Source organism: Poromitra crassiceps (assembly GCF_964638095.1).
Source record: "Poromitra crassiceps genome assembly, chromosome: 10".
NCBI classification, from domain to species: Eukaryota; Metazoa; Chordata; class Actinopteri; order Beryciformes; family Melamphaidae; genus Poromitra; species Poromitra crassiceps.
In genome coordinates this window covers 25,326,903-25,397,780 of record NC_139631.1, presented here as the reverse complement: position 1 = coordinate 25,397,780, position 70,878 = coordinate 25,326,903, and the positions used below count along the sequence as shown (strand labels likewise).

Sequence of the window (70,878 nt, the reverse complement as noted above, 5' to 3'; positions counted from 1 at the left end):
ACACACACACACACACACACACACAGTGATTTGATTACACTTGAGAGAATTGGTGCAGAGCCTGGGGAAAGCCCCTCCAAATCTCATCAACCATGCACATTTTCTCTGTATAAGCAAAACATTTCAAATAGTGGCAGTGTGAAATGCTTGCCAATAATGTCACTCAGAAGAATGACTAGATATGAACTGCGCGGTGCAGGGAAATGAGTCTCATCAAACATGTCACTGCTTGGAGTCATATTTGACTGAGCACCTTATCACTCCAGACACTGATCACTTTAAAGGTCCCATATTGTGTAGTTTTCTGCTGTTTTAAACAGAACAAACGATACAAGTGATACAAGGCATCATTAGTGCAATCCAAACGGTCCATTTACACTCACATGGGCTGTCTGTCATTATCTGAAATTATTGATTCCTGGAGGCTAATAATTACAGTAATTATCTGCCAGTGAATGTTTGCATAAATAATAAGCCTAGCCGTTAAGTGAATACTCTGCTAAATCAGATAGAGTAAATGAAAGCATCGTTCCACAGCTCATTATTGGCCTTGAGTATAAGCCAAGGGCACGTCATCACCTTGATGCTGGTTACCAGAGCCCGACACACGTGAGTGGGCCTGTCCTGTAAACTCATTAGCCATGCAATTATTATTATTATGCAAAGGTAGCGTAGCGTGGCGTGACCACGACCAGATTATCTGGCACTTACTTTTCTCCCTCAGTTAGTACAAGTTAAGTTAAGTACACAAGGCAATCCGCCAACAGCATTTTGTTCCTTCACACCATTAACACTGGGGACAGAGAGTGAATTGGATAAAGGATGATCATTTATCATCCCTTATATCAGGTAAGAAAAGGGTCACCTTTTTAATTAAAGCTGTACATCACCCAATCCTTTCTCCACTATACATTTCCCTTCAGGTTTTCTGCTAGGATTCAGGAACAAAGTCGGGACCGTTCACTTAATTCTCTCTATTAGTGGTTTATTTCATGACAATTTAGCGAAAGATGCTTTTATACATTTTATATATATATATATATATATATATATATATATATATATATATATATATATATATATATAACTGTACTGTACTGTACATACATTAACCCTTTTGTTCTGAGCAGGCGTTGGAGAGCCAGATCGCCCAGAGGGACACGGTCACGTGTGGAACCTCGCTGGCTGTGCAGAGCCTCGAGCAGAGAAACATGGCTGGGATTGGAGATGTGAGAGGCAGAGTAGCCAGGTATGTGCTGCACATCAGGCCCGGGTCCGGTCCAATAGTGTCTGCAAACACTTAGGTGACAAATGGGCAGCACAACGTGACAAATACAACAATAACATGAGTCCCAGAAATGTTATATCATCTCACAGGCAACTATCTGAAAGTGAATTTACCTGTGACTGACAAATTGTCCTGATGTGAAAAACAGAACCCATCTGGTATCCCTATAGCAAACCCTATGTGATTTATTTACCATTTACCCAAGTCTGCCGCATGCAGCAACTTAACTGCACCTTCCTTGCTCGTATCCTAGGACATGTCTCACTGCATAACCATCATCCTCTGCGTCTGGCAGCTATTCAAAGTCTCACACACTTCCAGAAGCTAATTATTTCGTTCTCACTATAGAGTGAACTTTCTAGAGTAGACCCTGATTAGCACTGGCTCGTCGTTATCCTCTGTCTGAGGCTGAGCAGATAGCACTATTAGGCTGGATAGCTGAGGAGAGAGCCTGCTGCACGGCTTTTAACTTCAAACAAGAGATCTCATATTACGCCAATTTTATCCTCTCTGGCTCACTGGCTCACTGGCTTCCAATAAAATTCCAGATCCATTTTAAAGTACTGGTGCTAACTTTTAGATCCTCCTTGCATGGTCAAACACCCTAGTATATTGCTGATCTTATTCTCCCTTATACGACCAATCGGGCTCTGAGGTCATCCGAAGAAAATCGACTACGTCTCTCAAACCTGTTTTAATACCTGAGACGACTGCACCCAATTTATGGAATGCCCTGATCTTATCATTGCGATCCTTAAGCCCACCAACAATGTTGGCAGTTGTTGGAGAATGTTTGAGTGGTGAGCTATGGGCTAAAGGATTGAACACGTCGAATCTGACCAAACATCTCCAAACAATTCCAAGCAAGGACAGACCACACCACACCACACACCACAAACATCTGTGTTTGTCCGTGTTTGTTGTAGAATGTTTGATTGGTGTGCCATGGGCTTTTAGACCCTTTGAAAAGCAGCTGAAAACGTTCTTCAGACATGTTTTGGTTAGCCTACGACCTTTTGTTCCATTTTGATTTGATTTGCTCTCATTGGTTTATTTCCTCGTCTCTCTTTGTAACTGTTGTCCATACCGTCTGCATAGCAGCACTGTGCTGTTTGTGTCACTGCTATTGTTTACAATACTGCAAAGCACTTTGTGAATCTGTATCTGTGAAAGGTGATCAACTTTACTGACTGTCACCTCTTTCACCACACAAGCAGGAGTCGATCATTTGCATTGACTAAAGATAGGCGTGTTCGTGTTGCCAGGTTACAGAATTTGATTCCTTTTGAACATCCTAGGGCCGAGGCAATCACTGGTCCTGACAATTCCATTTCTCCATATATGCCACACGTATCAAACGCAAGATGCAGAAGGTGATGGCCGACCCCTCTCACCCCGCTAGCTCTTTTTCTAAGAGACTCCAGTCTCTTAAGTGCAGGACATCTCGCCTCAGGAACAGCACATATCCTGAGGCTGTCCGGTACTTGAACTCCGACGCACTTTTTACCCGCACTTTGAATGCAGACGGCAGTTGCACAAAGCAACAAAGCAACATACGCTGTAGCAGAATGCACTTTGTAACGGTTCTCACCATATTGTTTGAATGTATAATCTGGATAACTGTTTTTGCTGTTCTTATTTCTTTTCCTTTTTTATCACCTGTGTGTTTTCTATGTTATGTTTGTTTTTAGAGCTGCACTGAGATAAATTCCTATCAACTCTGTCAACATGGCAATAAAGTATTGAATCTTGAATCTTGATCAGATAGCCAGATCAAGCAGACAGTGGTAATCAAAGTAGATGTGTGAGTACAAAGGGATGGTATAAATAGCTAGGCGCTGTGATAAATCTTTGTGATACTTTGTCGACATCAGACACTAGCTTCACACTAGGCTGACCCTGTCTAGAGGGCTGCCCTGCCCCCTTCCCGCTGTGGACGAAGGGGAGGTCAGGGAATTGGTCAATTACTCAATGGAAAGGAGATTCATGGTCCTCTAAGTGCTGTCGAAAACCCTCTCCAACTTAAACTAATGACCTCTGATGGGCTATTCATGAATAAGCAACAAGCAAGTATAGCTAGTGTTTGGGATTTTCATCAATGGTAGTTATAAATGCTACTTCCATGAAGGAAACAGTAATCCGGCGCACACACATCCCCGGGTATGGATTAGTAGTTTACAGTAAAACACACGGGGTGATTTTTTCTCTTTCCTCTGAGAGTGGACGGCTGGCTGTTTGGCAGGTGATTCTGAGTTGATTGCTGCTGAGTGAGCCTGGCCCTGTGCAGTGAGGGAGCTCACACCAGCCTCACAATATCAACCACAACCAGTTCTCTGGAAAGACGGCTTGAGTTGAGATGTTAAAATGAATTGACATGAGGACGTCAAGGTCTCTCCATACATAGTTTTCACTGCGGCTCTGCATCTAATTCTCTGTTTGGATCATTTTTGTCCTCAGGATGAATATTTGTGAGAAGAATAAAACTTTGGATTAATACATCTGTCACATACTGTATGTTTGGCTTTCATTTAACTACTACTGCCCTGACACAAACACACACACACACACACACACACACACACACACACACACACACAACAGGGTGGTAAATCATTGCGATTGTAGCACTATAGCTGGGAGGATAGTAGATGTGTACGTACAAAGGGATGGTGAAAATATAGCCAGGTGCTGAGATCAATCTTTGTGATACTTTGTCGATATCAGACACTTGCTTCACACCAGGCTGACCCCTTCACACTCTGGACGTTTGTTTGGGAGGTCAGTGGAGGGAGAAGGCCAATTAGTCGTGAAGAGGAGAGGTGATTCATGCTCCTCTAAGGGCTGCTGAAAACACTCTCCAAATGAAAGTAATGAAGTCTGATGGGCTAGGCATGAAGAAGCAAGTATGCCAGTGGTAGGGTTTCTCATGAACTGTAATCCCTTTTAATAACTGGTGGATGGGTCTACTGGGAAACAATCCTAAAACTCACACTGGGTAACTAAATAATTTGCTGTAGTGTTTGGTTATTGAGCTTTTATTGTATTTACCACACCTACTATAGGTTGAGGCGATAGTCTCGTCATAGACGCTGGGTTAGCTGGCTCATCCTGGCTGGGGGCGTGGTCAGGGTGGGGTAAATCCCCCGTTCTATCCATTCAGCAAGTTAGAATTTAGCTGCTAGCCCAGCCCAGGCAGACACGATCAGGGATTCAACCACCGCAGTAAACGCACATCTGGATAGACGTCTTGTGTTCTGCTCTAGAATCCCCAAAACTGTAGTTAGAGCGGCAGCACCTTCCTTTGGTGAGTCAGCCCATTGAGATATATGGGCGGTTTTACCCCACTCGCGCGCCAGCCGTATAACATTTTGTGGGCGTTCCCACACACGCCAACTGTCTCTATGGTGACATCCATCCAAACACACACACACACACACACACACACACACACACACACACACACACACACACACACACACACACACACACACACACACACACACGCACACACACACACACACACACACACACACACACACACACACACACACACAGAGTCATATATTGAGCATTAGACAATCAATGTAAGTGACTTGACTACTTGACTAATATGGTTAATTTCCTTCACCCACAAATGGGTTTCTCTGTATCCCAGTGAAAGTAGTACAATGACATCATAAATTAAGTGTAGGAGAAGAGCTATCTCAGAGTTATACTGGTAAGGGCAGCATGGGAAGCTTAGGCTGATCAATCAGACTATACACACAGGACAGCTATTAGGAGGAAGATGTTATATGGGTAGCTGTCAAAAGAAAATTAGACCACAAACTAAGTCTGATTAGTGTTCCGATTGCGCCGTAGATGCTTGTGCAGATTTTTCTAGTGCCGACTTCAGTTGATTGGTAGCTGTGTTTTTGCTTGTGTTTTCATCAATAATTATTGGGCCGATATAAACAAATAGTATTCACTAGGAACGGGGCGATCTGCTTATCTCAAAACACGATTCGATACGCGATATGGGCTTCACGATTCGAAGCAACCCATGATACAATGTAATAAATAAAAGTTCTGTTTATTTGAGCGACAAATCTTTTTAGCAATTTCATTGGCTTGCTTGATTGTAAACAGCAATCTTTCTTTCTTTCGTGGGGACAGATACCTCTTATAGATGCCTCGACCCCTAGTGGCCACATCGTAAAGATGTCTTTGCAAAGTGCAAATACAGTCATATAATCTAGATGGAGAGCTTGTGAAACCTATTTGTGATTTGTACAGTAGAATAAAGTGGAGCTAATATCACAATACATTTTTCAGCCCCACAATAGTTATTGTCACATTTTTGTATTGCGAAATATATAGAATTTCAATATATTGTCACATCCCTCGCTATTCACTGTCAACATGTAATTTGTTTGTACACCATCCAAAGAAAAAGATTCAACTGCTTGGGATACAGTGTGGTCCGCTTATGGCTCGCCTTAATATGTAGATAAGGACACCTGTCTCAGCCTATGTCAGTCCACCTGCCTCATCTGAACCACCTGTGTGTTTGAGCGTGACTCTGTCTTCTTTGTCTCTCCATCACTTACCCATATCCCTGTCTTCACACCTTTCCTTTACACACATTCCCATCTCATCTTCATCCCTGTCTGCTACACAACACCTCCTGTATCATCATCCCAGGTGTGACGCCAGCATCGCCCAGCTGAGCGCTGATGTGAGCTCTGGGGAGAGGCGGCTGATCCGACTGCAGCGGGAGGTGACGGAGCTCAGGTCAGCTCTGGATGTACGCCTGAAAGAGCTGGAAGACAAGGTGAGAGACGGCGCAACATTACCAATGGACTTCTTGGTAATGGTGTTGTTCACACAGCACTCGCCTCCCTCTCTTGACCCCGTCCGCCTGTTGAGCCTGGAACTCATCAAGGGAGTGGATGATGTGCTCTTCTTGGTTAATCCACTAGGTAGCAGAAGTGGATTCAATTCATTTGAATGCTGCTTCCTTGAAGGGAACAGTAATCTGGCTTTATTTCAAACACACAGGGGGCTGAACTTTGCTGTTGACTCTGAGAGCGGACGGCTGGCTTTTTGCCCTGTTCAGTAAAGTGAGTGAGCTCACACCACTCTCCCAATCTCAACCACAAACGGTCTCTGAAAGGAGGCATAATTCACATAGGGACATCAAGGTCTCTCTTGCAGTTTTCACTGCCCCTCTGCATCTAATTCTTTGTTTTGATTTGCGAGAATAGTAAAACCTTGACATCATTAAGACATCTGTCACATACTTTATTATGTCTAAATGGCTTTCATCACTTGATTAAATCGAATGCTTCCTACTACTGCCTCACATTCACATGCACACACTGATCCAGCCTGCTCTCAGCTCTGTTGGTGGCACAGGGTGGTAAATCACTGTGATGGTAGTAGCACGTTAGCTTGGGAGCAGTGGTCAAGCATTGCCATAAAGATAATTGAAAATGCAGAAAAAGTGGGTCACTGCTGTTAGCACCAGTCCTGACTGGCCCACTGAGTGGTGCAGTGGGTCAGTGCTGTTAGCCCCAGTCCTGACTGGCCCACTGAGTGGTGCAGTGGGTCAGTGCTGTTAGCCCCAGTCCTGACTGGCCCACTGAGTGGTGCAGTGGGTCACTGCTGTTAGCCCCAGTCCTGACTGGCCCACTGAGTGGTGCAGTGGGTCACTGCTGTTAGCCCCAGTCCTGACTGGCCCACTGAGTGGTGCAGTGGGTCACTGCTGTTAGCACCAGTCCTGACTGGCCCACTGAGTGGTGCAGTGGGTCACTGTGTTAGCACCAGTCCTGACTGGCCCACTGAGTGGTGGTGCAGTGGGTCACTGCTGTTAGCCCCAGTCCTGACTGGCCCACTGAGTGGTGGTGCAGTGGGTCACTGTGTTAGCCCCAGTCCTGACTGGCCCACTGAGTGGTGCAGTGGCTCAATCCCATCAACTCAGCAGACACAGCTAGCTCATGGAGCCGACACTGCATGGGCACTACAGTGTGCAGGAGTCACATAATACTGTGTGTGTGTGTGTGTGTGTGTGTGTGTGTGTCTGTGTATGTGCGTGCGTGCGTGCACACATTCCTGTTTCCAGCTTTTTCAGGTCATGGGTGGACTGGAGGCCTCCATGGCAGAGCGTAGCCAGGGCCAAAAGAGCTCCTTGTCTGACCTGCACCACCAAGTTAAACAACTAGATGCGAGGTGAGCCCACATTAACAAAATGTACTGCATAACATTTTTAACATGTAGCAGGCCATCACTGCATACAGGCACACCATTATACATTGCAAAATTCCATACTTTCATTTCTTGGCTGGATTGAATTGAAGAAATGTGATCTCAGTGACTAATGTCAAATGTGTATCAGGCCTGGAAGAGAATGTTCCAATTTTCCAAGAGATTTGTCTTGAATTTACAGACTTCTCAAGAGGTGAAACTGAACAAATCTATTATTCAAACATTTCCTTACTTTCCAGAGACCCACACACAGTCTATCCCAGTAGTCCCTTTTCCACAGCTACTAAACTGAGTTTACCCAGCAGGGCCAACTCAAAATGTTGATGTGCATGTGCACAAAATAACTCTTTACGTTTATTTGATTGTAGAACTCATCTGATAAATAATCTGTTGGCAGCAATATGCAAAAGCAATGTGCACGCACGCGTGTGCACACACACACACACACACACACACACACACACACACACACACACACACACACACACACACACACACACACCACACACACACACACACACACACACAGACCTGGCATATGCCTCATTGACTGGAAAAACAGAAAAAGAAACCTTGAATAGAAGGAATAGGAACAAAGAAGGTCGAGTGAAGTGAAGTGCCACAGGCTTTAGAAAATTGAAAATTACCCACAGGAGAGAATTCCCAATGAGTCATTAGGTACTGTGTCTGTGTGCTAGTACTATACAGCCAAACAATATTTCACTCAGCATGTTCAAGGCAGCTGCCATCTGAGAAATCCTCAAGGATCATTCCCAAGACGTGAGTGTGTGTGTGTGTAGCACACACACACACACACGCTCTCCTGCCCTCTGAAAACCACATACATAGGCTACAACGTGGCTTTGTTCCCCCCCCCCCCCCACACACACACACAAATCAATACTGCCTCGATTATGAAGTGAGCCCAAGCGATCTTCAGTTAAAATCATCATTGTATTGTTTATAGCAAATTTAATAAAAGGTAAACTCTATAGGAAGAGAGTTGGCAGACAGACAGCATGTGTGAATGCCGCAGGCGTGCCAGCCGCAGCCATCACGCCACGCACACGCACTAGGTAGGTAGACGCGAGATGTGTGTCCCGGCCGTAAGTGAGCAGGGATGCAGTGTAAGTATGCAGGGATGCAGTGTAAGTGTGCAGGGATGCAGTGTAAGTGAGCAGGGATGCAGTGTAAGTGTGCAGGGATGCAGTGTAAGTGAGCAGGGATGCAGTGTAAGTATGCAGGGATGCAGTGTAAGTATGCAGGGATGCAGTGTAAGTATGCAGGGATGCAGTGTAAGTGAGCAGGGATGCAGTGTAAGTATGCAGGGATGCAGTGTAAGTGTGCAGGGATGCAGTGTAAGTGTGCAGGGATGCAGTGTAAGTGTGCAGGGATGCAGTGTAAGTGTGCAGGGATGCAGTGTAAGTATGCAGGGATGCAGTGTAAGTATGCAGGGATGCAGTGTAAGTGAGCAGGGATGCAGTGTAAGTATGCAGGGATGCAGTGTAAGTGTGCAGGGATGCAGTGTAAGTGTGCAGGGATGCAGTGTAAGTGTGCAGGGATGCAGTGTAAGTATGCAGGGATGCAGTGTAAGTGAGCAGGGATGCAGTGTAAGTATGCAGGGATGCAGTGTAAGTATGCAGGGATGCAGTGTAAGTATGCAGGGATGCAGTGTAAGTGAGCAGGGATGCAGTGTAAGTATGCAGGGATGCAGTGTAAGTGTGCAGGGATGCAGTGTAAGTGTGCAGGGATGCAGTGTAAGTGTGCAGGGATGCAGTGTAAGTATGCAGGGAAGTGTGCAGGGATGCAGTGTAAGTGTGCAGGGATGCAGTGTAAGTGAGCAGGGATGCAGTGTAAGTATGCAGGGATGCAGTGTAAGTGTGCAGGGATGCAGTGTAAGTGTGCAGGGATGCAGTGTAAGTGAGCAGGGATGCAGTGTAAGTGTGCAACCCAGTGAGTCCTCCACAAGTTTTTAGCTCTTTTTGCAACTGCTGCGCCTGTTGCTTAATGCACTTTTTATAAAGTTTTGTTGTGATGCTTTTAAATGTCCATTTTATTCTCTTCTTTTATTCTTTTATTTTCCTGTCAACCATTTTATGTGAAGCACTTTGAATTGCCTCTGTGTATGAAATGTGCTATACAAATAAACTTGACTTGACTTGACTTGTGTGTGACAGGCTATTGCTGTTAAGGTCACACTTAAGTTTAAATTATCCCAGAGAGAGAGCAACTCTGAATAATTATGACTCCCAAACAGTTCATGTAGAGGACACAAGCTCATTGGAAAGGTGAAATACTGGCAGAAAGTAAAAGCTCCTACTGCACTACTCGTTCACATACAGTAGCTTCATTAAGGTTTGAAGTGTTGCCACCAGCCACAGCAGCACATAAAGCATGATAAGTACAATCCTTTTTTATAACCTTTAATTCAGCCTATGCCTGTTTCTACTAGGTGATGCATGCTATATGCTCAACTCTTACCCATTCAACAAATACTTTATGGTTATATGGTTATGAACTGTATACTACTCTATTCAGATAACAGACCACAATGTATTTAACAATGTGAAAATGCCCTCAACTCCACGGGAAGTTTAAAACGGGTCTTCACATTGGTCTGGGGAAGTAACTGGTAGTTTCTCAATAACAGTCTAACTTTGTATGCAGCTACTGGCTAATGCCATGCTGCCCTGGCATTCCCAAGTCTCTCTACACAAAATAAAACAGGCTGGACATGTCTAACTATTGTCAAGGTGGTTTACACAACAACATGATAACAAGATGTTTCCAGGGAAAATCATGAAATATTCACACCCTGGAGAAAAAGTCTGAAACAACGTGTGTTTCTCTGTGCAGGACCTCTGGTGGACTGAAGGAGGCCAGGGAGCAGACAGACCTGCTGAGGAAGTGGACAGAGCAGCAGCTCCAGAGCGCTGTCCAGACACACACACAGGGCAGCCAGCAGCTCCTGCACCACACCATGGTACTGTACAGCCGCTGTTTGTTTGACCCATAGTGCTTTAATGATGCCCTATAGACAAAACAAGGTCTGGTCTGATGAAGAGCATGTAGCTCGAAACGCGTTACCACAAATACATCTGGAGAAAAGGAGCTCTGCGGTGTGCGAGTAGTTTTTATTCTTTTTGTCTCACTGTTCTAGTTCAGCTCAGCACCTGCCCCAACTTTGGGTTTTGGATGTGCGTGTCTCCCTCCTTTTTCACTATAGACAAAACAAAACACAAGTCCCAAGAGTTTACAGAATATGGTCAACTAAAGAATGTCTTTGCGTATCTCAACAACTGTGTTGTCTTCTGGTTTTCACACCTTGACAATCAGTGAATCAACTTGTGCGAGAGAAAACCTATTGTGGGTAGCACTGGCAATTAGAGCCCGCAGAGCAAAACGTAGCCAGACAGGCAAACAATTGGTGGATGGATAGAACAGGACAACCTTCACAGGTCTCGTCACATGCTCCAGCATGGAGTACAGACCCAGAGAAGGAACCCTCAGATGACATCTGATGAAAGGACAGGGCGACAACCAGGACGCCGCTGAAAACTAAAACTTGTCATTTAATTGTAAATCAAGTATTCAATCAAATTGTAAATCAAGTATACAGATGCTGAGAAAGCAAGGGAGGGCTGAGGGAGGAGGGATTTTGGCTTTCTGTGTGATTAAAGATGCTATATGTAGCATTTTTAAACACCAGTAGGCCTATACATACTGTACATGTATCATTCACAAATTAATTGTGACATCACACCATGATATAATTACGGCATCAAATGCGACAATACAATTGGTAAAAGTGATCAAATGCATAATGCAATGGCTGATGGTCTCATTTGTTTTCTTTAGTTTACAGCAGTGAAGTCATATCGGCCAGCCCTATAAGTGTACATCTATCTGTGTGTGTGTGTGTGTGTGTGTGTGTGTGTGCGCGCGCGTGTGTGTGTTCAGTTAGAGGCAGAGTCCAGAGTCTCTGAGCGCCTGAGTGCTCTGGAAGGCCGTGTGGAGCGCTGGGAGGCGGGCCCCAGCCAGGCAGAGCAGCTGAAACGCTCTGAGACCAAAGTCAACAGGAGGATGAACTCAGTGGAGAGCAGCCTTCACCAGGAGCTGCAGCTGCTCAAACACGACTACCACAAAGGTGGGTGAGCGCTGTCACTAGCTGGCGGTCATCACTGAGTAAACATGTGTGTACTAATATGTCTGTTGACATATACGTTGAAGAAAACTGCGCAAGTAAATAAACGCAGGAGAGAGAGAGACAGACTGTCCCGTTACAGTATAAAGGTGTTAATTCAAAACCTTTCCAACTCAAGATATGTAAGACAAAGAGGAAATTTGTATAGGTTGAACTTGTAATTTCAGCAAATACATACATTTGTGTAAATCTTCAAATAAGTCTTTAATGTCGATAGCCACAGTGAACACCTCTGACCTCTCAGCAGTGCCAGTGCCGTCTGCTGTGGCCAGTCAGGTCAGGTGCGCTTGTTTCATTGGCCGAATTTATAATCCATCAATCATTCATTTACACACCTAACACACATTGTTCCTCTCACTCCAGGCTTCTGGAACAGTTTTGATTATCAAGGAGCAAATGAACCTGATCAGAACGATCTGTGCCACAGAAACTGATCAAGCGAGTCAGGAGGATTCTATTGGGGATTGATAGCATATTGGAGACTGAGAGCCACCACAAGACATTCTGGCAAAAGCTGAAGAGGGAGAATGTAGCTTGGGAAATCTTGCCTACCAAGACAGTTAATAAGGCAATTGCTTTCTTCACCATCAGTTTAATGAATGTGCCTTTGACAGGCAGTTGAAGTACAGCTGAAGCAGTTTAGTTTTCTTATTTTGTCCAGTGAATGTGTAGTTTTTGAAAAGCATTGTATGTATGTCTGCATTTGCCAGTTGGCCAACACGATAAGAGCAGGGATAATAATGTGTTAATTCCACTACAGGAGAGAATTATGTTCTCAGAAATTAGGTAGTGTAGGTGGGGGATGATGTATGCATATATCAGCATCTTCATCGACAATTGGCAAAAAGAGTTGGATTAATTAATACACAGGACAAGATGTTACTATCCCTTGTGCCAAAATCCGAGGAAAAACACATTTAGAAGCCCAATCCAGAATAAAACAAGCTAACAGGCTAACAAACTAATAAACAAGACACAAATCACCAGTTACCTACCCTAGCCAACAGCAGTATGAAGCATGTCATTGGGGTTTTCAAGTGGGCACCTTCCTTCACCGACGTTTCGTTAAGTTAGGCCCACGACACCTCAAGAAGGCTTAACGGTGTAATCCAGCGTCCTGGAAACACCCCCCTCCATGCTACCACCGCACAACTGCATATTACCTCACTATCTAAGCCTAGCTATCCAGGTCGATTCGGTATGACATTCCTGACTACACCACCACTGTCAATGATTCAGCCCTGTTGATGCGGACCGTTAATCATGACCACCAACAAACAATCCCTAACTACACCACCACTGTCAATGATTCAGCCCTGTTGATGCGGACCGTTAATCATGACCAACAAACAATCCCTAACTACACCACCACCGTCAATGATTCAGCCCTGTTGATGCGGACCGTTAATCATGACCAACAACAAACAATCCCTAACTACACCACCACTGTCAATGATTCAGCCCTGTTGATGCGGACCGTTAATCATGACCAACAACAAACAATCAATCTGACCTTAGCGAGCTCCCCAGCTAGCATGTTTCCTCCTTATCCACAGCCATTCACTTGCTCGTTCTGCTGCCTGAGACATGTTGCTAACCGCAAGTTTCAGGCTCCGTCCCCGAATGCCCAACTCAGTTAGTAAGGCAATAACGGACTTTGCCACAAAACCACGGCAGCCCACCTCTACAGGCCGCACTCGAGCCCTCCAACCTCGCTGCTCTGCCTCTGCTGCCATTTCAGCATACCTAGCTTTCTTGCGCTCATAAGCCTCCTCAACTCGATCTTCCCACGGGACTGTGAGTTCGATAAAATAAACTCTCTTCTCTACCTCAGACCACAGTAACAAGTCCGGACGTAGCCGGGTGCTAACTATATATGCTGGGATGACTAGCTGTTCATTCAAGTCAACCCTCATTTCCCAGGCTCCACCTACACTTAGCTGCCCTAACTTGTGCCTGACCTTAATTGGTCTAATCTTTTCTCCCTCACGTACAAATTTGATCTGTCTATTCTCTTTGCTAGCAACTAGAGAATTTACTTCTAGCCGCTTTTCCTCAACTGCAGCTGCCAAACATTTCAACACCTGGTTGTGACGCCAGGTGTATCGCCCCTGGGAGAGACTGACCTTACACCCTGACAGTATATGCCTCAATGTACATACACTAGAACACAACGGGCAGGCACCATCCTCGCCCAACCACTGATTTAAGTTCTGGGGAGATGGCAGCACATCATAAGTAGCCCCTAGAATGAATCTAATTCTGCTGGCCTCCATGCTCCACAACTCTCTCCACTTCAACTTTCTCTTCTCTACACTCTCCCAGTTCACCCACTGTCCTTGCTTTGCCTGCGACACTGCCTTAGTACATCTTACTGCCTCCTCTTGCCTATGTACTTCTTCAACTACCATCTTCCTCTTTTCTATTACTGATGCCTTGTTCCACACAGGTTTCCCTATGCACAACCCTAAGCCTCCACGCCCATGCTGCACCTGACCTATGGTTGGATTATATCGGATATTGTCCACACACAAAATCCAATATGCATCCCCAATACATTATATTTAGATTTTGACGTTATTATGAATGAATTCTGTTACTTACAGCAAACTTAGATTCTGGATAAGCGTTAGTCCAAATTCAATAAAATCTCAGTGTACGTCACGGGACAGACAGATAATAAAATATACATCTCAGTGTGAATAAGTCATGGGATAGGCCCCAGAAAATATAGCCGCTTGGCTCTGCACCAAGCTTCCAGTGACACACATCCACATCTCATCGCTGTGCCAATTTGTTGCTCGTATCCCCAGAGACTTGGCACTCGATCTCAAGCCTTCTTCCCCCTTCTGTCTGTCTGTCTGTCTGTCTGTCTGTCTGTCTGCCTGCCTGTCTGTCTGTCTGTCTCTGCCTGTCTGTCTGTCTGTCTGTCTGTCTGTCTGTCTGTCTGTCTGTCTCTGTCTGTCTGCCTGTCTGTCTGTCTGTCTGTCTGTCTGCCTGTCTGTCTGCCTGTCTGCCTGTCTGCCTGTCTGCCTGTCTGTCTGTCTGTCTGTCTCTGTCTGTCTGTCTGTCTGCCTGTCTGTCTGTCTGTCTGCCTGCCTGTCTGTCTGTCTGCCTGCCTGCCTGTCTGTCTGCCTGTCTGTCTGTCTGCCTGTCTGTCTGTCTGTCTCTGTCTGTCTGTCTGCCTGCCTGTCTGTCTGTCTGCCTGTCTGCCTGTCTGTCTGTCTGTCTGTCTGTCTGCCTGTCTGTCTGTCTGTCTGCCTGCCTGCCTGTCTGTCTGTCTGCCTGTCTGTCTGTCTGTCTGCCTGCCTGCCTGTCTGTCTGTCTGCCTGTCTGTCTGTCTGCCTGTCTGTCTGTCTGCCTGCCTGTCTGTCTGTCTGCCTGTCTGTCTGTCTGTCTGCCTGCCTGCCTGTCTGTCTGTCTGTCTGTCTGTCTGTCTCAGCAGGCAGCTCTTATAAAAGACTGACAAAGAGAGAAGAAAAAGGGAATGGCTCACTCAGTAAATATAAGCAAGGGTAAAATTGTCTATCACCTCTCAGCCTCCAATATTGTCACTACAGAGTGATCCATCCATACCTCACTCTATTTTCAGTGGGATGAATAGATGGAAGGAGATTGTATGAGACTGAGAGAGGCGAAAAGCAATGAATAATTGATGAGGGTCGTAAATATTAGACGCAAGACAGGCAGAGAGAGAAAGAGAGTCAGAGAGAGAGAGAGACGAAGAGAGAGAGAGAGAGTCAGAGATTAAATGTCCAATCATTGTACAAAGAACTTTACCGTTCCAAATCACAGCTCACAGCCACTGGCTATCAGAAAATAATTTATAAGCAAAAGGGATAAACATTTCCATTAAGACCATTAGGAAGAATATACCAATTAAGGCTTGCGTGCATCTGATGCGAGCAGGTTGTGCGTGACACCAAAGCCTAATGACAGCAGGTAGATTAAGTATCATGATGATGTTTAATTAGGACCATAGGAAATTCTAGGCTTTGCAAACAGGGATTGCAGGGATAAGAGGAGAAAGAGAGAGAGAGGGTTGCACAGAGAGAGAGAGAGAGAGAGAGAGAGAGAGACTCACAAGAAGAAACTATGTAAGCAAATGTAACAGGTTTACAGCAACACTTCTGCAACTGTGCATCAGCACGACAAGACTCATCACAACAACACTCAACAATCACATAGAGAAAGCATGAGCACATAGAGAAAATGGCTCATTTCCACCACATTTTACAGCCCTGCACAGCTCGTCACCACTCGGCTCTATTTGTTTCGACCCGATGGATGTTTTGTTTCCACCGCTGCTGATCTGCCCCCGCCCACCCCCGCCCACAACTGGTCGTCATAGCGACCACATATCTGTCCTCCGCCTATCCACCTTATTTTTGGCGGCCATTTTGCCTTACGTTAAGTATGGGTTCTATTTCCGGTGTAACCAATTTAGATAACCCCCCAGCCCCTGACAAAAAAAACGTCTATGAGGATTTTACCCTTTTACAGCAGAGCCATTCTGCTCTACAGCCGTGTCGTTCGGGTGCTGGGATACGTAATGCATTGTGGGTAGTCGGCTACTAACTGGCTAATGTTAGCGGCTAGCTAGCTATGTTACATGGCAGTAAAACGCCACCAAATTGATTTAACTTTTAACCATTTCGAGCAACACACATTTCGAGTTTCCATACGGACCTCCAGCGTTGGTTAGTTGTTTATAACGTGACTATATTTATAACTTTTATAACAGACTCCAGCTTCCGGTTTATAATTCGGGTCTGCAGCCAGAGTATAACAAAGGAAATGGCAAGCGGCAACAATGAGTCACGTTAAACCGGACCTTGTACCCACGCTTCTTTTTTACAGTGGGGCATTCAAAAATAAATTATGTTAAGTAGGCTTTAACATAACGTTAAAATTAAATCCATACACAGAACTTTTTAACTGTTTATGAAATACTGGTGCCTCTAAATGACCTACAGTGTACATGGGCAAATGTGACAATCGGCCAGGAGAATGGATATCACTTTGTTGTTAGTCAAACTCACATGCATGCGCTGCGCGAGGGACGGGGGTTGCGCAACAGAGTGAAGCCTCTACCCCGGCGGCCTCTCACCAGGCAAGACCGCGGCTTCACCAAAGCCCCGCCTGCGGCCTAGCGGAGCCGACGCTGCACTCAACTACAAGGGCTTCCTGAGCAGCTGACTTTTTCTCTCTCAAAACAATTGAAACCCACCGCCATGTTAAAGCTGAGTAAGGAGTCGATTTTATTTCACCAGAGGCGAAGGCAGCAACACAAAAGACTGATGGAAAAACATAACAGAAGAGAAGGTAAGCCCCACTAAACTGGTATGCAGCATTGCATTGACAGTCATTACATAGAGTAAACACGATTCTGCCTGACCAATCAGTCGTCTACATTGTGAACCCGGGTTCACAGCGCTAGAACCTCAACAGAGCAGGGACCAAAAGCAGCACGACTCAACCCCGACTCAACCCGGGCTGTCCACGTTTTTGATCGGTGGAATGAGACAAAAAAGTGAGACGAGCTGGGCGGGGCCGCGTTGATACCAGCGGTGGAAATGGGCCATAACAGTACAGAGTGAGGCCAAGCACCGGCAGCAGAGCACTCAGAAATGACAGCAAAAACAGCGTTATATCACGTCAACTCAAGACGTCACAAAACTGACCTAGGAAGATCTTAATTCAGCACAAACAGAAAGTGTAGTAAATTAATGATTTCCCATACCTTTAGACCAGTGATACTCAACTTGCGGATCGGGGGCCAGATGCGGGCCGTGATAGGGTGCAGAGTGGCCCCCCGACCATTTTCTAATTCACAATGAATACTAATGTTAAATCAAGTTTGACTGAGTTCCAGCTAAATTGTCAATATGGCCGTCTGCTTGGTGCCCAAAAACCTACAATCCACTACAGAAAAATGTATATTAATGTTTGTTTATTAACTGGCCCCTGGCCTCCTGTCATTTTGCAAAAGTGGCCCCCGGACAAAGCAAGTTGAGTATCCATGCTTTAGACAGTAAATAGAAGCTTCCTGTTTTTCTGAGTTGCATAATTCTCGATAATTCTGGAGATGCTGACTTCCTGGGTGTTCTCTGTCTGTAGTAAGGATATGACCAAATGTGAGACTCTTGTCCGATGTCTTGGTCCTGAACCATCATTGGACCAACACAATGTTACAGAAATTAACAGTTGTGTATGTGGCATGAGTGAGTGGAGAGGACATTACATGGTCATTACACAGATATCATACAATCATGAGAAACATAAACATAAAACCGAAATAATCTTTTTCTTTAACATACTGGTAAGGGACTGTCCGATATTTAGTTGGGGTGGGGTGGGGTAAAATATGATATAACTATATAAGGACTTTTGAAGCATTTTCTGAAAATAGCGTTAAAAAAAACACATTTATGCTTTGAAAATCATAAAAGTGGTCCTCATTTGTGAAGATTAAATTGCTGAACACAAACTTCACTGTTTCATAAACTTTTGTTAACCATCCTTATTTCATGCATTTAACCAAATTTCCCATACAAGAGCCGGTAGTGCTAACATCCAGGTCTTCCGGACTCATTCCTGCAGTACTCTATATGCCCTCGCCCTCCTGTCTCAAAATAAAATACCTTGCCCTCCCCAGTACTGACAATACAATCAAAATACCCTCCCCCTTTTTCACCCCACCCCACCTAAATATCATACAATACCATCCCTAAGTATTTCAATAAATCATAGAAACACTATTCCTTTACTGTTGTTTTCCTTGGGTCAAGCTGCATCTACCCATGGAGGCCCCGCCCATTTCCACCCTTGAGGTTTGCCCCAATTTTGAATTTAGTCCAAAATGACTGCTCCTCCTACAAATTTAGCTTAATCTTCACCAAACCATGACACGGGCATGTCTGGACTGTCCTGCACAAAACCTCTGTCAGGGTTTTTTTTTTTTTTTAAGTCTGTGCCGTTTTCATATAATCAAGTTGCAAAGTTTGGTGGGTGGAGCATACTTCACAAAAAAGTCCCACTATAAACCATCTTATCTGTGTTGTTTTACATTTGATTGAAAAATGCTTCTGCCAGATTAAAGACAACAGATCATTAGGTGATGATGACTGATGGGTTTTTTCTCTAAACGTTGCACGGTAGTTGTTTTCCTTGTTAGGTCAGGTGTAGCAGTGCCTGGCAGAGATCTGCACTCTGCCGAGTGCACTTTTCTACTAGTTCTCTCATTTGTCACCTCATTTGCACTTATATATCATGTTGTTCTATACACTCACCCTCTCTTTTGGACAGGGTTCAAGTCTGTCCACGATGCCATTGAGTCCCTGAGGCAGATTGGTGACATCAAATGCCGCCTGGACAAAGAGAAGCTTCAGAAAGACATCAGACACATTCGCAGCAAGGCGGTGGAGCTCAGGGACCTGTGACATTAGAGGAACTCCGTTACTTTTCACCCATTTCCTCCTCCTGTGAGCAACAGTTTTAGCCAGGTTCTGTTCAAATCTAAATAAAATGCCTTTAGCCAGGCTAAGACTCACACTCAAATGTAATTCTGTAGCTGTGTATCACATGCCTGAAAGCATTCAGATTATGAACAACTTGGCGTATTCAATGTTCAGCACTTTTGAGAAGCAGAGAAAAATAATAAAATTATCTTTTTGTAGAACAGAACTGAATAGAATTCCACTTTTATGAAATTTTACACAGTTCACAATACTGTAATGCTGAGTACCGGTATGTAAAAATCCTGTTTGTTGACTTAAAAACAATGGCTTCTTGAACAAATTGTGTGTCCATTACCCACTTTTAAAATTGATACATCGCGTGTGATATTGCTTAAATAGAAGGGGGTCTTTAAACTACTACGCAACAGGTTGTACTGTGATTGGATATAGTCTGTTGCCTTCTGAAGCGATTCAGCACAGAGCAACGGAACTATGTGCATTATAAACTAGCTGAGAAATCAACAGATAGTGGTACTTATATATAAGATAGCATAGCCGTTCATAGTTTGACTCAACAAACACTGTCATAGTTTCTGTATTGAAAAAGAACTGCCGAAACCCGGGATCGAACCAGGGACCTTTAGATCTTCAGTCTAACGCTCTCCCAACTGAGCTATTTCGGCTTGAGATTACATCCAAACTGACAAATAGGTTTTAGTGCTACTTTCAAGCTGACCATCTGCTCTGTCTGTGGCTGTGCAGCTGACAGACAGTAACAGATAAAAAGTATCAAACCCAAGCATACCAACGATTCCCAGCATCAAGGCTAAGCTGATGACAACACTATACAAAGCCCAAGGCAGCTTCATTAGGCCTATCCAGCATTTTAGTCTCCGAGGGGTGAACCTAAAATGCACGGCATCCGCATTGCATGCATGCCCCACACAGTCATACAAAACATATAATTCTGACTTTAATCTCAGAAGTCTTCTGACATTAAACTCAGAATTATGACTTTTTTCTCAGAATTCTGAGAATGCTTTTTTCTCAGAAGTCTCACTGACTTTAATGAGAATTCTAATTTTAATCTAAAAATTTTGACATTCTCAGAATTCTGACTTTAAAGTGATAATCTCAAAGATTTTCATGTCAATGAATGTCTGTTAAGTCCATTGATAGTACATAAGTCACTATCTATCACCGACTAAGTTAATACAATGGTGATTGAGCCTATGGCCCATTGACGGATGTGCAGCATTTATGAACTGGGTGTAATTACCACTCATCGCCACAGGCGGCGTCGCCAAAGAGGACGGAATGGACCAGGCCCAGGTGCATCCAATCAGCCAAATATTAACGACCCCACCAGGCTCCTGCAAGACAAGCCGGGGCCAGAGAGTGGGAGGATTGTCAAAAAAGCTAAAATCTGATCAGATTGGGGACTACAGTATTGCCTTTTTCACTTCCCACCCATGTTGTGTCTAAAAGGCAAGAAGTAACACAGGTGCAAGCAAAACATTAATGAGGGTTTCCAACTTCAAATCGATTTAGGTGATCCAGTGGCGGGGCCCTCGTTAATGTTTTGCTTGCACCTGTGTCTGTGTTAATTCCTGCCTTTTAGACACAAAATGGGTGAATTGGTCTGTGGTCTAATTTGACATGAACACGTTTGATCAGAAACACTGCTTATGATAATATAGTCAATGACAATGTAAACTGGCAGCTAGGAACATTAGCTTATAACAGTCTGCTACAAAATAATGACTTATTTTGGATTTAGCGTTACGTGGTAGCCTACAGCAACATTGTGCTAGCCAAACAGTAGCCTGTTTAGCTAACCTAACTAAGATGAGTCAAAGTTGACAATGACAACTGTAATAATGTCCCTAATATACCGTCTGGAACACACAGCCTGGTAAAAACTTGATAACGTGACCTCACATGTCTTACCTGAATGCCTACTGCTGGCGTGGTGAGGGGTACTTCCGTGGTGAAGAAGAGGGCGGTGACCTCTCGGCGGTCGGATTCGCTGGGATTGGCTGAATGAAAGATTGGATTCGCCTTCTGATTGGATGGCTTTGTGAAAGATTCACTTGGTCATTTGATAGGCTTCTAGGCTCGCCATGTGGTTGGTTCTTGAAAGATTGGGCTCGGCATGTGGTTGGCTTTAGAAAGATTGACTTCGCCCTGTGATTCGTCGACTTGCCTTGGTCCGGACGAGCCGTATAATAGAAGAGTTCTGACATCTCCATTCACTCCAATGGACCAGTTTTTTTTCCAGGAAGTAGAAAGTGGAACTCTTCAGTAAAAAAAGCAGCACTGTCGAGTTGCATCAAAATAGACAGTGTTGACACTAGTCCGGACCATGGTCAGAGCGTCTGTACGCTGACTGATGCATTGTGACGAGAAGGAACGCTGATCGGACCACGTGACAGTCAGACCACACTGACCAGCTGACTGACCACGCACTGATGGTCCGGACCATGGTCAGAGCGTCTGTACGCTGACTGCGATGCATTAAGAGGATAAGGAACACTGACGGACCACGTGACAGACCACACTAGTGGTCCGTGGTACAGTGACGGACCACACCAACTGGTCCGGACCATTCGCTTTAGCACCCCCTAGTGGTACTGACCAATGGTCTGTACAGACCACTAAAAATTGATACAACCTCTGCTGGAAGTTTAGCCACTATAGCCACAGATCACGTGGAGGAAACTGTGAAATGTCGTCCCTCAATTCCGACAGTGACACAGTTATTAATTACTAGGCATCTCGTGTGCTCGATTGATAGGCTCGCCCGCTATGCGGGCTCGCTAGCTCGGTCGCTGTGCGGCCTCGCCCGTCCTCCAGCTCGCATTCGCAGCTCAACAGCTGCTGTGTGGCCTTGCCTGCCCTATTGGCATGCGCACAAACTAACCTCGCGTCACCAGGCTCTTCTCGGCGACGCACAAACAATGTCTCCCTCTCTCTCCCTCAGGCTCTCCCCCTCTCTCCTCTCCTCACACTGATGACATCATCTGATGACATCACTGATGTCATCAGTGTGTGTGTGTGTGTGTGTGTGTGTGTGTGTGTGTGTGTGTGTGTCTGTCTGTCTCTTGTTTGTGTGTGTGTGTGTGTGTGTGTGTGTGTATGTATGTATCTATCACTAGTGATGTCACAATGCCTTTGACATCACTAATGATGTCACAATTTATGACATCACTGATGATATCACTCTGTCTCTTCTTGTGTGTGTGTGTGTGTGTGTGTGTGTGTGTGTGTGTGTGTGTGTGTGTGTGTGTGTGTGTGTGTGTGTGTGTGTGTGTGTGCCTGTCTGTCTCTTGTGTATGTGTGTGTGTGTGTGTGTGTGTGTGTGTGTGTGTGTGTGTGTGTGTCTGTCTGTCTGTCTGTCTGTCTGTCTGTCTCTTGTGTGAGTGAGACTGCATGATGTCACAATTTATGATGTCATAAGTGACATCACTGAACTAATAGCCTTGTGTGTGTGTGTGTGTGTGTGTGTGTGTGTGTGTGTGTGTGTGTGTGAATTTATGACATCACTGATGATGATGTCATCAGTGGAATGAATGACACATCAGTGAACTATAGCCTTTGTGTGTGTGAGTGAATTTATGACATCACTGATAATGTCATCAGTGGAATTTATGACATCACTGATGATGTCATCAGTGACATCATCACTGAACTATAGCCTTGTGTGTGAGTGAATTTATGACATCACTGATGATGTCATCAGTGGGACAGACAGAAACAGACAGACAGAGCCCTAGCTCCCTTTTATTATGACAACATAACCATATATCTATGAACATAACTATATGACAGCCAACATATAGTGACTGACAGTTAGGACAGTTGGTCGTGAAAATGCGGAAAGCATCTGAACTAGTAGCCGCGACACGCAACTCTAAATGGATTCTCCTTTCCTTTTCTCTAAAGGAGAATCAATTTAGAGTTGCGTGTTGCGGCTACTGAACTAGCAACTACTTATAGGCCCTTTGCGAAGTATAGAGCCATCTACTGACCAAAGAGGTAACCGTCCTGAGGTGAACACTGGTGAAACTGTCACGCGCTTCTGTAGACAAATGGCTTCTTTGTGGCTGTTTGACCAGTGCTGTTCCTGTAAAAAAAAAAAAGATTCCTGATCACGACATTCTAAAAGTGTCGTTGGCCAGTACGGGGATCGAACCCGCGACCTTGGCGTTATTAGCACCACGCTCTAACCAACTGAGCTAACCGGCCTCATGCGCATGTGCGGTTGACAATGTCCAAATAACATTACTTCACTACAATTACTTTACAGACGCATGAAGTTATACCCATGGAAGAGAGGAAAGGACAACAGGTTACATTTATTTTGTACCACATACAAAGAGGCGTGTGCTGTCGTGCTGACCTCGTCCCTGACAGACTGGGTTTCCTGAACGTCCTACTTTCCATACCGCTGAACAGAAAGTGAAAGCTGTGAGGTGACAAGACAGTGAACAACTATCATCACGGAAGGTAAGATTTGTTCCTATAAGATTAGGTTTCTTCTTAACACATTGAATGCCAGCCATGTTTTCATTCCTGTAGGTAAGTTGTGCCAGGGGTGTTTTTGACGATTCTGGCTCATTTTAGAGACAGCCGAGGATTCTTTTCTGTTAAGAATTCATGAACACCAATCATCTAAAAATAACTAATAGAATGTGTGCTTTCTCTGTCTAAAAGAGTTAGTTTGCAGAGTTAGTAGTTATGTAGATATTAGCCGTTGAGTACAGCATGGTTTCAGCGTCTGGAAATTTATTCAGAGATAAATGGCTTTTTGTGAAACAGTCACTTTAACCATTCATTTTTGGCATCAGTAAGACCGTCAGACATTCTAAACAATAGTTTTGAACAGTAATTTCCTCCATAACAACAGGAAACACCCCTCTCATTCAAACTCCCTCCTCCCTCCTCCCTCCTCCCTCCTCCCTCCGCTGTACAGCGGGCGTGTCAGAAGCGCTTTTGCTGCTGCCTGCCTGTGTGCCTGCCTGCCTGCTTGCCTGCGTGCAGACGCTCCTTGTGCGAGTCAAGATGGGCCGGGGAATGCGTGGGCGATGGGCAGATGTTGATTCTGGCCTTTCTGAGGTGTTTCAAAGTGTGTTTCACCTATGATCTATTTTGCAAATCGCTCTCCGCTCTCTGTGTGCTGCTGCCGGTGCGCGGCCGCTCTCAGGCAAGACAAGTCTGTTACTGTAAAATCGCCACGGCATTTCCTTGAACGGCTTGGTCCCGCGGCAGTTTTTTCTTTGATTTCGGTCGTCTGGGGGAGCACTGTCAACACTTAGTGGGTCGGTAAAATAGATTATACACATTATCTTGCTCCAATAGTGATCTCGAAGATGTAAAAGCGGTTGATTGATGTCCCACTGTCAAAAAAAAAAAATCTTTATGTAAGACGAGTTAGTCCGTCCTTGGCACTTAAGCGCTGGATTATGTAAGACGAATTAGTCCGTCTCTGGCACTTAATGTGTGGTCAATTGTATTAATTCATAATGTAGGGAATAGACATGGCTACGCCCATATAAAATCAATCACTCATTCAATTCAAAAGTAACTAACTAAACTAAGGTTTGAGTCTATATTTGGATACAATGTAAATTATCCTCTAACCTTTGGAGCGTGTGGGACACTTATTCCTTCAAACAATCTTGTGATTAAGGTGGACATTTGGTGTAAAACCAAATAAACTAAAACGTTAATAACCTTATTGTGTTAGGCTATGTTTTGTCCAACACTGGTGGTCACTATCACTGTGTGACAGATATGGCAGAAAGAGTTAGGAAACAGCAGTCACTACTTGCTGGCTAGGGTTTAGATTTAATGTCAACAAAAATGGCACCCATTATTTCTAAAGTTCTTTTCTGATGTTTTTTTTTTTCTGTTTTCCTTCCTCACACAGCTGCTGCTCTTTTGCATTACCAGACCGGGCAGGCATTAGATTTCTCTAGCAGCATGTCTGTGTCATTCTCTGGCTGGGAGGTGACCTATGACACCTCTCCCCATATTGTGGAGCTGGGAGAGTCGCAGGAGCCCAAAGACAAGGGCGTCTATACCATGTACCACGGCACCAGCGTGGCCAACGCGCGGCTCATCATCGCCAACGGCTTTAAACAGTCATCACGCGGCATGCTGGGAGCAGGAGTGTACGTCAGTCGCATTCGGAAAAAGGCTGAGCGTTACCCCATTGGTCATTCCGCCAATGATGGAGTAGTTCTGGAGGTGCGTGTGCGTGTTGGCAAGGTCAAGCGCATTGACAAGGACAACCATCCCATGCAGTACACCTGGAACACAGGGGGCTACGACACTGCCTGGGTGCCCGCCAGGAGCGGCATGCAATCCGTGCCCAGCGGCCTGGAGGAAGATTGTGTGTTTGACCCCAAGAGAGTGGAGGTCAAGGCCATCGCTCTGGCGCCAAGCACCACCGTGCAGACAGAGCTGCAGCAGCTCTTAGCCAAGAGCCCAAACAGAGCAACGCAGGGCCGTGGTGATGGAGGTGTGTGTTTGCTGTGCAAGAGAAAGACCCTGCAGGGACACACACACACTGTGCAGCAGTGCTGGGGTTGTGGGCAAAACATCTGCATCCTCATGATCAAGCATGTCTGTCTTGCCAGCGCCTGAGAGGCTGCAAGGTGCAAGAAGAAGAGCTTGAAGGATGATGGATGGGATTATATAACATAACAGTGAAAAAAGATACGCACATCCCAACCAGTTTGAAAGGCAGGTGCTGGACCCAATAATGTGTAATCAAGAGGAAAGTCTTTACAGTATATTTTGAATAAATGCTTTATTCCAGTTTGGCTCATGGTGTTGAAAGATTATGTAATAACACTCTTTCCTGCTTTTGATAATTTACTGAATTGCAAATAGAGTAAACAGACCTAAAGCCAATAACTGTCATTAGAATGATAGCAGCACACCCATATTACACCATTAGTCTGTGGCCCGGCTCTATTCAGATGCCTCCACCTCTGCAAACATTCAACTTGATCACATGATTTAGTGAAGACTCGTGAATTAATGCTGAAGACAAAACGTTCATTTAGTGATGACTTAAGGGTCTTAAGCAGGCTGTGTGGATAAACCCATAGACAAATTATTTATTGTGCAGATGCAGTTATAGGCTTGCTAGTGTGGTGTCCGCTGGGTCTGTGCTCGGGATTCAGGGTGACAAGGAGGTAAGCAGTGAATGTAACTCCAGCAATCTTTGATCTCCATTCTTTTTGGCATATTCCAAAAGGGCCTACAAAGACAAGATGACAAAGAATACATTCACTATCAAAGTGTGATGAAAGTAAACATATATATATATATATATATATATATATATATATATATATATATATATATATATATATATATATATATATATATATATATATCCTCACTGCCTGAAATAATCCATTAACTGTTAATGATCAACACATCCATAATGAATGAACAATTGAGTCAAATGGCTGTGGTGATGTCAGTATGAATACTAACATTGGGGTCCAGGACATGAACTAATACTGTTGTGGAAATAGGTCTAACTGTTGTAGAACCACTACAATACAACATTGATATGGTTCCAGTAGCTGAACGCATACTCACATCCATCAGCTCCTGGTCGTTTTTGGAATGTAGGTGTCTGAGGAGGTACCAGCTGGCCACCTGCACCACTGTCACTGGGAACTCCTGGGAGGAGACATACACCAGCCTCTCCAACAAACGCCTGGTTTCCCTGGAGAAGACACACACAGAAACAGCCAAAGGAGTAAAATTATTGTAGTGTCCAGAGACGATGGGACAACTGCCAAGGGGACAAGACAATCCATCTTGCGTTTGTCCCAGTGGGCAGGATTGCTACCCAAACCCTTTGCCATGTCCCTGTCTGTCTGAATGTCTCGTATATACAGTACAGTACAGGTGATGTGTGTGGCCCCGCATAAAAGTATGCAAGATGTGCATGAAATGGCAAGGAAACAAATGTAAACTGTCGATGCAAACAGCTATAAAAAAACATATGGGATGGCCATCTGGGTTGTTGTCTATATTGTTATTGGCTGGCACAACCCTCCCATTTGCAATCACATAGTTCCCCCAGGGGGCTGGGTTGAAACCCAGTCTTGAGTCTGTCATCGTTCTGTTTTTCATTATTGTTTTCAAATCAAATCAATAAAATGCTAAACTTGTCTCTGGCATGACTGGTCTTTCATATTATGATTATTATGCCAGCCGCAGAGCTATTCAAGCTGTATTTCTCAAGCCAATTAACCAGTTTATGAATGCCAAATTAGTTCTCCAGAGCCCTTCAATGACGATAGCAGGCCTATGAGATAGGGAGAGAGGGGCCCATTATGTCTGGATAGGATAACAGTTGCTATGTTAATTGCTCTGCGGTGTAGTACCAGCTTGTAAAGGCAGCTGGAGTAATAGATCTGAACAGTTATATCGGGTATCAATTCGATCAATTAGATGCAGCATGACACTTTACTATCAGGATCAATTCATTTGTATACCCACCCAGGACAAGACACACAACTCCCATACGCATCTGCAGACTATCTGCAGCAGGGGAAAGGGCACACTATTACAAGCACTGACCTAGCTCCCATCTTGGTAGCAAAGTGTAGCAGGGCCTGGAAGAGAAGGGCCATAGGGGATGAGCCCAGCTTCAGCACTTCAGTGGTGGCTTCCAGCACCAGGTTCTTCCAGTCATTACCTGGGACACCAGCCTGGGAGGTCAGAACCACAAGGGGTTAAAGAACAAACAGTCTGGAGAAAATTGTGGCACCAAAATGAATCCTGTTCATCTTTACTGTTACTAAAAGAGATGTGACAAACAGATGGTGCGGGTTATGATCAAAATAAACCTCCAAGCTCTAACGTTATAAAATTAAATGTAGCAGCGATTCTCCAACTGTAAACATAGTCACAGTGGGTTTGCTAACAATCCACTCAAACCTAGGACTACTACAGTACATTCAATATTAGCAGCAGGTCTCAGAGGAGCAGTTCCTGCAATACAAAAATGTGATGATATCCACAGACCTAGCAGAAATGTCCTTCACCGTGTACGTTGGTATGCCACTATGGGCATGGGCGGTGCTGGGAGCAGTGGACTAATAACCACATCCTCATGGTTCTAGTCGTGTTTGCATTTCCACATGGCCTTGGCTGCCGATCCTATAATTTCACATATGGATATTGACCCATCTCTCATCCCCTCTACCTTGTTTCTGCCCATGTCACGTCATGTGGAAAGAAGAAGCCTCGAGCCCTGCAGGTTGTGACCATCAGACTACTGTGTGTGCGCGGGTGCATACGTGCCTAATAATAGAAGTCTGTTCCTATAGAGAGCCTGTCATCAGTGTAAAACCATACTAATCCTCACTTCTAAAACAGCATTGTCACTGTCGTGGCAAAAGAAAAACTTGTAGTCTAGGCGAAACCAGGCGATTCCCTTTTAACTCATTGAGTGCCAGCCACTTTTGGAGAACGGATGCTCCCAGTGCCAGAGTTTTCAGAGCGTTTTCAGTGATTTCTCGAGGCCCACAGAATATTGTGTGATATTACTATGTAAACACCGAACACGCACAAGAACGAGCTGGCTCTATTGTATCATCAGCAAAAAAAAGTTTATTGATACCATTTTCCGTTCTTTAGTTATGAGCCGGAGAAGATAGGTTGTTTTCAGCGTTTTCAGGCTTTTCAAATTATTAGCTGAGATAATCCGCCTTTTGTGAAATGCAGCATTTCAAGCACATTCACTGAGTCTGAAGATAATATTTTCTGATGTAGTGACGTAGTTGTTGTGTGATGCCCTGCGTGCACCACCCCCCTCCCCCCCTCCCCCCGTAAACTCCTCCCCACACTGCACACAGCCTCACGCAACCATTATATTTTCGAAGTGCTGCGTTTGTGTGCTGCTGTCGGCTCTCAGCGCCACAGCAGGGAAGAGCCAACCCGGATTGCTGAATGGTTTGGCGTCAGGGGCTGCTTTCCTGGCTGCTAATCGGGTGGAGAAACTATACAGACAGACAGACAGACAGACAGGGACAGAGGGGCTCAGTTGTGAGCGCGGATTGACTCCTGTTCGGAGCCAATGTCAGCTCCCGCGACAGAGCAAATGGCTCTGGGAGCATGCATCGGTTTGTCTTTGATCCACGGCTTTTAGGCTGTTTCTCGGACCTGTCTCTAATCTGGACTGCACCGAGCAAGCACTGTCGCCACCTAATGAGTCCGTAAAATAGGTTATACACCTCCAATAGCTACTATAGTTGTACAGGAGCTGCGGAAGGCTTTGATCGACGTCCCACCGTCAAAAAACGCATTGGACGTCGAAGGACGTCCGTGGCACTCTACGTCACTATTTAATTGGACGTCGAAGGACGTCCATGGCATTCAATGAGTTAATGATCTCAAATGTACTTGTTTGTGGCAACAATATAGCAGAAATAAACACCACTGACTGCTGTATAGGTCTTTTGATCCTAATCAGCAATATTTTGGATCCACTGTGTATTCATGTTTTATCCTAATAGAGAACTCACCATGCAGGATCCTAGGGCCAGTAGGGCTAGTCGGAGCAGGCTGGCTACCTGGCTGCTGTGCAGGCCAAGCTGTGAGGCAAGCTGCAGGCTCTGTCTGTAAGCCACGACGGCCTGCACCAGCAGGCCCTGGCTACGATACACCTCAGCCAGCCACTGGCACAAAGAGAGGAAGACAAGTGTGAGCACAACTCCATCAAGATTCAAGATTCAAGATTCAAGATTTTTATTGTCACTCCGTAGTACAACTATCACGTGTGAAATTCTTGTGCTGTGAACTCCGTTTACAACATAGTACAAATATAACAGGGCATATGAGTGCAAAAACAACAAGAGACACAACAAGCAATAAGGCAGTAGAGTGATAAGACAAGTCAGAGACAGTGGCATATTCACTGCACATAGGTGCACATGTCATGTGCATACTTTGGATGTACTTAAACATTTTGAATTTGACGTATTTGACGTACAGGTGCAAATAGCATATACCTAATTAAACATACAATTAAACATTACACATACATAATGGTACAGTACAGCTACTACACTATTTGTGTATGTTAAGGAGTCAAAAACTCTACTGAGGTGCAAGGCCAAAGGAAATTTGATTTCCATAAAAAAAAATATATATACAGTATATATATATTCAAGAAAAAAGAATCCCCCCCCACAAATATTGACAAGTATTTTCTGTATTTTCCCCCACCCACCCCAATATTGCCAACACAAAATAATTTCTGAAAAACGTATCTACACAGGGAATACTACTGCCAAGATGAATAAGTAGAAAAAAATACAGTATGGAAATTTGATAAAAGCGAAAAAAGGCCAGCAATCTCAATGTCCTTTTCGTATATTATTTAATAGATCTGGGTCAGAGCACAAACAACGTACAAACATCAGCACAACGCTGATGTAGGCGACTTGCTGAAACGCAAACATTGTTTGTACTCTGACCCAGATATATTAAATATATACGAAAAGGACATTGAGAGTGTTGACCTTTTTTCAGTTTTATGGTTGGAAGAGAATATAGCTGATCCCCCCCCCCCCCCCCCCCCGCACTTCCACACACTCCCCCCCCGCTGGTTTCAGCCGTTTGATGTTAAGTGCAGCGAAGGAAAGGCTCGAGCAAGGCACAGCAATGGTTTTCATTAGCCCAGCATCTCAGCAGGAGAAAGAGAACATTGCTGTGTTTGTCAGGGGAGAGAGCCACCATATGATTTAATTACAAGATGACCTCAACCTTTTAGAGCAGCAACTGCTGATCCTCATAATCAAGCCTCTCTATATGGAGATGCCATGGAGTTTGCTTGGTTTGGTTGTTCTCACTGTGTGTGTGGTAACAATTAGGTATAACACCCTTTAACATTTTAAACCACCAATGATGATTAAAATTAAAGAGTAGCTAGCTGCTCATAAGTAATTTACTACAATTCAAGATACTCGTGCTCTATTTCAAATAATGGTGTATCCACTTACATGCCATGCTCCAATGTTGGTGGGGTTAAGCACGACAGCGCTGCTGAGCTGCTCCAGCACAGAGTCTGGGAGGGCAGTACCACCATTGGCCAAGAGGAGGCGCTGACACTGCACCCGTCTCAGTGACAGCGTCACTGCTGCATGTTCTGGAGAAACACTCAGCACCTGGGACAAATGCAGGAAGAGCATGAGGGACACAGTAATGGAAGGGCGAGGGCTAACCTGACGCTGCCAGATGGATGGTTTAGCTCCACATTACGTTTCACTAAACCAGTCGATCTGGGAATGCAGTAACCCGACCCGCTGATGGAGGCGGGCACTTTTTCCAAGCTACTTGACAGGTGATTGGATGACCCATCTGTCTATCACCGCTGGTGCGTGTTAACTTCAACCAATCAGATCGCCATGCCTCTGACGTCACGTTTGCGACCGGAGGAAGGTGCCTGTGCCGTGGTAGTCTATCATTGATTGAGTCCTCACCGTCCTCATCGTCATAAAGTCGCCTTTGAAGCATGACGTTCGATTATAACGAATTCGTTGTGTGGCTTAGCCTTCCCAAATGTTGAGGGTCGTTTTTTAGAATTTAATACATAGAATTGGGAACGTTACAGTCAATTTCATTCAGACTGCCTGCCACTCCCGCCGGGGCAGCCATGTTGACGAGTGAAAAGAACTACAAAGACCATGTACCCACTACTTGCCCAGACGAGCCTAAGCCCGTCGCTGATTCGTCGAGCCGGCCGTGGTTCAGCCAATCATCCTAACTGCCTGTGCATGACAAGATGGATTACGTCGAGAGAACTCTTTTGATCTCGCAAGGTTTTCCATCTTGCAAGCAAGGTTAGGCGAGGGCATGGAGAAGTAAAATCTACATTTATTTTGTCTTACACTAAAAAAAAAATATATATCTTTTTTTTTTCACTACATAATGTAGTTTGTACAGTGCAGCAACCATGTTAATTTCTGTCTGGTAACAATCTAACAGTACAGTTAGCAATTCAGACAATTATGTTGAGGATAAGTGGCAAATAACCGGGGGGAAAGATTAAAGTCCCCAGAACTGAGGATAGGATAGACCATGTTTGGAATAGAAGGCAGTGACCTGTGCTGACTGTGTCACTTTGGTTTGCTGTACAAGGCGGATGTGTTTTTAGCTGTGACCAGCAGGTAGTACAACTCACTCTTTTGGTCAGTCACAAAAAAATAAAAAAAATAAATACAGCTAGACTGTATGGGCCTGATTGTTGCATCTATTTGAGCAAACTCAGTTGCTCGGCAAGTATTGTTTGCCACACCAGACATCACAGGTTCTAATCCTGATTGAGTTAATTCAGGGCCAAGCTGGTCACACCTTGTCACAAATGACATGCTTGTTAGATGCAGCGCATGTCGACGGCGGCACATACACTCCACTCCAGTCAGTGCCTTGTTGCAGTCGGCCATATTTTCGTGATGTGTGTGTTCATATTCCACCTGTGAGCAGAGGGCCTCGGCCTGCTCCAGTTGTCCCCCCAGTGTGAGACCGGTCACTGCCTGTTGTAGCACCCAGCCTTCCAGAGCCTGGGCTAGAGGGCGCTCTATCTCCTCCACACTATGCACTGGGAGAGCAGAGTGAGTCAGATACAAACAAAACACAGACTACACAGTAGTACACACACACACGCACGCACACACACACACACACACACACACACACACACACACACACACACACACAAACAACTGACCTTTCTCAGAAACCACTGACATCAGGATCTGCTCCAGTCCTAGTCTGCGAGGAGCAGAGCCAGAAAGGAAACAGGAAGTGTTTTCTGTGTGACAGGCAGCCATTAATCCCGCCCATGCCGCCGGGTCATCTGAAAGCAGAGAGGAGAGTGGGGAATCAGATATGGATAAACACACATCGCACATAAACATGTTCTCAGTGATATTATAGCTTGGCTACAGAGGAGCTTGTAAACATTTGTTTTTTCTGTGTCTTAGTCTTCTGTTTGTCCTATTTCCTGGTTGATTGTTGATGAGTAGGATCTAGTTAGGCTTCCTTGTGATAAAGAGCTATATAAATATACATACTTGAAACCAAGGGAGCTGGAAGGTGGGTGCTGCAGCACCCCCTGGTGGCAAGAGATGGAATTTTCTAATCTTATTTCATACGCTCTCTCTTCAAAAGTGTTTGATTTTCATCATAATCTGGTTTTCCATAATAATAAGTTCAGTGTTTATTCCTGTGTCGCTGTCTGTTGTAGTGTAAAACAACTAAAGGGAGAGCAGGTGCTTACATGAAAGTGAGTGAGAAAAGGAGAAGATACTGAATAATGACATCACAACAGTATAATCCTAATGTTAATTTAAAATTAAATATTCTTCTAAATATGCATGAAAGTCCAAAAAACGTCAAATTTTCTTCGCCGCTGCCCTTGCGGGCAGCATCGAGACTCCCTTCCTTACAGCACCCCCTACCTAAAAGTAATGTACTTCCAGCCCCACTGCTTGAAACTTAAACCAACGGCGACTAAATCTGCATACAGTATATCTCTCATTGTGGTTCTTTTTTTGTGAGTGAGTGAGTGAGTGAGTGAGTGAGTGAGTGTGTGTGTGTGTGTGTGTGTGCACGCATCTCTACCAGGGCAGAGCAGCACAGCCCTCTGCATGGTCTTCAGTGCGTTCCTGTGACTGTCCTCTCCCGAGTGTCTCCCACTAGCCAGCTGGTTGACTCCACTGTACAACAACGCCCTCTGCAGGCACACACAGGTCAGATCAGTTCAGGAAATGCACAAACACTGTGGCAGAGAAACGTAGTCAACAATGAACACTACTGGGACACAAACAACATTTTGCATGTTCTGGCTGTTGACATATCAACAATGTAATAAGATTAAACATGAATGCAGTTAAGGCAAAAGTGTAGAGTCGACCATCAGACTCTCCGCCGACAATACAGAAGACAATGTTGACCTCATTTGTTATGTGGTGGTGTCATTAAATTAAAGTATATTGTCTCCGACTCAGAGGGGAGCACAGTGAGGAGGAAGGACATGTCAAATAGAAGGAAAGTGAACAGAACAGAACAGAGAAACACACAAACCATTTCAACATAATTCTAAGCTCACACACACTTACCTTTCCGTGGGTCATACTGGAGAGACAGGCAACATGGCCTGCCATCGCTCCACCCTGGAATACAAGCAGATAGAAACATGAAAAAGGCCCATACTGGAATGAAAGAGTCATGGTGAGTGAAGGATACTGACATGTACAACAGTATAACAGCAAGAGTTGATCCTGCTCATGAGGAAGGTCCAATAACTGTGTGCCAATATATTACGTATGTCAGATTACCTGTTTGTTTGTTTGTGTGTGGTGTGGTGTGGTGTGGTGTGGTGTGGTGTGTGTGTGTGTGTGTGTGTGTGTGTGTGTGTGTGTGTGTGTGTGTGTGTGTGTGTGTGTGTGTGTGTGTGTGTGTGTGTGTGTGTGTGTGTGTGTGTGTGTGTGTGTGTGTGTGTGTGTGTGTGTGTGTGTGTGTGTGTGTACATTGGCCTTCCTGGGGTAGTACTGTGGTACCAGTCTGGACAACAAGGCCCATAGAGATGGGTTGCCTGGATTGCTGTAAAGAGGACAAAGTAAACAAATAAACATACAGGTCAGAAACCTTTACAGAATGTATATCTTATATAAACATGTTCTATTAATTAATATAATTGTGACTGTTACATCACTGTAACTTTGAAAGAGGTCAGCTGTAGAAATCACCAAGAGCAAAAGAAGAATGTAATGGGTGGAAGAACGGACACATTGCAAGATTTTTTGCTTTTCATAGATTATAATAGGGAGCACAAAATATTGTGTTTGAGTTATTAATAACTGTATCAAAACAATTAATTTTGATCCAACATTTTCTGATGTAAATGGGTCTCCTGTAAAGTTAAATGAGGAGTGTATGGTGTTTGGTCACACATCATTTGTCCATCCCTACTTTCTTCTATCAGCAGGATACAATTTAATCTATTACCTACCTGTGTATGGCTCTGGCAGCCTCTCTCTGCACGGCGCTGTAGTTGCCCTGTAGGGCCAGCAGGGTGCAGGTGAGCAGACAGCGCTGTTCCACAGCGCTCCCAGTGGCCGAGCCTTGCTTCAGCAGCTCTGTCAGGGCAGCAGCAGCGAGCGTGGCATCCCCGTGGACCAAACCCAATGCACATAAACACAGCAGAGACTCTGGGATAGGCTCCTTTAACATGGAGCTGTAGAGACAGAAGATATGTAACCATGAGCAGATACACAGACAAATATGTACACACATGCATTCACCCTGCTGAAGTGCTGTTGAGCAACACACTGAATCATTTCCAGCTCCAGAAGTGATGTTCTGTAGCTGAGGGAGGGAGGCCAGAGCACAGGGATCCATTAAATATCACATTATTGTTACACATGCTAATTGGTCAATTCACTGACAATGAATGCAATGATTACACGGCTACGTAGGTTAGGTATTTTTAGCAAAGAGAGTCAATGGTAACAGATGGACTGATTGGACTCACCATCTGAAGAGCAGAGTCTTGGCTGGGTCGAGGTTACGCAGCCTGTGCTGAAGCAGGGCCAGAGCTGTCAAGATGTAAGCCTTGTCCTTCTCACTGGTGGCCACAGCCAGGGCACGCTCATAGGCTGAGGACACACACACACACACACACAGTGTATTTAATTCAAAAGATACATACCATGGTCATACTGAAACACGTGTGCATATACTTTATCAATAATGTACAACTCTGCCATACACGGGCGCGCATGCACACACGCGCGCACACACACACACACACACACACACACACACACACACACACACACACACACAGTATATCTCTGATTTCAGTGTGGCTCCTGACCGTTGATGCTCTCAGGGATGAGTCCTGCCCTGGAGTAGGCCAGAGCCACTCCAGCCAGATCATAGAGCTCCTCTAGTGGAGTGGAAGAGTAAACACGCACCGCTTCGTCCCACTGGCCTGAGGTGCTGTGGAGAAAACAGTGGGATATACAAAAGGCTTGAGCATAACACATGGATAATCAGTGCCCGTTTACATCATTCATTTGAAGTTTACATGGTGGAGTAAATTAATTGGGCATTTTCAATGGTGGTTAAAGAAAATGGTAATAAGACAACTGGTTGTTACCATAATGCACGACCATAGCTGCCCAGAGCAAAAGCCAGTTGTTCTGTAGAGGACATGGACTGAAGTAGTTCAACAGCTCTGTGGAAAGAGTTCAGAAAACACAAACAGGAGTGAGTTATAAACACAACAATTACAACAATGTAACCATTCAGTATGACAATGCGTTTGTTCAATCAACAGAGGTACCACTTTTATTATCCTATTATATGATCTCTATACTGGCTCAATCTAACAGACAGGCTGAAAGAAAAAGACCGAGAGAGATGGAGTCTGTTAGTGTCACACCTTTGGTAAGCCTGTACAGCCTGCGTCTTCAGGTGCAGATGCTCGTTCAGGTAGCCCAGCATAATGAAGGCATCGGGGTCAGACTGGATCCTCTCTGAAAAGAGGACAACCAAAATGTCACACACCATCGTCAACCAACTACCTACATGGATTGCGTGCGCACAGACACGCACACGTGCAGTACCTGTGTACTTGCTGAGCGCCACCTGAGCAGCGGAGACGGCGTTCATCTGGACTATGTTGTAGCGGTAAAGCTCAGAGTCTCTGTTGCTCTTATCCAGCAGGGTGGCACACACCCAGTAGGCATAGCCTTTCACTCCCTCCGTCTGCAGATGCAAAAGAGGAGTAGAGAGGAGAAATAGATGGGGAGGAGCGAAAGAGAGGAGAGTGACAAAGTAGGTGGAAAATCACTTTTCTGTTTCCTCACAGTATCATCCCTAATGACTAAATCAGTAGCAACATAAGGCTAACATTAGAAGATTAAGGCGAGTGATAGAGACATGAAGGAAATATTTATTTTTTATTAGCAGGCTAATGTGTGGGAATAACAACAGTAACCATAATGGTTTGGGGAGATCACCCACATGTGTGCTGAGCTCAGTGGTGTGCCTGAAGAGGTCCATGGTATCGTAGCTTCCCACTGTCTCTGCTATCAGCGCCTGGCAGGAAGACAACGGGATGGAGAGAATATGATTTAGACAGTGAGAGAGAAAGAGGGGACTAGAAAAGAGGTCCATGATAGCATGATATTCCAGAAAGTAGGATTTCCTGGGGTACGGTTACTGGTGTGTGTGAACTGATTTTGAAACCTGTCTATCGTAATGTATTTGCTAGATGGAGCCTTGTCTAAGATAGGGTCCAGCACCTGTCCGATCCAGCAGGTCACATAAAGCGGCTCCAAGGACTGGGCAATCGTGAAGGCCTCATGTGAAAGCTGGGAAATCAAGATAAGAAGTATTACTATTATACCATGAAAAGGGAAGCCAACTTTGATAAATTTAATACAAAAATGATGAAAGAACACCAACTACCAATCACCTCTATACTCTGCTTCTTCAAGTACAAGGCACCAAGGTTGGTCCAGCCAACAACATTCTATTGTGGATTAGTAAAAAAATAAATTAAATTATGAACATTTTATCTGGAAATGCAATTCCCCACCTGTATACAAACAAATGTGCAATACTTACATTTGCCTCAACTTGTATGGACTTGATGAAGCAATGTTGAGCCAGGGCAAAGTTCTCAAGACCTGTGTCAGAGGAAAGAATGTCAGGAAGTAATAAATGTCATTAGTTCTTCTGACCTAGGTCAACAATAAAAAGAGAGGTCACACAAATTATTTACCAGAGTGAGTTAGTCTTCTATATTATTACCTTTGCTCATGGCAATCACTCCCAGGGCATTCCAGTAGCTATGGTTCCCACTGTCCATCATGATAGCCTTTTTCACACACTGAGAAGAGAGAAGAAGACTGGTTAAAAATACTGTTTTGCAAGCAAACTATGTAAAGTAAAACAATCAAAGACTTGGGAGTCTTGGAAATTCAATTATTGCGGACGCCTTCATTTATTAAATGGTTGCACAGGACAGAGAGTATTACCTGCTGGGCCTTCTCCAGAAGCAAGGCTGAGGTGTTCTGGTCTCTCACATCTGTAGGGCAGGGTAGGCTGGCCTGGCGGTGATAGTTGACTCCCAGGTCAAACCAAAGGCTGGGGGCCTCAGGCATCAGCTTCAAAGCATGACCATAGCACCTACAGACCACACACATACTCATTCAGTGTATATTCTATCCAAGGCCAACCATAAGACCACTATGTCACTAAAATTACTCAACTGTCATCTGTACCTTTCTATTTCCGGACTTTTTTTTTAAAGAGAAAGTAAAAAAAATAAAGATGTAGGATTAGCAGAGTAGCAATGGTTGAGGCAGGTCTGAAAACCTTGCAGTCAAGGCATGTGTGATACAGTGATTCCAAGCCTGTTGGTGGTCATACCTCTCGCCGACTTTGAGTGTCTGGGCCTGGTTGAGAATGTGGCTCTCGGTGGCCGGGTCTAACCCAGCCAACGGGCCTGGCATTAGAACACGGACTCTGTTTGGAGACACGGTGCTGACTGTGGTGCAGGCATCTCCCAGCAGCTTCCACAAACAGGACAGGTCTGGACGCAGCTCCACTGCTCTGAGGACAGAAGGAGAGGTGAATGGATAGATGAATTAAAACGAGAAGCCATCAGTCTGATGCTGGGATAAAATGGGCCACAGATGAAGCCTTGTTTCACATGATATTAAAACACATTTCTAGTCATTACCTGAAGAGGTTTTTTATAGCCTGCTGGATGAGGTCTATAGCCCCTCCATCTCTATAATCTTCCATTAAGCCTTTTGCCAGTGAGAGCAGACACTCCCCAAGACCTAAACAACAGAGCACGGAAAATTAAACAACCAGTAGCAGATCAAGAAAGCAACGACCCACTTGAGAAATGCAATAAAACTTATAATTCCAAATTAAGTACAAGACGAGAGAATATCAAAAAGACAGTTAATTATGAAACGTGCCGACCTTTGAGAGCAGGGACGTAGTCCTCCCGTGTGGTGATCTGCAGGTACTCTGCCGCAGCCTCTTTGAACTTGCCCAGAACCTGTTTGATTGCTGCTGTCTGGTAGACGCTGTAGATGGAGGAGGGCTGAAGCTCGTGGGCCTTGCCGAATGCCTTCAGAGCTGCCGTGAAGCTCCGTCGGTTCAGGTAGGCCTCGCCCAAACACTCCCAGCACACCCAGTCCTCAGGGTCAGCTCTCAATGCTGCCTGCATACTAAAATGAGGAAGGAAGGAAGAAAGAAAGAAAGAAAGAAAGAAAGAAAGAAAGAAAGAAAGAAAGAAAGAAAGAAAGAAAGAAAGGAAGAAAGAAAGAAATTGCACGAGGGATTAACAAAAAAAGAGCAAAAACGTGGCATGGAATGACAAAGCCCAATGTAATATAATCAGAAACAATCGTGAGATTCTTACTCAGCAATAGCCTGTGGATGCTGTCCAACCTTCAGGTGGTAAAGGCCTCGTCTCATCCAGGCCCACTTGGCCGAGCCTGGAGTGGCTTTCTCGATCACCGACTGAAGTACTGCCAGGGCAGTGTCCTGTGGCACGCAGAGGAGAAGAAGGGCCAGGTCAAAGGGGAAGGGAGAAGATGAAGAAGGGCAAACAGAAACATCTGTAACAAGAATGCCAAAAAACACACATGGCAGCTCTGAACCAAGCCGCTCACCATGTCCTCCTGCTCCATACTGAGATCCACAGAGGCAGCTCCAGACTCAACATCGCTGCTGTCCAACTCAAAGGCCTTCTTATAGCAGCCACGCGCCCGGCCACGCTCCTTTGCCACCTCCCGGTAATAATGTCCAAGGTAGCGGAACACGCAGCCGAGGTTTGGATCTAGTTTTGCAGCCTGAAACATACAAATGGAGAGTTTGGCTCACAAATAAGATATCCACCGTTCAGACATATTTAGCAAAATGACTGCTAGCAACAAAAAGATAACATATTGTGGCACTTTTTACAGATTAGCAGGTAAGTTAAATCCGTTTAACGATAATACAGAGTGGACCATCTATATTTTAGATACTAAATGTTGAACTTCAGCTAATTATTTTATTTCTAAAATGTATACTGTATAGTGCTCTGCAACACAACTCTTCTATCACGATAGTACTAGTAAGAGATGATCCATACTTATTACAAATCTAAAACTTTTTTCCCTAACATCTGTGCTAACCTTGAGCAGGTGTGTATGGGCTTTGCTGCGGTCTCGACGGGTCTCTTCTCCCATGTCCCAGTAGAGCTGGCCCAGGAGGAAGTAGTACTCCCCACAGTCTGGGCTCTGGCCTGCCGCCTCCAGGAAACTACACCATATGGAAAAGCAAGAGAGAGAAGGTTTGGAGGGGCAGCCATTTCTACCATGCAAAGCTACGACAAGGTAGGCCAACACACTTCGATGGAAGGACACAGGCACGCTTTGCATGACCCTAGAGAGAGAAACTGTTATTTTACCTCTGCTCTGCCAGGTGGTGCTGGCCCTGGGCTAACTGTGCCCATCCTCTCAGTGCCAACCCCTGGGCCAGGTTAGGGTTAGAGGCCAGCAGCTCAGAAGACACCTATGGAACATGCAGTTATTTTCTCTCCATCAATCTTTTTTGTGTCTAAGAAATATAACTATTTCCTCTTTTGAAGTATATGAAGATAAAGGTTAGATATTTATATGAAACTGTAAGCATTGTCTGTTGTTCGTCGGTCAATGTGCCAAAAGTATATATTCAGCTGTAATTATCTATCCCTACTGTCTGCATTGCAACATTGCATTTCTTGATCAGGGAGCTCATATAATATTATAAATTGTATTATTATTAATATGATTAGTACCATTGTCATAACTCTGACGTTTACATTAGGCAGCATTCAGTAGGTAAGAGATACCTCACCTGAAGTCCTTGGTCAACCTGTCCTTTATTCAGATACGCTCTTCCTTTAAAGGCTACCAGAACTGGGTCTTTTTCACCATCTGGGATCTAAAGAAAACATGGGGGGAAAAAATTCAGAAAGAGGAAGACAGACTGGCTAGGGGGAAAAAAGCATAAAGTGCATTTCCTTTGGTATTAAAGATTTAATTTTGAAGTGGCACAACAATTTTCTTGTGGCAAAAAAGCAGATGCCAAAGCAGTATTATAATTTTTGGGATCATTAGTACCTCTTTACTTTCCTTGCCCTGTGACAAGGCTGTAAATACAGTTTTGTAGTGATGCATTAATTTGTTCAGAGGTTACCGGTGGTATAGACCAGAACTGCGTCGCGTCTTCAAGCGCCCAGCTCCAAGGCCGCGCCCCTTTTTAGGGGAAACCCACCATAGTAAATGACGGTACAAGAAGCCGAAACCACTTCAAACAAACTATTTAAAACGGTTTAATTTGATAGAGATATGCCGAAGAGTTGCTGTGTTGTTATAGTTTCACTAACAATAAAAAAAAAAAAAAAAAAAAAAGGTCTGCGATAGGGTAGGCGCATAGGCGTGACGCCGTCAATGTGGACGATGCATGTAACCTGGTGGAAACTGGATACAGTGTTCATATAAGGCAAGTACCTCGTGTCGATGTATCTTGCGCATTCTATGGCCGGCCGAGTTGAAATATATTGTCATGTCATGGTGTCTTTGGGTCATTTATAAAGGAAATTAATTCTGTTATTTTTCTATAGATGTTTTGGGTACTGCTATTTTACATTGAAGTCAACGCGAGTGGCTTGTGTTATCCCCCAAAAAGGGGCGCGGCCTTCAAGTTTTGCAAATTACCCGGATGTGCTGTTCTGGTCTATGCACCATTTAGTGATATGCCACACCCACCACCAAACCCCCTTTTGGCCAAACAACATGAGAAATGTAGCCCATGGCCCAACCTTCATACCAAGTTTTGTGCAAACTAGTTAATATCCTTATATCCTGCTAACAGACAGACGGTGGGATTAACAGAGATGGGGCAAATCATTACCTCATTGGTGGAGGTAACCAAACATAACAGCAACGAGTAGGTGGATAAGTGTGTGTGTGTGTGTGTGTGTGTGTGTGTGTGTGTGTGTGTGTGTGTGTGTGTGTGCTACCTGTGACAGTGTCTCCAAGGCCTGGTCTGCAGCCTTCTCCTCCCCACTCCTGACCAGGGCCTCCAGCCTCAGTCTCAGCAGCCTCAGCCGCAGCTCCTCGTCTCCAGACACACACACTGTCAGACCTGTTACACAAAACCAGACACATACAGTGTCAGACCTGTTACAAAAAAACATTCACACACACAGTGTCAGACCTGATACACAAAACCAAACACAATGTCAGACCTGATACAAAACCAGACACACAGTGTCAGACCTGATACACAAAACCAGACACACAGTGTCAGACCTGATACACAAAACCAAACACAATGTCAGACCTGATACAAAACCAGACACACAGTGTCAGACCTGATACACAAAACCAGACACACAGTGTCAGACCTGATACACAAAACCAGACACACAGTGTCAGACCAGATACACAAAACCAGACACAGTGTCAGACCTGATACAAAACCAGACACACAGTGTCAGACCTGATACACAAAACCAGACACACAATGTCAGACCTGATACAAAACCAGACAGTGTCAAACCTGATACACAAAACCAGACACACACAGTGTCAGACCTGATACACAATTGGACACACACACACACACACACACACACACACACACACACACACACACACACACACACACACACACACACACAAACCGCGCAGGGATGATGTAGTGGTTAGCGTTGTTGTCTCTAACATCATACTGTACTAGTCAAACATTTGGATACACATTCTCATTTAGTGAATGAGGTGTGTTAAAAATTTCGACTGGTACTGTATATCACACTAGTGGGTTTTTAATCAATTACACTACCCAAATAAATGAAATTCTGTTGGACCCCGGAAAAAGAGCTAACAAATTATTTCTCATCAATTGACTACATTATGTTGTCAGATCAACTGGATGACTTTGAGAATAGACAGTAGACTACCGGTACCTTGGGAGCAGGACGTAGCAGTGTCGGGGTATCTATGCATTTTGAGCTGGGCCTGTGCCAGGCTGCACCATCCTGTACTGGAGCCCATTTTCTTCAACCCTAATGAAACAGAACATTCAGTCAAATCAGAGATTTGTGCACAAACTCCACAGAGCACAAATGACAGCGATGCTCATGGTGAGATTAGCCTAAAAGCTTAAAGGAGGACTTACCCCCTAGATATGTATTAGAACAGTGATTTGAAAATACCTATGGAAAAAACCAAGAAATGACATATGCTCTTGTCTATACTGGACTCTTTGGCTGTGTTGAAGTCCAGATTTTTTTTCGGAAATCGACGCCATTACAGTTTGCCTATTGCCTCAAAAATAATTTATTTGAGAGGGGCCATATCTGTATAAATATCAACAATTAGCCAACGCTGGTGGCCTGTATGGAAAGAGCTTTGCTCAAAATGGTTGAAAGTTATATCAATTTGGTAATTCAGTGGCGAACTAGAAATTTAATTATTTTTCTGCATGTAACTCTATGGCAGTGTGTTGAACTACGTTACGAGAGCAAAGTGGCATGGGCTCGTTACAGCAGCACACCGCACAATACGACAAACCCCCCGTTCTGGGGTAACACAATGCGAGATTTCTCTACGTCATTCCCTCGTCCAAGTTGCCATATAGTCCCTTTTTCATTTTAGTTTGGGGGCTTTTCGTGATTGTTGTTAAAAGTTGTGCAAAAGTTTTTTCCTCTCAGCGCAGTGCAGGCTGCCTGCGCCTCCTCCCTCCTGCCAGACCCCGGCTGGCGAAACAGCCTGTTGCATGCATGGGGCGCTTGTAACCTCACGGAGCAACAAACAAACAGACAGAAATAGCTGGTGTGCGATTTAGAGAATACAGTCTGAGATTGGGTACAGGATTGAGGGAATCCCGCATCTGTTTGCGAAGGTGCGACTGGACAGGACGCTTTTCACAGACGGGCACAGTAGTCGGAGCGAGGCGAGTGTCTCTCAGGGCTACTCAGGGCAGAGCTGCAGATCTCTCCTTCTCCTCCGCGCATTCAGTCTGTCCAAAATCATTACCGATATAATCTCAGTAGGAGGGATGCAGGGAAATGATAGTAGCCGATGTGTTTAGAGAAGCTTTGTCACGTTGTCACGTCGTAGTATAGCGTTATATTTTACATGTGCGCTAAACTGCGACCATATTTGTTTGCGGAAATATCAGACTGCTCTCTCTACTCTCAGAGCACAGAGAGCTCTGCTCTGCTGCGCGCGCCCGCGGAGCTTGGAGCTAGTGCATGAGGTTTACAGTAGGACTCTCTCCCGCCTGGCTGGGCTGGAGACAGCTGCTTCCAACTCGGACTGATAATATATACATCATCATTCGAGCTTATTCAGGTAAGATATTAATAAAGTAGTGACACATTCAGCGGGAAACTAACTATAATTAAGACATGTGCCAACTTTGACGACGTTTGGTTCAGTATTTTAAGAGCAAACTTCAATAGGAATAGGCTTGGAGTTCTGAGGAGCCGAAAGGGTACAGGGGGGGTAGGGGAGTAATTATCTTGAAATCCCATAGTCTTTGGGAACACTGTGACGTCAAAGTGTTCCTAATCTCCCATTCATTTGAGAAAAAAAAAAAAAAAAGCAGTCTTTGACCCTAAGAGGGCGCTTATGCCAGGTATGCTGCTGAAAAATGATACAAATGGTAAAATGGCAACAGTTTGGTGTCAAATGTGGAAATTGTGACCAGAATTCTTCACACATCACCCCCAAAGTCATATATATTGGTTAAAAGCTGAAAAAAAGTGTTTTGGAGGTAAGTCCTCCTTTAAGCAGCATGTGTTGAGTAAGAGGGTGTTCAGGTACCCTAAGAACAGGATGCATTCTTTGCTGAAGTGCAAACTAACCTTGTGTCAGGTCCTTAATGGCAACTTCATATTTGCCCTCCTGTAGAGCTTTGGTGCCCAGACCCAAATGACCTAACCCATTGTTGGGGGCCAATTCCAGAAGACGAGAGAAACAGCTGCCTGCATCCTCACTCTGGACACCTTCAAATGAAAGCAAAGCGTGTATTTAACATGTATCTGCTGACTGACTTTTTGATACATGTATTAACATGTATCTACTGACTGACTTTTTGAATGCAAATGAAAATTTGTACTCATTTACAATGTCACTTTGGGCAGTTACTTGAATCTGTATGAGTAAGTTGATCACTATAACTTTGTCTTTAAGGAGTGAGATGCGAGTGTATTACCCGTTTTGAGATAGTGAGAACAAAGGACTTCAAGAGGATAACTGTGGCTGGGGTAGAGGGACAGCATGGACTCACATGCCTGTTTCATTTTGGCTTCTTCATGTGGAAGCTACAGAGAGGACACATTCATGACCAGCAGCTGAATTAGGACAATGAGCTGGCTTAATTTCAATCCTATCAGTGGATCTGCACACACTGACAATGTCCTTGTATTTCTGCGATGGTGAAACACAAACATCTGATAGAGAGCTTACTTACTTTAGAAAGACATGTGACATAATCGGCTGAGATCTTCCTGTGTTCCTCTCCTGGCACAGGGTGGGTGAGAACCATGGCCTTCTCAAATGCTGTGATTAACTAGCATAGCCAAAGACAACAAGCAAATAGTAAACATGTTGTCCCCACCATTGATGTAGATCCACCCTTGGTGAGTTGGGTCAGTCAACACAGGGCAGTGTTAGCCTGGGTAAACCCAGCCTTCAACGTGACATCACAGGCTATGCCTGTAGCGTAAGTTTCTTCTTCGTGACTGATAGCACATAGAGGTCACGTGGAGGCTGGGTTTACCCAGGCTAGGGCTGTGTAGTATTTTAGTCTAGTTTAAGTCCAGCTTTCTATGTCTCTCACAGCCACTATTGGGTGTATAAGTGTCTATCAAGCCCCAAGTTCCGGTAAAGAAAATTGAGGCCAATGCGGAAGTAGTCTCTTCCCAGACTCAAATATTACGTTGAATCACTGCACTCCGCATAAAAAAAGAGGGGTTTTGGTCTCTATAGCTATTTTCACCTTCCATGACAACTGTACGGGGGTGAATTTATATGTAATGTAGAGTAAAATAGAAGATAAAAAAGACTATGTTTTGGGTGTGATTGACAGGTCACCAATCACGGGCCAATAGCAGGCGGAGCAGCGGCTCTGTGGGAAACCCCTGATCTCACACGAGCTGAGTGAGAACGAAGACGGCCAACATGTCAAACTACAGGCTTCAAAACGGGGGTCCACGAACCAATGGGCGTCGTCACATTCACTATTCACATTTTTGACAGTCAATGGTAAATTGCTAAAGATAACAATAGACCAGCTTTATTTTCTCTACATAGGGATTTAGGCTATTGACAAACTTAATGCAATTACATAATACGTACTATATCATCCCATGCTGCTGAGTTTCATTGTACGTATATTAGGGACATCTTACATGCTGTTGAGTTTCATTGTCCTGCTCCTCCATATCCATGCAGTCTGACAGGAGACAGGTCATCTGTTGCCATAGCTGCAGCAGCTCGGTCTTCTCCACAGCCTCCTCCTCCTTCAGTTGGATGAGCTGAATCCAAACCTTTGCCAACTACACACACACACACACACACGCGCATTCATAAGTGACACTTAAGTACCCAACGTTGCACTCTTAAGTCTTAAAGACCTCAGAAGTTACATACCTTTAAATATTCCTTGTCCGATTGATAGATATCTGACAGTTTTCTGATCACCTCATAACATTTGGTTTTGTCAGAACTGTGGATGGAGAACAGAAGGAGAATCAACAAAATCAGAAATCAAATATGTGCTATTCGATTTTAAGAAAGATGGCTGATTCTGAAGAAGAGGTTCTTCAATAGCATACCTTGCATATAGCTCAACAAGCTTCTGATATACGTCAGGCAGCTCCGTTTTGAAATCCCACTGGTCAGTCTTCTCATAAAGATTAGCTAAGCCCTGAAACACATTATGTGGCTTTTGGTGAGTTCAGGCTTTTAGAGTATTTAATTTATACAAGGGCCTGAGCTGTAATATCCAATAACCTCAGTAAAAATGATCAGTTGATGGTGTGTTCTCAGTTTGAGGGAGCACTGACCAGAGGTAAGCTGTCTGTCTTACCTGCCATGCCAGCAGCTGCTCAGGCTCCAGCTCCAGGGCCTTTCTGTATGCGGTCTGCGCCTGGTCTGGCTGCTCCAGTTCACTGGCTGCCAAGCCGATGAAGACCCATGCATTATAGTTGTTCTTCTCAATCTTCAAAACAGCCTAAAGCCAGGTTGAAGAGAGGGAAGTCAGTGGTTCAATATTTATATTCAAGAACTACATTTGCGCCTCAATTGTCCCCTTTGCCTTGGTTCATCCCTGCATGGTGGGATGCCTTACCTTGCGTGTGTGTGTGTGTTTACCTTGCAGTGCTTCAGAGCCTCTTTGAACTCCTTGTTTTTGATGGCTTCTCTAGCACTTTTCAGTGCAGCTTTCACTTCTTTACTCGACATCCCGTGAGTATCTGTGAGAAATATTGATACGCATCAGAACATCCTCATATCAAGTGTGTCTGAAATAATATTATTGCACAAGAACGATAGCAGTGATTTGCCTGGAAAACGATTTGACAGCTGACTTGACAGCAAACTCAAGTAGCGTTCAACTCGTTAGCTGTTCAAAGCCAGTATATAACGTTAACGTGGCCTGGGTTTCAAATGACAACTCGTTTTTCAAAACTTTATAAATATAACAAGCGATTTATTGATTCGGTAAACTAAAGTTGGTTAATTACCCTGCGACTCGGCAAATATCCAACCATTCAGTTAACATGCGTTTGTTGTTGGCAATGGCTTGTTTTCTTTTTTCCTTGTTGAATGACACGGAAGTAAAAGCCGTCTATATTTTCAAAATAAAAGCACGTTTCAGTTTGGTCCATTTGAGCCAGTGTTGCCAGGTGGGAAATGTTGAGTTATCGTACCTGAGGGTCAAAATGATCGTTTTTGGAGGGAAATTATCGTACGCGAGCAGTGGCCGTCTTCCACCTCTTCTTCTTCTGTCAATGGCTTTCTGGCCGTGCTTCACCACTTATATAGCCTCAGCCAGGAATGATTTATGACATCACTGATTACATCACAATTGATTTATGACATCACTGATGACATCACAATTGCTCAAATGGAATCACTGATGACATCACAATTGCTCGAGTGACATCACTGATGACATCACAATTGCTAAAGTGCCATCACTGATGACATCACAATTGCTAAAGTGACATCACTGATGAAGGGGACCTCTTTTTCACAGCCTAATGTTGGCAGGTGTGTGCGTGTGTGTGTGTGTGTCCGTGTGTGTCCGTTTTGAACCAGCTAGTATAGCCTTATATTGGCATTTAGCCTTTCTGCTGCTATTGCATGATTACATCAGCTAATTTTATTTTAGGGGGGGGGGGGGTTTGTATATGCAGTGGAAGTGGTCCCTGGGAAATTTGGTTTGGTATGTAGTGGTACTTGGACGGAAAAGTTTGGGAACCCCTGTCCTAGGGGAATGCATGATTGATTGACTGCAAAGACGTTGTGAGAAGACGTGTATAAACAAACATAGGATCCATATTAGTATATTGATTACAACTGTCACAAAATGATCAAATTATCGTACTTTCTGGGAATTTTGGCATTATCGATCGTACATCGTACAGAAGGCGGAATTATCGTACAAATACGATAATTATCGTACACCTGGCAACGCTGATTTGAGCACTCAATGATGCATTTGAGGTCCCATGCTTCTTTTTTTAACATTATTATTGGGGGAGAGCAGAAGAGCAGTACAAAAAGACAGAAACAATGTCCAGAATTTTCTTTATAAACCCCATATCCCTTCATTAATACAACAGCTACATTTGAGGCATAGAAAATAAACATTCTCAACAACACCAGCAACGCCAACAATGACAATAACAATATAAAAAGGAAAAAAGTAATCACTAAACAAAATACTTCCAATGACAGACATGCATGTTCAAAATAATACAATAAAATGAAGGGGTCCTGCCCATGATCATACCTTGTCTTCACAAGTTAACCTTGTTGCATCATTATCTTTGAGAACAAAACCGACAGCATCGTAAAATATCACTTACGGCTTAGGGTTCCCTTAGCTGTACAGCAGGGAGATGCTTAGGTCCAGTCTAATTCCAGTCTCTCACACTCACTCAGTCAGTGAGTGAGTACTCTCTCTCTCTCTCTCTCACACACACTCACACACACACACACACACACACACACACACACACACACACACACACACACACACACACACACACACACACACACACACACACACACACACAACATACTCATTGAGAGTACAGATGTGAGATAAAAGTCCAAGTGTGAGTCATGGACGTTTAAAAGCAAGCTGATCAAATTACATTGTCCAACATTATAACAGCAGTATAAATATCACAATGATCCGTTGAGCCACTCATCGACAGCTCTCTCATTGGCTGATACATCTTTCTGCCAGTCCACATGCCACCTAAGGTTAGCAATGACCTGGCTGTAATTGCTCCCCAGACCCTGGCGCCAGGCACTAAATTGCTGTTTGTTGTAGAGATGGACGGTCTTCGAGACGTGTGGATAGTCTACAATGCTACGCAGTAGCTTGTCCAGATGCGCCCAGACATCTGGGAGTTTGCGCACCACATTGTGAAGTTCTTCCTTGTCCAGTGTTAAGTCTGCAAATGAGAGAGAAAGTAGAGAAAGGTCAAGGTTTTATTAATGCATTTCACACTACATTGTGTTTGGGGCTTCTCTGTTCATGCATTTAATAAAAAAATTAGATGTCCACCATTTGAAGAAACTAAGTAAGCTTGATAAAAGTGACTCCTCTTAGAGAATGATAGCCTAACAGCGAACAATTTAGTAGATTGTGGAAGTTTAAGTTTTAACGCCAAAATGGCAACTTTTACAGATTGGAACTGCTATATTTGAGAGTTTAAGAAAGATGAATAGTTTTTTTTTTATGTGTATAGTTGGTTCTTATCACATTCTAGTTTGAGCCTTTCTAGTTTATAAGTGTCTAAAGTCACTGAACTCACCAAAAAGCTGTGGAGGGATACTCAAGCCATCCGCATAGGCGATGTACTTCCACCGGGCCGTTCTCAGCATGTATGTCGAGGCATTGGCGTTACAGCCGTGATATTCACTCAGAGCCCAGTCTGGATGCAGCTTCCGGGGACAAACACTGGCCTTGGACACAAGGGGAAGGAGCGAGTGGCCGCTGAGATCACCTGCTGCCGAGATGCCTGCCATCTCTGCAAAGTTACATTACATTAGATTACGTCATTTGGCAGACGCTTTTATCCAAAGCGACTTACAATAACACATTTTTGTCAGCAATAGAGCAATCAACTATGCAACACAGTCTATGACAACTACAACATCAGTTACAAGTTAACATCAGAGAGAAAAACATACTTCAATGGAAATGTCCCAACAAACACTTTAATCCCAATTTAAATCATATTTCCCCCCTGTTTTATCCACAAGTGCCTTGTTTTTGTCCTTCCTTACCCAGTACAGTGGGATAGAGATCAACCAGGGACACAGGCTGGTTGACCTGCAGGCCAGACATCAGCCCAGGGCCCATGATGAGCAGGGGGACATGAGAACTGCCCTCAAACATGGACATCTTGTAGAACTGTCTGTGCTCCATGGCCAGGTCTCCATGGTCAGCCGTGAAGATCACAACAGTGTTGTTGAGCAGACCGGTCTCTCTCAGAGCTGAGATGACCTGGCCTAGAAAGAAAACAAAAGAGAGACGGAGAGAGAGAAATGCAGTGATGAAGAGGAATTTGGGTGGGGAGAGATAGGGTGGAGAAGCTCCTATATGGATTTTGATGTAGCTTTTTACATTTGACATTTTGTATGTGCACAGAGTTACTGGATTTCTTCAATCATAAATGATCAAATTGACATTATTTAATAGCAGCAGGATAAAGCAGTGATGACAATAATGGAATTCAGTGCTGACCAAAATCCGGTGCCATCTCATGTAGCCATTGTCAACTAACCCAGCATGGCATCTGCTTCAGCACACATGGCATAGTAGAAGGCCCTTATGCTTTTGACCTCATCCTCAGTGAAGTTCCCACTGCAGTTCTTGGTGAAGGTGGAGTAGTAGTCAACAGGGTGCATGGCAGACGTGGGCAGCCATTTAGGAACCGAGATGAGATCTGAATTTACCTGTGTATGTAAAATAAAATAAGTGATTGGGATTTTAAATTGATATGCCCAAAGAAACACAATGTAAGACTTATGGGGATAGAGAGAGAGAGAGAGAGAGAGAGAGAGAGAGAGAGAGAGAGAGAGAGAGAGAGAGAGAGAGAGAGAGAGAGAGAACAAACAAACAAACAAACAAACAAACAAAGAGCATGCCTTCTTGAGCCAGTATGGGGAGGTGCGGAAAGTGGATCCTCCTGCAGTGGGCCCCAGGGAGTCAGTTCTATAGGTATGAGGCAAGTTGAGGCCCAGGTAGAGTGCGAAGGGCTGGTGCAGAGGTGCAGCTACGTGGTGGATCCACTGGGTGGCCTTGTCTGTGGTTTCCCAGTCTTTCTCCATGATCCTTACTTTAGACACGTTCCCAACCAGCTGTGTCACAGGCCGGCCCTCTTGGCGCAGGAGGAACTGAACATCTCGTGTCCAGGCCTCCACTCGATTACTGCAAGTGTTGCAGACACCACCAACATGAATGCCCACTACATACATGCAAACCTTTCAATCAAAATGGGAATTGGAAAGAGCCACATGAGGGCAGGCATCCAAAAGTAGTAGAAGATGTGAATATGACACATTGTTCTGGAAATTAGGTGCACCATAATACAGTTATATTATTGCAAATTAGCAATGAAATGAAGTGCTAAAAAAAGGTAGGGTTTTCTTGTAAGAGACCACTTTTGAGCATGCAGGCTCTTGTCTCTTGTCCAGATCCCTGACATGTCTGCCTTTACCTGACAGAGTGACTCGCTGAGGTGTAGTCCAGCTTGCCCAGCCTGTGGGTATGATACCCATTCTCCTCTAGCAAGTCCATCCATGTTGTGGCATTAGCATCCAGGCACTTGTAGTTGTTCCACGACTGAGTCAGGTGAACAAACTGGCCGCTCCACATTGCTAAGAACAAAGATTTTAAACAGAATAAGTCCATTATTTGTAAAATGGCCACAGAGGAGTGAAGTGCAGGATAGCATACATGTGCGCTGCTGATACTATATATTAAAGCAAGTAATAAAAAAAATAGAACACAAACGTCAGATCATTCTTCAGATCAACACATTTATGGGGGAAACACGAGTCACAACCCTAACCCTAATAATAAAAAATACAAACAAATGCTAATTTAGACCCAGGTGAGGGTGGCACCTATACATTTAATTTAGAGGGGAAACCCCTGTCTGTTAGTGGGCAGCTTAGTCTCAGATGTGTTGGCTCCCGAAATTGATAAATGCTCCATGTCTCTGGAGCATTGGAAGATTGTGGAAAAGTGAGACTGGCTTGAGAGACTATGGGCAGCGTGGTACAGTCTCTTACCTGCTCTTGAGGGGCAGCAGATGGGTGAGTTGGTGTAGGCGTTGAGGAAGGTGGCACCTAGTTCTCGGAGGTAGTTTATGTATGGTAGCTGCACAACTCTACTGCCAGGGTCAAAGGTCAATCGCCCATCCTCCACAAAAGAGAAAAGTGATATTAAAAGCTAAACTTTAAGCCATTGGCTAGTCAAGCAAAGACAAAATGTCAACAATAAGTATTTGATATCGACATATATACTGCTCCTGCCGCCTAGTACAGTAAATAGTATTTTATAGTAGCAACTTCTTATTTATAGGATTAAAGCTATGTTGTAACTTCTGTTCAAACTTCTGTAAGTGGTAGCCTACTTACAAATGCATCAGACATCACCATGACAATGTTGGGTCTGGTACGATTTTGGCAAATGCTTTCACCAAAGATTTGAAACAGTAGAATCAAAGCAAACATTAAATACATGACAACGATTCACAATAAATATGGTGATTTGTTGTTGTTCTTCTCTCGGGTTGTTGTTGTTGTAAAAGAAGCTAGAGATTTGTTGTTGACATTCACCAGCCTGTTACTTCTCTGTTACTTGGAGTGAGACGGATCTGATATAAACTTCCGGGTTCCACTTTCAAAATAAGAGTTTGTATATTTCAGTAAGTGACTATTTCCACAGGCAAAAAGTCAAGACTGCAAATTAACATAATCCTACCTCAAAAACAAGAGGATACTTTATTTTCCAGCAAAATAAGAAATTTAACTGGGCTAATTAGTTTATGTTTATGAAAATGATTTAAATTTAAATTTTAAGTTTACTTTCTCTTGATGTAATGACTCAGTGTAGACTGTAGATGGCAGCACTAACCTTGTTTAAAACCATCCTTTATGCATCTGGCCAAAACATGTGAGAAACTAAACTATTTTAGGCCAGTGCTTCTCAAACTTTTTCACATCAAGGACCCCTACTGACATAAATTAGACCATGGGCCACCATTTGATAAGATTTTGTCACAGGGTCCCCCATCCTGGCCCCTGTCTGGCAGGAGCTGGTGTTGCATGGGGTCATTAGGCTGATCGGTGAGGAGGGATCAGCCTATAATTACCCCAAAATCAGGCTCCTGCAAGACAGGGCTGGATGAGTGAGGGCCATCACACTTTTAGATGTTTTATTACCAAATGTGTGAAGATTTGATTAGGCCTTTGTATTCCTTGCGGAACATACCGGTAGGTAGGCCATTGATGAACAGTTGCCACCCTTGTCTGTCTTATGCCATCTTCTCCAGCTGTTGCCACATCAGTCCATTCTTCTCTCTCTGTGCTCTAAGCTCTGTGCTCCTTCTTCAGGTATTTCTGGGTCTCCCTCTCCCCCATTTGCCTTGTGGGTTCCATATCAGTGCTTGCTTGGTTATTTCTGTTTTGCTGCACTTTTGTATGAAACCCATGAACAAATAGTCATACATTATTTTGTTGTGCTAAGTTATGGCTGGATTTTTTTTGCTGGGGACGACCCCCCCACACACACACACACACACTACCACAGGGCTAGCCTTGACATACAGTATGAGTTTACCCAACAAAGAATCATGGAGTATATCATCAATATCATAATCTAATAAACTAAGCTCAGCGGCTAAAATAAACAGTCTTTCAAACATGCCTAGGAAGTAAAAGTGAATGTGTTCTTCTTTTAACATAATTAGCTAAAGTTATCCAGTGGCGTTGATGTTGGCCTGTTGGAAGATCTTGCAACATAGGCCTAGAAATAAGGCCTTGCTCCACACAAACTCCCAAATCACATTAGCCTATTGCACAACCTTTTCTTATGGGCCAACTGCTGTTTAAAAACATATAAAAGGAGTCACATTTTATTGTATGTATGTATGTATGTATGTATGTATGTATGTATGTATGTATGTATGTATGTATGTATGTATGTATGTATGTATGTATGTATATGTATATGTATATATATACAGTATATATATATATATAATAGCTTATTATCAATAATTGTCAGGTGAATGCTAGTGTGCACTGTTCAACAGGTGATGATTGGTTTTAAACCCTTTGCATCCACGAGGTGGCGTTTTGAGCCACAGAGTTGTTTTGCTGAAAACTGAGTTCAACACAATGAAGCCCCAACCCCCAGTCCCTTGTCTGTGTGGAGCATGTTGGATCATTGTAATCTTGATAGGAAGGCCATGTGTGGCAGGTTTGTATGGGAGGCTTTTCTTTAAGTCTACCCAACGTCTAATCTCTTCACATTTGTGCATAGAGTCCAGAAATTCTGCATGCATGGCCTATCCTGCATCAAGCAACAATGCAGGTCTACATGAATAGTATCTGTAGTGAGCCATTTGTGTTTGAGACCAGAATGCTAAAACCTACAGACCTAAGTCAGTTGAAAAATAATGCTTTACAGAGTAACTAAAGCCCTAAACCACTTTTTTCAGCTGAAAACGGTGGTAGCCTATGGGAATTTAGTAGCCTGGGAACCTGGTGGTGTCAGGCTAAGCATTTTAGTGTTGTTGATGGATTCAGGTCTTATTTTTCTTAAACTGGGTGGGATAATTCCACCCAATGCAAATCAGCTATCTTAAAAAATTATCTTAAATCCAAATTACATTCTAAATGTTTAAAGTGGAGATAAAAACCCATCTCACCCCGTCCATTGAGCCATTTTCTTGCCTGTACAAAGGAACACATACTAGAGATAAAATGGTTAATTGGTCAATGGTTACGATGAACATTTTTTGCAGTGTATCAGCTGTTTGACCAAACTTGTCATCTGGCTCAGTGCCACACTTCCCCCTCCTTGTTCCAGAAGGCGGAAGGAGGGGGCAGTGAAGCCATGCGCATGCTCCGTAGGTTGTTTTTCAGCCAGCCCGTCGCTTAAAGTGAGCTGGCTACAGGAGTTTCCTTGTCTTTGACCGGAGACCAACGCGCAGAGAGGCGGACGATAACAGCATCCATTGCTGTTATTCAGCCTTCACACATCTCAATGAACTGCTCGCACAGAAACCACTGATCGTGCCTACTGCTTTTTGCAGGGCAGAGATACCGATCAGTGTCTGAATACTGCATTTTCTTATGAGATTATTTTTTCACATAATTTTTTATTTTAATTTCTAGCTCTCTGTAACCTACTCCTTTCCACCATGGTGCTAGGAAAGGTAAAGAGCTTCACAGTGAGCTACGACTGTCTCAATGACAGCAATGTCCCCGTCTTCTCGAGCGGGGACTCCGTCTCAGGGAGGGTTGTCATCGAAGTCACGGGAGAAATCCGCGTGAAATCTCTCAAAATCCACGCCAAAGGATTTGCAAAAGTTCGTTGGACTGAATCGAGAAATGCTGGATCCAACACTGCCTACACGCAGAACTACACAGAAGAAGTGGAATATCTAAATCACAAAGACATCTTGATTGGGCACGAGAGAGGTAAGAGACGCTGATAATTATCTCAGTAGAAGTTTTAGAGAAATTGCTTTGGCTGTGAGAAGATGCTCAGTCTTTGTGCTGGCTGATGATCAGGTTGGCTGGAAGATGCTGTGCTGTCAGCCTGTAGCTGTGAAATAAATAACAGACAAAATTAAGAATATTGGACAGCTTTTAATATTAACCTCGTATTTTTGGTGATAGTTGTTTGTGGTTTGTGACAGTGGTCGTTTGAAGCTCCATCCTCGCTTGTTTGTGTCAAGGTGGCTGATTTGAATGAATGACAGCCATAGGGTACACATCTACACTTTCTGTATTTTCACGGAAAAACGCCAATTATAGTCATTTTCGAGACTGGGTGCGCTAAATAAATAGTTTGCGATGATATCTTGGAGGTTTGTGTTAGATTTTCATCGTAGAAGGATGCGCATAGGGTGTATCTTTGTAGCTTTTCTTAAGTTTCCACCCATTGTTCAAAGCGGTTCAATCCTGTTCAGAAAACTGGACCGAAGGAGGGTGGGGCTAAGGCAAAGCACCAGTCCTTTCCCCGCGTTCATTGGCTGAGGTGCTCATGTGTAACCAATGACATCATGATCTTGCAGCGAGTGACAGAAACATCTGCAACTTTTTCTAGGGGAAAAACGCAGAAACACGAGCAGTATACGTTGAATGCATATGATTGGTATTTAGGGACACATACAGTTTCGAAATGTTCTCAATGAAAATGTATAGGACAGGAGAGGTGCAATCCTCCCCCCTCTGTTTCTATTGCATTTATTTCCACTGATTATATATGCACATTGTAGGCCTATGTGCTGTTCTGCAAGGGGGTGGGGGGACAATTTATAACGTAGGGAGCTGCAACTTTGCACTGAGAAAGGTCCCCAGGCTGCAGCAAAGCTGCGTTGGAAAAGGCAACATTCTCCCCCTGGTGCTGTGATAACAGATGACGTTCAGTTTATCCATAATATACCAATGTTACTGTAGAGGTCCATCCATGTCAGTTCTAGTCCGATTCGACGAATAGGCAAATAGTCTGGTCGTAGCAGCTGAGCCAGCTGTCATTCTATCCAACTGTCAGGGGATTTTAACTTTTGAAATACTGTGAAAAGGATAATTATTAATGTGAGATATATTGTAATGCATCTCTGTTAAACCTTTGCTAATGCAGCCTACATGTAGACTAGAGGGGGGGGGAAACATCTTCGATTGCAGAAAGAGCCTTGACAAATTTAATCACATCATTCTTCCCAGTCAAAAATAACTTTCGCCACAGTCCTAAAAATAAAATAAAATAAAAATATTAGCGTAAAGAAAATAATGTAAATGTTCATCCAGCCTTTGTAAGACGATGCATTGAAAGCGGTTGGATGGGATGGAGCTGGCAGTAGTGAGGTGGCGCACAGTGAATGCGTAATGAGAGGAGACCGGCTCCACACCGGTTTAGGCCGGTCTCCTCCTGCTCCAGTCTGCTGCTTGACTGACAGCTCTGCACTTGTTTACCACAGGCGGCTAGGGGGAGGGACTGCTGAGCTGGCAGAAGCAGGCTGTCGACCCAGGCTTTTCAAAATGCTGTTATGATGTTATAAAATAAAATTACATAAATTTTTCATACCCAACATTTCATGGCCAATTTCACGATGCGTAAATGCCCCCTCCCCTCGAAAAAAAGAAAGAAAAAAAGAACAGCCATAGCTTGTGGATTCCCTAGTGTTCTTCCTATTCCAAAATACGTCCCCTGTCTCTATGATGAATTCTTTTTTTATTCCTATCTTGCTACAGCAAAAGGTTGTGTGTGTTTTTGTTCAGTGCAAGACAGTTTTGCATGGGCTTTTGTTTTAGGATCACTCTGATATGGTGTGATCTTATAGGCTACTGGTCTGATGCATGTTTCTCAGTACACTTACTTTCTACAGACAAATAGTAAAATCCATCTATTCTCTCTTGTCCCCCCCGCCCTGTGTTTTTGATCCGACTTTCAGATGCCTTGGTAGAGTATTTTACCCAGGTATGGTATACACGTGCTTGGAATATTGTCCTCCTTGTCTTTCAGACGATGACAACTCAGAGGAAGGACTCACCACTATCCATTCAGGAAGACACGAGTATGCATTCAGCCTGGAGCTTCCACAGACGTGAGTGTCTTAAAAACAACGTTTGAGTGATGAAGCCAGAGAGCAGTGTTATTAGGCCTCTGGATCATTTATTCAGCGGTAGCCTGTCTGAGATAGCATAGGGGCATGGATATATTTGTGATGTCAATATTTGCAAACGGCAATATTAGCGATATGTGCTCCCTCTAGTGACACCGAAGTATGACCTGTTTTTGTTCCCTTTCCCCTTTCTTTCCTTGGACGTGTTCTTTCCTGCAGACCTCTGGCTACCTCTTTTGAAGGGAAGCATGGCAGTGTGCGTTATTGGGTCAAGGCAGAACTCCACAGGCCATGGCTGCTACCCATGAAAACCAAGAAGGAATTCACAGTCTTCGAGCACATTGACATCAACACTCCATTATTGCTGGTGAGCTCCCCCCGCTTTCATAAGTCTTCCTGTTGGCTCAGTCATCCACAGAGTGAGAGTCTGTAGCTCGCGGCTAATATGACTCAAGTCTAGGCAGCACTTTTCTAATTATGGGGCAACTTTGGAAAAAATTAGCCGTTGTAATCTGTGCGGTTAGTTTAATCTGCCATTGGTGAATGACAGTTTAAAGATTAAATGCATAAATGTAATATCGCGTGACAGTTATTTTGTTTTGCACAAGAGGTCAAAATGATGTCTTTATCCTTAGTGTGTTTTCAATGGAAAAAGCAACTAGTTTATCAACCCTGCAGGGCTCTTACTGGTTTCTGACAGCAGAGCTGAAATGGCGAGGGAAACTCTCCGTGAGCTAACATGTCTTTTTTGTTTCCCCCCTCAGTCGCCACAGGCAGGCACGAAAGACAAGACGCTCTGCTGTTGGTTCTGCACCTCAGGTCCTATTTCCTTAAGTGCCAAAATTGAACGGAAGGGATATACCCCAGGTGAGAATGAAGTCTATTTAATGATAAGTCATTGATTTGTAATGGAGCTGATAATAAACCTTATACCACCAGTCATCAGTTAACCAGTCAATGGAGCTATCACACTCTACACATAACGGCATTGATTGCTAATTAAGATCTCTGATTATTAACAGAAACGTTTAAATGGCAGTAGAGTAACTCCAAATAACCTCTTCTGCCCCCTCCACCCCTGTAGGAGAGTCAATCCAGATCTTTGCCGAGATCGAGAACTGCTCTTCCCGCATGGTGGTGCCAAAGGCAGCCATCTACCAGACCCAGACCTTCTATGCCAAAGGGAAGATGAAGGAGGTCAAGCAGCTGGTGGCCAACCTGCGGGGAGAGTCCCTGTCCTCGGGCAAGACGGAGACCTGGAGCGGAAAGATGCTGAAGATCCCACCCGTCTCCCCCTCCATCCTGGACTGCAACATCATCCGAGTGGAATACTCCCTCATGGTGAGTAGAATGGCGTAGCACTTCAGTCTATTTAAAGACGAGCTGAACCCAAAAATGGCTTGTTTAAATTTTAGTTCACATACCTGGGTATTCAGTGCACCTATTTAATAACATATTTCGTTTTTCACATCAAAAGTTAATTTTTCAGGATTTCACTCATAACTGTAATCTACACAGTATGGTGACGTGACGAAGAACTATCAAATTTCTACCCCATTTCAACTAATCATATCATGACATGGCAGCTGTCAATCAATCTTCATTTTGAGGAGAAAATTCTGCAGGCAATATGGCCACCTAGTGCCTGTAACCTGGGCAGAATCTCTAGCCCATAAATGTTAAAAACGTACAATATTGTATTTACCGCGGCTAGTCGACGCTCCAAGCCGGCAGGCAGCACTCTTGCCTCGGCGTGTCCGCACCGGTCCGCACGGAAGCAGCTGGCTGCCCGGTGCTCCCCGGATCCCACTCGCGCTACGCCAGAACACGCTCGATTTGGGGGCGGAACACGCCAGGATTGGCCAACGCCAACTCCAGTTGCCAGAACTGTCAAATCAAATCATCGACATGCTATATGGCCCGCCTCTCAACCCTCTTTCATCTCAGGCAATATCTGTTTTCAGTCTGATACGTCACCGACCCTCGCGCCACTTGGTTTCATGTGGTCTTTGAGTGCCCTCTCTTTCTCTCGTTAATCTTGTATCCTTGACTATGACAGAATCCTAGGCCTACATGTTCCCATTCTCTTTGCCTTTCTCTTTTTGTCTAGAGCTCATTGGCACAGCTAAGCAAAATCGCTATGCACCTTGATGTTTCCACCTTCAGGACTAAAACAGCAGCCAGTTTGCTAGTTCCCTCTTTAAGTTATCCTTTATTTATCCCCATGTGGAAATTCATCCTCTGCATTTGACTCTGGTCCCTACTAGTGTCACCATTACTCGCTGTCATTATCATTACACAATCCATTTTTCCTTCATATCTCTCCTGGTACATGACCCGGGGGACTCAGTACATGACTCAGCCAACCTTGCCTGGGATTGTCCCAGGGGTTAGCTAGCTCCCTACGCTGCTAAGAGCATTAGCCCAGAATATCTGTGGCAACACCTGCCTTGAAGGTGCTAAGGACCTCTTTACGTTGTGAACTGCTAGTTTCAGACTGACAGTCATCAGGCTAGGCCTCTCTCTACCTTGCAGAAACTAGAGATTTCATGTGCCTATATTGCAGAACTGTTGCACATGCCATGGCTAGCAAGGCCATGAGTCCTAGAAGTCTAAAACACTTTGATGACCCACTTGTGGAGAGAGGGTGTTGGTGATGGAAGGTGTTTCATCCCATGCTAAAACCTCAACTCCAGAGCGGTGTATCAAGTCCGCTACAGCATATTGAGTCAACTTGCTGACTATTTTCGGCTGCCACAGAATAACTTGCATACTCTTAACGTCCTGTGGTTTCCTCATGTGTGTGTGCACAGGTGTACGTGGATATCCCCGGGGCCATAAACCTGTCCCTTAACCTGCCCCTGGTCATCGGCACCATCCCCCTCCACCCTTTTGGCTCGCGCACCTCCAGCGTCAGCAGCCAGTGCAGCATGAGCTGGCTGGGCATGGCTCTGCCTGAGAGGCCTGAAGGTAGGTTCACAACAACAAGGCATCAGATCATCTCATGACTGTGATTCAATATGCGATTTCATATCGGAGTTAATCTGGAGAATGCTCACCAAGCGTGCTCATGCTCTCCCTCCTCAGCTCCTCCAAGCTATGCAGAAATCGTGACTGAGGAGCAGAGGCAGAGCAGCCTGGATGCCCCTCCGTCCCGCGAGGAGCTGGACGGACCCCTCTTCGCCTACATCCACGAGTTCCGCTTCCAGCCACCTCCTCTGTACTCTGAGGTACGCACCAAATACATGGAGTCATGTCAAAGCATATCCGTATGAGTATGTAGCACTATCATAGTGCTGTTATTTGCATTCAAACGGGGTTTGGGGTATTTATCAAAATAATTGGCAAAGTTGGAGTCAATTGAAAAGTCTTAATCTTTCTATTGGATATGAAATGAAATCCGTGATGTGTTCCCATAGCTAAAGCCACCTTCTTATCCTCTCTCTCCTCCAGATTGATCCCAACCCAGATCATGCCAGCCGCACAGAGGAGCGCAGGCTGGACGCCTGTCCATCACGCTGAGGGTCATCCCGACATTCCCCCGACGAACCCGGGGAACTTCGAAGAACCCGCTGCAAGGCTCAGCTTTGTTTATTTTTCTCCGGCAACAGCGTTCGCACTACGCTGTCGACGTCGAGAGAAAACAAACAAACCAAGTCACTAACCAACCAACAAACAAAGACTTGGACAAATAACCACGATGCGTTTGGTTGGACAAAATTCCTTCTACTTCCCCCTCGGTGAGAGAAACAGGAAGTCACTAGTTTGGGGTATCACTTCCTTCCTGTGTCAGCCTGCTGGGGATGGGGGGGCAGGGGTGCAGATGAACACATTCAGTCTGTAAGAAAAGCCCCAGCAGTGGAGATGGCCCTGGTGACTGTATTGACCATGACAATGAAGAGTCACCAGGGCTCGGCCTTCCAACCTCTTCTTTATCCCTTGATTCTTCTGTACCCATGGCACATAAGGACATGGCACATAAGGACATGGCTCTTCACGCAAAGGGCAAGACTAATCATGTCCAGACTTGAGCAGAATCAAGTAAAGAAAACAGGATGAAGAGAGAAACATAACGACAACAACAACAACGTTCTTCTAACCACCATATAGTCTGTATGAATGAAAGTGGTCCGCAGCAGCAGTCAACAACGGAGCTAAGAATAGCCTCCTCCTGCCTCATTTGGGATTTTGTTTTGCACATGTTATTCTTTAGTTGAGTTGTGTGGCTCCATTTGATGAGAATTGAAAAAAAAAATCACTAATAGATTGGTTTCAGCCTTGTACTCCGCTGAACTAAGGTTTCAGCCTTGTACTGCGCTGGACTAAGGTTTCAGCCTTGTACAGTGCTGGACTAACAATATGAGACTGCAGGCTTAACTCCTTAGACTCCTTTTATTCGCACAACTTTGAGCAACGCAAAGAACAGGATTTGATTTGGGGGGACAACAGACTGAAAAGGACAAGAACAATGCACTGAATTTGTTTAAGCCGTTTTAAGGTGTTTCTTTTTCTCCTTATGACATTTCCCTCGATGACTTTAAATAACCAGACTGGACTTTTACAACTGCAGCACACTATCTCCACCTGGAAGCTCTATAAGACGTTGCCTCCTCAGCTCGGATCCAAGTGTGGCTTCCCTCCTCTTGCGTTTAGTTCCGCTTTTCTGTGTCCGTTTTTTTTGTATTTAGCTCCAAACATAGAATGCCTTTCAGCCAACTTTTTTTTTATGTTGCTCTGGATTTGGACTAGGAGGGTTGCAGACCTGCATTTGCCACTCAAATTGTAGTTGAAGAGTGAAACGTGTGTGTGTTTATGAGTGACAGGAGGGGTGGTACATTGTTGAGGGCCCCCCCTCACCCCCTCCCCCTCCCCCCAAGTGCCTGCAGCCCCTCTACTCTTAATCTCAGGACAACTCAGACTTACATTACTGCCTAAAAAAAAAGCACTGTCTCAGGTGGTCTTCTCACTTGCCAAACAGTTTTTTGGGGGGGCATGTTTCAGTTTTCTTTTAAATTGCACTGTTTAAAAATAGTTTTTTTTTTAAATGAGTAAACTACCAAAACAAGAGAGAATAGACATACACAGAGAAGCAAGGCAGCTTTCTGAGATGAATCACATTCCCTTCTTGTCCTGCTGCATTTGCCCCAATTCATCCAACCAACCGTTAGATTGACCAGACCAGTGAAGCCAGAATGCTATAGAAATAAAAAAAAGAAAATGGAAAGAAAATGAGTGGAGATGATCTGACTCTGCTTCTGCTATAAAGGAGCAAACCCAGCACACGACTATAGCTGGGGGACGTTGTTAAACCTCTGTTCTGACTGGCCAGAACAAGTAGTGTTAGGTTGACATGAGTAATACATTGGTTTTCAAACTCATTCAACACCATAGACCATCTGGAACAGAGGTTTAGCAAAGTCAAGGGGGGGAAATCGATAAGTAGCACTTTTTTGATAAGAAAATAAGAAAAAGAAATAGCATTCAATGGTGAAGGTCTGGGGGGGAAACATTTGGTAGTAACCATGTTATTACTAAAGATCATTTTTAGTCAAAGCAGCGTTGTGTAGGACACGAATGCATTATTTAATCTTTTTAAGATTAGTGATTTTTTTTTCCGAAGTTTACATTTTAAACGTAGCTGACATAAGTTTGTATGTGTGTTTTTTGTGTGTGCGCACGCTCTTATCGAGATCCAGCTGGCAACTAAATATACGGCTTCTGACAGTAATCGACGAAATGCAGATGATTAAAGTGATCTTATCTTAGTGGCCTTGACACAGAAAAGACCTGATCATGATTCTTCATTTTTCAGCGTCTACATTAATTGCAACCTTATCCTTGTTCTCCTCTCTTTTATTTGTCTGTATGTTTGAGACCTTTCCATGTTTATTCAAAGGGACAAAAAGGGAAGATGAAAAAAAAAAGTCCTTTGTAAGCGCGAGTGTTTGGCGATTCCTGGACAGGCCTCTTTGATCGTGTGTTGTTTTTATTCCTAAGCTAATGAGGGTTGATTTTTTTTCCATGTACTTTTGGGCATTGATATAGTTTGCTTCCTAGTCAAACAACATTGAGTTAGTCCCGTTGGCCTCTCTGATCACTCTCAGGCCTGGGGGATGGCAGCTGTTGATCAGCACCCTTCCCCCACTGAGAACCACTTTATCTAAGGAACCTGCATCAAGCTAAACTAGAATGAATAAGCTTACAAAATTGTTTCAGGTTGGCCAATTCCATAGTCCATTTGCTTGGGCCTCAGAAGTAGTCCAGTGTCAAAGCTAAGCTAAAGTCCTGACTTTGTGTAAATTCAGGAGCTGAAATGTTCAGAAAATGAATGAACCGGGAGGTGGGATCTGAAACGTTTTAGAAACAAAGTGCAATATCACTCGTTTGAATTTTCTTCATTCTCCATTTGTATGTTCTGTTTAGTTAATTTTTCTTTTTTCGTCTTTAGTTTTGTTGATCATGACGATGTATAGATATTCTATGAATATATGTTCTGAATGATTTAACCTTTTGTCTAGTTCTTCCTTTTGATTTGAATAAACTTTTGTTCGAAATTAAAACGGCCTATGACTTCTTTTGTGCATAAGATGAAACACAGGTACACATATACATGCTCATGTATGAATAAATACAAGAACTTGAATGCATACATGTACAAAATAATTATTTTTTGTATTGTAGGAGCCCCATCATATACACTTGTTGCTAAATGGCTAACAACAAACAACAAAACATACCTTTGCAAAAACAAACATGGGTTTAAAATGAAGTTGCAACAGATTAATGATTAACCTATTGTTTAAACCTGAGATAAATCTGTTTTATGTGGGTCATGGCAGCCCTAGTTTACAGTAAAAGCCCACAAGCTTCCACTATATTGGACCCAAACCACCCAAACCATCGTCTAAAAACTAATACAACAGCGCCCCTAGAGGCTCTATGCAAACCTGTACCTAGCTTTGTTGCAGACAGTTGCATGATGCTAATGATGATGATGATGATGATGATGATGATGATGATGATCTAATCCAGCTATTCTCAACCACTGGGCCGTGACCCACTGGTGGGCCTCAGAGCACCGTGTAGTGGGCCATGGAGGCAGTGGTATCGCCAAATGTATTAATACAAATTAAATTAAAAAGTGTGATTACAGCTAGTTATTTATTTTTATATCTAAATGTTATATCTAAATTATATGGATCAAAAACTTCCAATTAAAAATTTAAATTACTTTTTTCTCTCTCTTTCATTTATCTGGGAAGGTGGTCCTCGGAACTGTTTTAACAGTCAGAAGTGGGCCTTAAGTTGCAAAAGGTTGAGAACCCCATATCTAATCAATGCACCAGTTACCGTCAAAGTTTGTCCCACTGTTCGAGAGTGTCAGTTCTCATTTCCACAAAGTGAATTCTTCCTGAACATAAATATTTTTTGTTTTGTCCTAACCTAAAATTCAAACACATGCATCACAGGAAATGCAGGATTCAATTAATTGCTGTCTTTATTGTGCTTACACACTGACCAACGGTTCCAACTCAGTGGCACAACACCAGCCTAGCCATATATTTGCTTAAAGGAGTGAGCATATAGACATATGCTGTCTATTTCTGGAGCTAGATTTAGGAGATAGGATCTGGTGGAATGTGCAGGGGCGAGGGTCATTGCTAGGCTGAGGCTATCACACTTGGCAGACTCGAAACCATATCTAAGGTGCAGGACATGCCGACGCCATGGACATGGTCATGGACTGGATTTACGCAGCCCCACCCTTCGGGGGGTCTGCAGGGGTCATGACCTCTGTAAGGGTTAAGGGTTAACTGTGGGGATTGCTCAGGTCAGAACAGGCTAGGCATGACCAGACAGAAAAGCCACACTTACTTCTTCTGGCCCTGCTTAAATAGCCTTTATGCAAACCAGACCAATTCTCTTCTTATTGAGAGTGAATCAAACCAGACCACTTCTCTTCTTACTGAGAGTGAATAAAATGTTAAGCAGAATCTTGCTGTTTGTGACAAGCTCACTGGTTTTACTGACCCAGGATATTGAATTTCTTGGCAAGCTACGGATAGTGTCCCTCTAATTAAAAGTGCCCTAAATACACATAAAAACAACATAATTAATGAAAAATATATACTATGTTGTTTCACCTGTTGCTATATACAAATGTGCACATGCCTCAGATCTGCCAATCTAGGTCTAGGAGACACCCCACTTTGTAATCTGGAATACAATGTCATGTGTCTTCAAGTTAAGTTAAGTTAAGTTATTTGTATGTCATTGTCAGTGTTGTAGATGAGTCGAGTTGAACTCGGAGTCACATTTTCAGGACTCGTGACTCAAATTGTTAGACTCGAGCATTCATACATTTGGACTCGGAAGTTGGAGATGAGGCCTTGGACTTGTTAATTGATAAAGACTGTTTTTTTGTTTGTTTGTTTGTTTTTGTAATAGGCCCTAATAATTTGGCATACAATATTGATAGTATTGATATTTACATACAGCCCATATGCTAATAAATAGTTAATAATAGCTATATTAATACAGTGACATTATTAAATTTTGTGCAAGGCAGGCACATGTGTGGATTCACACTCATGTTCAGTAACTCCGGCCTCAGACTTGGACTTGAACTCAGGCAATGGGGAGTCGACTTGAACTCGACTCAGACTCCTCTTTGGGGACTTGAGACTCGACTCGGACTCGAGATATAGTGGCACTTGATTACAATAATGTTCATTGTGTAAACATCATCAGAGTTCAAAGCCATCGCAGACTGTAGCCCTGTATGATTCTCAAGTGAATGAGCAACATAGGTGGCATTTCTAGGTAAGAAGTTGTAATTAGGCTGTCTGAAACAAGTTATTTTATAATCACCTATATTAAAATGAGATACCTAATGATCTAGTTAGGTAACTAGATGATATGAAGCTTCCTTGCATTACAGACACAACCTGTATCTTTGGACAGATATGTGACTGAGCAGCAGCCATAGCTGCCCTCTCTAGGAACTGCCGCTCCGCTGACACCTGACACGGGTGGATGCCTACAACGCTGGCTACAGCCACAGGTTGGCATACGGCAAAATGCACAAGACATCTATCTGCTTTCAGCTTCAAACAGTGTCTCTAACTGCATTTTCACATCTTACACATTAACATCTATTAGATAGATAGATAGATAGATAGATAGATAGATAGATAGATAGATAGATAGATAGATAGATAGATAGATAGATAGATAGATAGATAGATAGTTGGATAGATAGATAGATAGATAGATAGTTGGATAGATAGATTGATAGATAGATAGATAGTTGGATAGATAGATAGATAGATAGATAGTTGGATAGATAGATAGATAGATAGATAGATAGAAAGGAAAATGTATTGAACAAAGGGAAATTTAGTCATCATAGCAGCCAAGACAAAATACATTAAAACACAACAGATCAGAACACGAGAGGCTACGATGGCTAAAAAGCAAGTGACTAAATGCATAAATGAGGATATGAATACTTGACAAGTTAAAAGTAATACAATTTTGTCCACCGACATTTTAATGAGATGAATTCTAAAGTCTGATGGCACTTGGCAGGAATGACCTCCTGTGTGGCTTCCTGACAGACCGGGGGGGTGGGGGGTGGGGGGGGGGGGGGTGGGGGGCGAGGGTGCTCCCTTGCCTGGCTATCAGGTCATGGAGGGTGTGGGGGTGTTGACCAGCTTTGATCCTATAACCTGCCCAGCCAATCTCCAATAGCCTATATAATGTTCAGGATAGCTGCTGTTGATGCTGGTCTTTTCCCCCCTATCATCCATTATGTTGCACAATGTCCTTTTTACTTGAGCCTTATTTGCATTTGTCATACCAGTGTAAAGTTGTTCCAGTTCAACACAAAGTGAGTCATTATTTTATGCTCATATAGTAGTTGTGCGTTAGTCTACATTTGTCACAAGATTTTGATATGTATTGGCGAAGTCCTTTTGGTTTGGTTAAAGTCAATATTTAACTTGCATAGGTTGCAACTTTCCATCGTTTTAATCAGGCTGCTGCTCTCAGTCTGGTGAGAGTTTGTACTATACACATGACCTATTTATAATGTTGGAGCAGTCCGTGACGTTCCCAATCTATGAATTTCCCCCGTAGAGAATCGATTTTCGTATTTCGTCAGCCCCACTTTTATAATAATTGATTTGTTGCATGGAGGCATCGGAGCTCAGCAAATCATATATCATTCCAAAACTGAATAAGTATATCGCATGTCCCATATAGCCTGTGTCAAGCTGAAATGGAACGCACAGAATGATAGCTGAACAATATCAAGGTTGTCTTATTTCTCTTGGGATAACCGAACCTGGCCGTTTTTGACATCTAAATGTCTTCTGTGTCACAGAAGTCTCTTTTTATCTGACTTCTGAGATGGGAAGAAGAAACTAGCCTATTTTCTGCATGCATACAATCACAATTCCTACCATGTTATGTTAAATATGTCGCATCCAAAAGTTGATACTATAGTATTGTCACTAAAACATTGTCAGCAAATCAACTTTACTATTTTTTCTTTTTAAATACGTCATCTCTTTGTCTGAGTATCAGATGACTCAGCAGCAGCACACACAGCTTTGACCAAGCACTTTGGTGTCCCTTTGCAACCCCCCACCGTCCTCCCCTCAGTCCCTTTGACATTTGTGGGCCCGCGGCCTTTGTGGGTGTGTGACCCCTGGGGCTGGAATAAAGGAGGATTATTGGGGCAGAGCACAGGTCGGGGCAGTGTGCGTACGTGCGTGGGCTGAGAGTGTTGAGTAGCAAGTGCTGACGCTACACAGGCCTCAGCTGTTTCCTCTCACTGGGCTAATCCCACTACCCAGAAGCCCCTGTGATTCCAGAGGTGGTTCTCGGCAGCGCGCTGTGACCGCCGCGCGCGTTCGGAGAGCGGCCCGTACGCCGGCTTGCCACTGCTACATCATCACTGTGACATAATAGAAATGCACACACACACACATCTCTGCAGCGAGGCACGGTGATGGTGCAAGCCCACACATTCCTGGGAACAATGCAGCAAGGAACTGAAACTCCAGCAGGTGTTAGGCCCCGTTCACACTATACGCCGAAGCAACGCTCAACCGAAGCTCAACCTACGCTGAACCCACAAGTTTCATTTAGGCGACCTTGTTAACAGGCGAAGCCGTTCACACCACCCGCGGGCGTGTCACGCCGAAGCCACGCCGAAGCCACGCTCACGCCTTGCTCAATCGATCGTTCAGGATTCACGCCTATTTTCTATGCGTGACGCGTCAAGCCAGGCATGAAGTCAATGGGAGTTGTGGGCGAGTTCAAGGCGCGCCGGCGTCCTGTGTGAACAAGGGCTTAGCCCCCGTTCGCACTATACGCCGAAGCAACGCTCAACCTAAGCTCCACCTACACTGAACCCACAAGTTTAATTTAGGCGTCCTTGTTAACAGGCAAAAGCCGTTCACACCACTCGCGCGCGTGTCACGCTGAAGCCACGCTGAAGCCACGCTCACGCCTTGCTCAAGCGATCGTTCAGGATTCACGCCTATTTTCCAGGCGTGAGGCGTGAAGCTTGAAGCTGCTAGGCATGAAGTCCATTGGGAGTTGTGGGCGTGTTCAAGGCGCGTCGAGGAGGTGCTGAGAGGAAAACAGAAGGCCTCTTGTGTGAACGGTTAGGCGTCAGTTCAGCTTGTGCCTGCTTCAAGCTTCAGTTCTACTTATGTTCGGCGTCCTGTGTGACCAAGGGCTTGGAAGGGAGAGCGATATGATACGATTTAAATGATTGTCGATGAAAGTGATAACTGGTTTCCAGATTGAGGAAGATGAATGTAAAGAAATTCTCGGCCCACGGCACTGGGGTCAGAAGATCACAAAGTCAGGACACTATTTCGCTCACTCACTCATGGACATTTAGTGAAGGGGCTAGGGAATAGGGAATAGGGAATAGGGGCCATAGCTCGGGATAATAGAGAGTCGGGATTCGAGGCATGGGTAGGTGGAGTAGCTGGGGGGGTGAGGGTGTGTAACGATTAGCCGCGTTGTTGACGTAGCCCCCAAAACATTGCCTAAAGTGCTATAAGGCTGAATGGCTGCTACACCATTGCATCGTGGGCTTGTAGGTATTTGCACTTGTTGTAATTGCTGCTTTTGTAATGGGAATTAAGTGCATGTGCAAATTCCCCAAATGTCTTGTGTCTCATTGTTGGGTTAGCATTAGAAAATCACAATACATAAGCTAATACTTGCATGCTAATTCAGTCCCATAAAACACATCCTTGGTGCCAACATTGATAACAGTGATTCATTGGTTTGGCAGCTAAAGGCCAGCAGTAGCCATAGCCAAGTCAAACAGACTGACCTTTTAAAGTGGCAGTCTGCCCCCAGCAGCTTGAATAATTGACAGAATGGGACTACTGTTTGCTTGGTTATGATTAACAAA

The 70,878-nt window shown here is 44.1% G+C and overlaps 5 protein-coding genes across 5 annotated transcripts in view; 3 read left to right on the top strand and 2 right to left on the bottom strand.

Moving 5' to 3' along the window:
- The window catches only part of fam81b (family with sequence similarity 81 member B), a gene marked incomplete at both ends in the record, with an annotated part of 21,093 nt that extends 1,913 nt beyond the window's left edge, over window positions 1–19,180 (top strand). The window contains 6 exons of the mRNA XM_083645357.1: window positions 1,131–1,249; window positions 5,972–6,101; window positions 7,392–7,498; window positions 10,391–10,517; window positions 11,495–11,681; window positions 19,047–19,180. Coding sequence (XP_083501483.1) covers window positions 1,131–1,249; window positions 5,972–6,101; window positions 7,392–7,498; window positions 10,391–10,517; window positions 11,495–11,681; window positions 19,047–19,180 — 804 coding nt within the window. The remainder of the gene's footprint in view (window positions 1–1,130; window positions 1,250–5,971; window positions 6,102–7,391; window positions 7,499–10,390; window positions 10,518–11,494; window positions 11,682–19,046) is intronic.
- A 4,425-nt stretch (window positions 19,181–23,605) lies between these two features.
- gig2p (grass carp reovirus (GCRV)-induced gene 2p) lies at window positions 23,606–25,961 on the top strand. The gene is made up of 2 exons (XM_083644337.1): window positions 23,606–23,707; window positions 25,131–25,961. The coding sequence occupies exon 2, from the start codon at window positions 25,184–25,186 to the stop codon at window positions 25,847–25,849; it is 666 nt and encodes a 221-aa protein (XP_083500463.1). The 5' UTR covers window positions 23,606–23,707; window positions 25,131–25,183; the 3' UTR covers window positions 25,850–25,961.
- Window positions 25,962–25,968: 7 nt separating this feature from the next.
- On the bottom strand, window positions 25,969–48,134 carry skic3 (SKI3 subunit of superkiller complex). The gene is made up of 41 exons (XM_083644331.1): window positions 48,066–48,134; window positions 47,695–47,795; window positions 47,411–47,554; window positions 47,157–47,248; window positions 46,972–47,047; window positions 46,731–46,877; window positions 45,791–45,889; window positions 45,533–45,641; window positions 45,183–45,323; window positions 43,278–43,376; window positions 42,330–42,454; window positions 41,162–41,248; window positions 40,734–40,837; window positions 40,459–40,585; window positions 39,952–40,131; window positions 39,699–39,823; window positions 39,254–39,504; window positions 39,003–39,105; window positions 38,690–38,872; window positions 38,296–38,446; window positions 38,069–38,147; window positions 37,883–37,944; window positions 37,731–37,787; window positions 37,558–37,626; window positions 37,277–37,351; window positions 36,877–37,018; window positions 36,693–36,786; window positions 36,408–36,485; window positions 36,123–36,247; window positions 35,778–35,901; window positions 35,256–35,480; window positions 34,774–34,846; window positions 34,363–34,416; window positions 33,866–33,977; window positions 32,970–33,098; window positions 32,716–32,840; window positions 31,243–31,407; window positions 29,764–29,916; window positions 27,815–27,945; window positions 26,822–26,951; window positions 25,969–26,471 (listed from the first exon to the last, which is right to left on the bottom strand). Exons 2-41 carry the CDS (start codon window positions 47,782–47,784, stop codon window positions 26,391–26,393), a joined length of 4,716 nt encoding a protein of 1,571 aa, XP_083500457.1. The 5' UTR covers window positions 47,785–47,795; window positions 48,066–48,134; the 3' UTR covers window positions 25,969–26,390.
- A 1,040-nt stretch (window positions 48,135–49,174) lies between these two features.
- arsk (arylsulfatase family, member K) lies at window positions 49,175–53,336 on the bottom strand. The gene is made up of 8 exons (XM_083644339.1): window positions 53,212–53,336; window positions 52,864–52,993; window positions 52,287–52,446; window positions 51,715–51,997; window positions 51,351–51,522; window positions 50,851–51,075; window positions 50,376–50,591; window positions 49,175–50,012 (listed from the first exon to the last, which is right to left on the bottom strand). Exons 1-8 carry the CDS (start codon window positions 53,314–53,316, stop codon window positions 49,738–49,740), a joined length of 1,566 nt encoding a protein of 521 aa, XP_083500465.1. The 5' UTR covers window positions 53,317–53,336; the 3' UTR covers window positions 49,175–49,737.
- A 2,469-nt stretch (window positions 53,337–55,805) lies between these two features.
- arrdc3a (arrestin domain containing 3a) lies at window positions 55,806–64,986 on the top strand. The gene is made up of 8 exons (XM_083644334.1): window positions 55,806–56,283; window positions 58,334–58,415; window positions 58,653–58,800; window positions 59,198–59,300; window positions 59,518–59,774; window positions 61,247–61,403; window positions 61,521–61,663; window positions 61,887–64,986. The coding sequence occupies exons 1-8, from the start codon at window positions 56,004–56,006 to the stop codon at window positions 61,953–61,955; spliced, it is 1,239 nt and encodes a 412-aa protein (XP_083500460.1). The 5' UTR covers window positions 55,806–56,003; the 3' UTR covers window positions 61,956–64,986.
- The last annotated feature ends 5,892 nt before the right edge of the window (window positions 64,987–70,878 follow it).

What these genes read in the sequence shown, in the direction of transcription:
- gig2p (XM_083644337.1), top strand. Translation starts at nt 25,184, where the DNA reads ATGTCTGTGTCATTCTCTGGCTGGGAGGTGACCTATGACACCTCTCCC.
- skic3 (XM_083644331.1), bottom strand. Translation starts at nt 47,784, where the DNA reads ATGTCGAGTAAAGAAGTGAAAGCTGCACTGAAAAGTGCTAGAGAAGCC. An exon ending in CTACGTCCCTGCTCTCAAAG is followed by an intron (nt 39,106 to 39,253) that starts GTCGGCACGTTT and finishes TCTGTTGTTTAG; the next exon opens with GTCTTGGGGAGTGTCTGCTC. An exon ending in GCTGTACAGGCTTACCAAAG is followed by an intron (nt 36,486 to 36,692) that starts GTGTGACACTAA and finishes CTCTTTCCACAG; the next exon opens with AGCTGTTGAACTACTTCAGT.
- arsk (XM_083644339.1), bottom strand. Translation starts at nt 53,316, where the DNA reads ATGTATTTAATGTTTGCTTTGATTCTACTGTTTCAAATCTTTGGTGAA. An exon ending in TCTCTATCCCACTGTACTGG is followed by an intron (nt 50,592 to 50,850) that starts GTAAGGAAGGAC and finishes GTAACTTTGCAG; the next exon opens with AGATGGCAGGCATCTCGGCA. An exon ending in TATCCCTCCACAGCTTTTTG is followed by an intron (nt 50,013 to 50,375) that starts GTGAGTTCAGTG and finishes TCTCATTTGCAG; the next exon opens with ACTTAACACTGGACAAGGAA.
- arrdc3a (XM_083644334.1), top strand. Translation starts at nt 56,004, where the DNA reads ATGGTGCTAGGAAAGGTAAAGAGCTTCACAGTGAGCTACGACTGTCTC. An exon ending in ACGGAAGGGATATACCCCAG is followed by an intron (nt 59,301 to 59,517) that starts GTGAGAATGAAG and finishes CCACCCCTGTAG; the next exon opens with GAGAGTCAATCCAGATCTTT. An exon ending in GAGTGGAATACTCCCTCATG is followed by an intron (nt 59,775 to 61,246) that starts GTGAGTAGAATG and finishes GTGTGTGCACAG; the next exon opens with GTGTACGTGGATATCCCCGG.